Source organism: Pyrus communis, chromosome 2 (genome assembly GCF_963583255.1).
Source record: "Pyrus communis chromosome 2, drPyrComm1.1, whole genome shotgun sequence".
In the NCBI taxonomy this organism is placed as follows: Eukaryota; Viridiplantae; Streptophyta; class Magnoliopsida; order Rosales; family Rosaceae; genus Pyrus; species Pyrus communis.
This window is the reverse complement of record NC_084804.1, coordinates 31,362,383-31,432,665: the sequence shown is the minus strand read 5'-3', so window position 1 is coordinate 31,432,665 and position 70,283 is coordinate 31,362,383. Positions and strand designations below refer to the sequence as shown.

Here is a 70,283-nt window from a genome sequence, read left to right as displayed (position 1 = left end):
GGAGGGTGACAAAGCCATAAAGTGTAGTGATGTGGAAATGTGAGTAAATTTAAACCTAAAAGTGCCTAAATGTAAGAGTGCGCTAGTGAGCGGGAATGAACCCATTCCACACGTGATGTCAAAGCATAAGTAAAGTACAACATATTGGATTGAGAATTATACCATCGGTAGTATTCCCACATCAACATTTTGCCAGAAATCATCGGCGACACGAAAGCTCTGCCACTAATACCTAGAAGGGCGAAAAACAAGGGTGAGTTGGCCTAAAAATAAAGTTTCATAAAAATCTTTTTGAAAACATTCGCTGTAAAACAAGTATAGTTTCCAAAATATACATACTACGTATTGTATGAAAATACTTACCGTAGCCTATAATATCTCAAGAATTCAATATGTCACCAAATTCGTAAATAGGCATATAACTTCTAGTAATCACAATATCTCACAAAAATAAACATATCACATAGAGTGCTCATCAACATATGTTAACACATGAGTTCATGCTGAGGTATTCTAACATGAACAGGACTGAGTGTAATAATGATTTACGCTCTAGTACTACAATCACATAAAGACTGGTGCTATGCGCATCACATATGAGTCCTAATTGCCTATAGCAATCTAGGACAAAACTGGTACCTACAATGGATCCAAAGTGAGCATACGGTGCGATGTGAACATACACGTGAAAGACTAGCCTGGGCGAGTCCTAACACCAATGCAGCATACGATGAGCAGATAATGTAAATATGATCATGCAATGGTAAATCGATAATTCAATAACCCTAGTCAATGAAATACTATTCATAACCATAAATACTATTAAAGCATCCATACTAATACGCATACATATGCATCCCGTAGGACGTAGTATAATTACATGAATTTTGTCAATAAGGTAATTTTATATATGTTACCCTAATCTAGGTGTGATGTAGAAAATTCTTTTTCAACTATATTAATGGAAACTAACAAATATATATACTATATAGAAGAAAAGGCCCACTCACAAATCATGTCGTTGGGTCGAACCCGCCTCGTGGGCATCGATGATCCTTGCAATGCGCTTCATCTAGAAACGAGACCATTTATGTAAATGTATAATGTACTAACGTATAAACGCGTTTTCGTACAAAGTACGGCTAATAAATAAACTATTTTAAAATGGTAGAATTTTGGAAAACAGAGAGCAGTTTAAATTTGGATTCAGCACATCGAGAAACCTAAGGAGGGACCTCGGGTTCCTTCACACGCCGGTCATCATGTGCGCCACATACCTTCCTCATGATTTCCAGATTTTGCATATTTTCTTCCCAACTTTCAAAGCTCATCTCGAGCTCGATACTTAACCAAATTCAACATAATTTATATGGAAATGAAGCTTAGCATGAGAGGAACAAATCCATACCAAGATTAGGCTGAGTAGTGGTCGGCGTTGGCCAAAAAAATAACCTGAAAGTGGCCTGACAGCCACGGCCTAAATTTTCCAGAATCTGGGGAAGTTCTTCATTGAGATGTTTATGTATCAAACCTCACCAAATCAGACATCCAGCGTCAACATTACTTCTGAATCATTATAGGAGGAAGGGCATAGGTGATCTAAGGCTTACCTTGATCGGAAGAACTGGAAATATTGCCGGAGTTCGCGAGATTGGGTGGTGATGGTGTTGTGCATCAGTGAACCGAGAGGGAAAAGGATGAGAGAGAAAGTTTGTGAGGGAAGACGACGAGATGAAGGACGAGGTGGTGTGATATTGCTTGCCAAAATGGCCATCGTTGTGAGTGGTTGGCGATGGTGTTGGCTACTGCAACTTCTCGGTGTTTCACTAAAAGAAAAGAAAGTTAGAGAGAGGTCGAGAAAAAGATGAGAGGAAAGAGAAAAAACAGACGAGAGAGACAGAGTGGTATGGTGACTTGAGGACTCGCCGGAGTACGCTAGTTAAATGTGGCTAACGATGGTGATGGCCATTCTCTACACTTGCAGAGAGAGGTAAACAGGAGGGAGTTGAGAGGAAGCATCCACGTTGATTATGATTTGTTGCGAGGCCTGCTACAAATGGCTGGTTCAACTGAGCTCGCCGGAGAACGTAGCATACGGCGATGGGGCTCGCTTGCCCTGCGTTGCACAGAGAACAGAGAGAGAGAGAGTTCGAAAATAGAGGTGAAGGATGAAAGACGAGAGAGATAAACAGGGCCGGTCTAGAAATTTTTTAAGCCCAAGGTGACGCCAAAAAATGTGCCGTCACTTTATATAAGAAAATTATTTGTTTTCACATGTAAGACAACAATAAAATTATACTTACAAAAACACTTCAAACTTAATAATTTATAAACACGGAAAAACTAATTTATTTTGTATCGTAAGAAGGAAACAAAAAAACTTCGGGTTTACAAGTAGATAGTTATGAGTTTTGTTTTCTATCTGAACTTTTAAAGTGTTTTTGTATAAATCGTGAGGTGTTTTTTCTTATTTACTAACCTTGTCAATATGGGACTAAAAAAATAATGATGTTTTTGAGTCTTTAGTTGATATGCATAAGTAATAAATGGGTACTAAATTAAACTTTTTGATGTCACGTCATATGATTTGCAAATTTGGTCTAAAAATTTGGTCAACGCATGACTCTTTGTTGAATATTAGACTTGAATTTGAATAAATGTTTAAAAATAACAACCCATATAGCTACTAGCTACTAATTAAAAATAAATTAACCAAACAAAAATTCGTAAAAATTGAAAATAATAAACACTCACTTAGCATTTCGAACTTAGGAGCTCTCATTAATTTTAAAACCATTGATTCTAATTAAACTTCTTGATCATTTAGTCAAATTTTATATATTTATACTCTTATAATGAAAAGAAATTTGTAAAAATTAAAAAAAAATAAGCACACATGGTGTTTTGAATCCAAGACCTCCTCATTAATTTCAAACAACAAAACCACCAATTCTGGTTCAATTTCTTTGTCATTGAACCAAATTTTATAAATTTATACTCTTATGAAAACATATGTAAATATGTCACCTAATAATTTTGGTGCCCCTAATTATTTTGGACCCCGAATAGTCACCCTGCCAACACTGGGCTTGGACTGGCCCTGGAGATAAAGGTGAGGGAATCCGAGAGAGTATGGGAGAAGAAGTGACACGGGGACAAAGGGATAGGAGACCCACGTGGGTTGGTCCCACCATGCAGAAAATCCTACACGAAAAATATTAAAATGCCATTGAACATCTTAAGTCCGTAAAATTTTAACCGTAACTCCGGTTTCGATTCCTTTTGCACCTAGGCATTCGTACTGTTGAGTACTTCAAGAATACAATAAAATAGTAACTCGCACGTGTCACAAAAAGACAGTCAACGATCTCGTCTTTAGGGGCATTTTCGTCAATTTACTCTTTTAAATTTAATAAAATCGTAAAATTAGGGACATGTTGAAATCCTAGGGGGTGAGGTTGGATTTTTTTTAGTCTTGGTTATATATACTTTTTGCTCTCAAATCTCACAAAATCCACAACTTGTTGAAATCCTCCAAAATCTTAATTTTTTTAATACACTTAGATTTGGATGAATTTTAAAATCCTTTAAAATCTTTTAATTGATTACACTTAGATTTAAATGAATTCTAAAATCATTTAAAATATTTTAATTGACTACGCTAGGATTTTAAAATCTTTCTAAATGCTCTCAAATCCGAGTTTAACTACATACCCCTAACTAAAAAAGGAGCACATAAAATAATCCTCTCATCCAAGTTCCAACATCCAAAATTGCCTTGCAAGAAAATGGCTATTGCAGCTTACTCTGTTCAGACTGCTCTCTCGTTCAAATCCCTCATCATCCCCGAACCCATCAAACCTCATAACCACCACCACTCGGAGCCCCACCTCCGAACCCAGAAACCCATCTCGGCCGTCCATGCCGCCGACCCTTCAAAGTCCTCCGAATCACCCTTCAAACCACAACCCAAATGGACGCTGGATAGCTGGACGGCGAAGAAGGCGATGCAGCTTCCTGAATACCCAGATCAGCAGGAGCTGCAGTCGGTTCTCAACACCCTCGAGAGCTTCCCGCCGATTGTGTTCGCCGGAGAGGCGAGGAGCTTGGAAGAGAAACTGGGTCAGGCTGCTAAGGGGCAGGCCTTCCTTCTTCAGGGCGGTGATTGCGCAGAGAGCTTCAAGGAATTCAATGCTAACAATATAAGGGACACCTTCCGTGTGCTTCTTCAGATGGGTGTAGTGCTTATGTTTGGTGGCCAAATGCCTGTTATTAAGGTCATGGCTTTCCTCCCTCTTTCTTTCTTCCATTTTATTATTTTTGTTCTTCTAAAACCAACATGTATTTTAATCATTTCTGTTTAAATATTGAGCTTCTTTTTTTAAATTTTTGAGGAGGCATGCTGGGATTTGTGTTCGTTGGGTTATCTGAAATTTTGGTTATGGGCGTATGATTGTTTTAGGCCTTTAAAAAAAAAAAAATTAATTGATGGAATTAGAATGCATTGGTAGGTAGAATGCTAATTGAATTTTAAGAACCAAACTCGTTAATGATACATTGTTGAGGATTGGGATAAGGCTTTGTTGATTTTGATTGAGGACTCGTAGTTCCATCCGTGTTTCAGAGACGCTCTATTGGGAGTTTGGATACTTTAGTAGTTTGAGGACCTTAGTCTTGGGATCTTTGTTCTTCCACACGTTCTAAGAGGAAGGAGAGTAAGGCTATGAAAGGAGTCCAACCACCAAGCCTTTATGTTTCATTTGTCTCGCCTGGTCCTTCGCCCTCTTCTGGGTGTGTTAGATTCCAACATTTTCTCCCTCGTTGTACTCAACTTTGTTATTCTCCAATAATACAATATTGTCTTTCATAAAAATAAAAATAAAAAGAACCAAACTTGTTATTTTTCATTTTTTTTTTATATTTTGGTTCCCTATGGTAGAACTGTAATCTTAGAAATGAGTCATGGTAAAACTTTTCTAATCTGTAATTATTTGCCATTGAGTTTTAACTGATTGATATAATAATTATTAATGTTGGTGAGTTTGAGTGACATAAATTATGGCTATGATAATTTAGGTAGGGAGAATGGCTGGCCAGTTCGCAAAGCCAAGATCGGACCAATTTGAAGAGAAAAATGGTGTCAAGCTGCCTAGTTACAGAGGTGACAATGTCAATGGTGATGCATTTGATGAAAAAGAAAGAATTCCGGACCCCAGCAGGATGATTAGGGCTTATTGCCAATCTGTGGCAACTTTGAACCTCCTGCGGGCATTTTCAACTGGAGGCTATGCAGCCATGCAGAGAGTCATCCACTGGAATTTGGATTTTACAGAGCATAGCGAGCAAGGGGATAGGTATGGTTCTTGCTCCTTTATAGTGTCAAACTTCTGTCCTCACTATTTAGTAACCACTTTGTGTTTCACACATCATCACATATGATATCTTAAATAGACTTTTTTTTTAAAGTGGTGCTGAATATCAGTGAAGTTCCGGATAATATAATTCATGCTGGAAGGCCCCGAAAGCCATCTAGTGATGTGGGCTTGATTGTTTTGATGACCTCATTTAGGTGGTTGAGTCCTTTTTCTACATCTAGCTTAACTGCGTATGTGTATGATAACATGAGAGTGCATTCTTTAGGATTCCAAACATGCCCTAGATCATGTTATTAGTTTGTCTTGAGCATCACACTTAAGTTTAATGATGTTTTTTAATAGAGTAGAATTTATTATGAGCGGAGAAGGGAACAAATAGTTGAGATGACAATGAGGAAGTATGTTCCATACTTGAATAATGTTTCAACATGTGTATTTCCAAAACCTACATACTTTGACTTCTGTGTGGATTAGTTTGCAGTAGCTTAAGAGTTCAACCGAGTATCTTCAATTTCCAGTACTAGGGAAAAAGTTTAGGCTTAACCATAAAATTGACCTGGCTCAATAGATACCGTGAGTTGGCTAACCGGGTGGATGAGGTCCTTGGATTTATGGCTGCTGCTGGACTCACTGTTGACCACCCAATCATGACCTCAACAGAGTTTTGGACATCTCACGAATGCTTGCTTCTGCCTTATGAACAAGCACTTACTAGGGAGGATTCTACTTCTGGGCTTTACTATGACTGTTCTGCTCACATGCTTTGGGTTGGGGAACGCACCCGTCAACTCGATGGTGCACATGTGGAGTTTCTGAGAGGAGTTGCTAATCCCCTTGGCATCAAGGTATCCTGCACTTCTGCTTTCACTTATGCTCTAAAAAATACTTCTTTTTTATTTCTGATACTAAATTCCTTTTCATTTGTTATTTTGTATGAACAAAATTAATGCAGTTATTAATGATGAACTTGGAAGTCTTAGTTGAATAACTTGGTTTGTGGCTGTGAACCTGATAGACATTTTTCTGTTTCTCCTACCGGAAAATGTAGGTGGTGTATGATAGATTGTATTGTGATGCAGGTGAGTGATAAAATGGATCCACATGAACTTGTTAGGCTCATAGAGATCCTAAACCCCAAGAACAAACCAGGAAGAATAACCGTAATTGTGAGAATGGGAGCTGAGAACATGAGAGTGAAGCTTCCTCATCTGATCAGGGCAGTCCGTGGAGCTGGTCAAATTGTCACTTGGGTTAGTGACCCTATGCATGGGAACACTATCAAAGCTCCGTGTGGACTCAAAACTCGTTCCTTCGATGCCATACGGGTATGATGTCATAAATTTACTCTTTCACACTTGCCACTTGTTTTCCTTGCGCAACGGTTTTGGACATAGCACAAATTCACTATTCTGTCAAAATGTGCAGAGTCAAGTAAGTCTACCAATTTCTACCTTAGTTGAAAATAGTTTTTTCACAAAAAAATATAAGTAAAAATGGAAAAATAACTGCATTCCGTGAAGTGAAAGGTATGATTTCATTTCCAAATAAAGTAATTTATTTATTTCTAGGATTTTATTTCACTCCATTGAGAAGAAAATGCTTGAAGTGCTGGCCATTCATAAATGGCCCGATTGATTGTTAGTTTGCTGGAAAAACTACTAGTCAAATGCCTAATGATTTATTTTTGAGCAGTTGCTCTAATCATTGCACATCGTATGAAATGAATGAATCCGTGATTTGGTCAAAACAAATAAATTCCCTTCCGATGCGCTTGAACACCAACCACCATTGGTAGTTTTCTTTGCTGCAGTAACACGTCCAACTGTAATAGGAGCAATGATCGTATTGTTTTTAAACTCTCAGGCTGAGTTGAGAGCGTTCTTTGATGTCCATGATCAAGAAGGAAGCTACCCAGGAGGTGCTCATTTAGAGATGACAGGGCAAAACGTGACGGAATGTGTAGGAGGTTCACGAACTATAACGTATAATGATCTGAGTTCACGGTACCACACCCATTGTGACCCAAGGCTCAACGCTTCCCAATCTCTTGAACTGGCCTTCATCATTGCAGAGCGATTACGGAAGAGAAGGCTTGGATCGAGGCACTTTTCAGCGTCTGCTGTTATATAGGAGGTTCTGGTTTGTTTCTTACTTGAATGTATATTTGTTAGAAAACCATGGGGAGGCGTATGTATTAAGTGTAAGATAAATAACGCATCGGAAAATACACGATGAAAGATCGACAAGCGTTTAGATCCAATATAATAAAAGAAAATGAGGTTTTTGCCTACAATTTGTATATCACGTCAATTACATGCTTAGTTAGCTAGAAATTATGCTTAGTTGTTCACTTGACTGTAGAAATGTTTGTGTAAATTGTTGGTTTCATATTTCCAATTTTTGTCTCGTGTCGAAAGGAAAACATGAGGTAAGGTTAACTTCAATGTTCCGTTCTGTTAAAAAGTAAATTCTTTTAATTCATGTCCAATTCAATATATTTGCACCACCTAAGAAATTGAAGGCTCGGTTGGAAAGAGTTTGCTGCCATTTTTTACTATTGTATACTTACATGGCAATTTCGACACCTCCTTTGGAGATACTCTAAATAGCAAGAGAAGGAAACAGGAATCAAATCAACTAGTTCCTCTAGTCGATCTGATTTTTAAATTTTAGATATTTAGTTTTCCTTAATCTCCTTATCCATACTTCAATAGACAAAAAACTCAAGAATTCAATTAATTCAAGTTAAATATGGCCTACTCTTCTCCCCAAGGCTTCCATTGGGAATCCACATCTACCGCCACAACCGCAGCCCCACCAAGTATTCAGCCGTTTCCACGTGAAACCTTTTTATCTCAGCATAATCTAAACTGTCCATATTTGATCCAACGGTGTCGAAACGCTGCGCACATAAGCAGCAGCACATACAGCGTTGCGCATTTGAGATTTTGCCAGAAGAGGATAAAGCTCGACCCCATCGTCACCCACACACAAACACAGAGCTCATTACTTTCACAACTCACACACGCAGAGATCACAACCATGGCGCAAACACTGGCAATGCCTCTGGCACCCTCCCTCTCTGTAATCTGCAATGGAAGGAACCTTAATCCCCTCTCCAACACCCTCTCCTTCCCAATCAGACCCCCCAATCAGGTAAATTTCACGTTTTAAATTCTGGGTCGAGCTCAAAATTTCATGGTCGAGCTCGAAGTTCATGGGTCTCGCCGATTTCCGCGCAGGTTGGCGGCTTGAGCATCAAATGCGTGCGTGTTGGCGGAGTTGAAATCCCCAACAACAAAAGGGTCGAGTACTCTCTTCAGTACGTTCATGGAATTGGGCGTACCAGGGCGCGAACAATCCTAATCGACCTCAACATGGAGAACAAAATCACCAAAGATTTATCGGAAGAAGAACTCACCATTATCCGAGATGAAGTCTCCAAGTACATGATTGAAGGAGATTTGGTAAACCCTCAAAACTTTATACTTTTGCTCCCTGCCATTGGCGTTAGATGAGTTTAAATTTCGATATTTGTGTGGTAGATAGATTAGGCCACCTTCGCCTCTAACCGCAATCAATTGCGGTGGTTGGAGCAGAATGCCCCCTTATTTTGTTAGGGTTTCCCTTTTCATACAATGGGATATTATTGTGGCGGTATCTCAAGTCAATCGATCACGTCCTAACTTTCACACGTGGGATTGCATGACTGGTTTGGGATATGGCCACCGTTTCCATTGGATGGAAGTTTTATTGGGATTGTTTTGGTGTTGCAGAGGAGGTTCAATGCCTTGAATATAAGGAGACTCAAGGAGATTCAGTGCTACAGAGGCATACGCCACAGTCAGGGATTGCCTTGCAGAGGACAGCGCACCAAGAACAACACTAGGACTCTGAAGGGTAAGAGGGTCACAGTTGCTGGAAAGAAAAAGGCCCGTTAGGTAATCGAATGGGTTTTCGATTCCTTTTGTAATTGGTAATGAATTCCATCGTCTGGATTTATGCTTTAGTATTAATACAAATGTTCTCATCGCGTTTGGTTGATCGAGTTGTGTTCTCGCCTTTGGAAATGTGGTTTGGCTCATCAATGTATATTGAGCATTTTATCATGACTGTGTATCTCGGTGTACTTGTTTGAGCTAAATTATCATAGGATTGTCAAATGTTGAGACGGAATGTTGTCTAGTCACTTGATCACAATGTGAAGTAGATTCTTAACTCGTTAGAACGCGATGAAATTTAATCACAAGCGATGAACTTGCTGGAATTGTTTACAGAATCCAGAGGCGTAGTTTCTCAAATCATAAAACTCCTTTCACTAGCATGCTTCGTTGTTTTGTCCTGCTTGTACCGGAATTTGTACTCCGAGCTTTGTCATGTATGATGGGTTTGAAGTGTCAAGCATGTATATAACAGCTCATAGCTCTGCATGTGAGAAACTAAGCCTCCTTTTCTCCTACATTACATCAGGTATCATGGTCGTCGTTGGCAAGAATACACACTGATTCGTTCTCTTTTAGTAATTAACGATCAAGAAATTGAATTGAACAGTTTTTACATCAGGTATCATGTACGAAGTTTTTGCTCTTTGGTTTATATGTGGAGAACAGTTTATTTGACATGAGTACTGACATCTTGTACTTATAATATTGAGACCCATGGAGGGAAAGTACTACACATTCAGATATTATTTGCATTATACGTCACCGTAACAATATACCTAATCACCATTTATTACATTATTCTTCCCGAGTAAAAAGTTTTAGTTGTGACGGAAACACGGATGGTACTTTACGTGTTTTTAGGCAAATGGTGGAAATTTTTAAGTTATTATCCTTTTAACACACATAACCCACTATTTATATAAAAACACGTAATGTACCACTTCGTGTGACGATCACATTGAAAAACCTTTCCTCCACAAGATGCTAACTCATCATTAAGCTTTCCTTTACACGGCAAAATAAAAACTCTGATCGCCAAAAGCGAAGGACATGCTCATAATGACATTCCCACCACCCTTTCGTCTTTTACTTTTAAGACATCATTTTGTGGAATGTTAGAGGGATCAAATTTTTTAAACTAAATTGTAAATTAAATGATGTATTACCAATAAAAATACAAGTACGTTAATACTTAATTAATAATTTAACATCTACAACCACATCATTTAGTTTATAAATTTGTTCTTTCTAGTATTACCCAACATTTTTCTCTTTACTTTTCAATAAGCATTTTATCTCCATTTAAATTTTTTTTTTTTCCACGTTTGTTAGAAGGAGAATTAGGTTTTAATTCCTGGTGATGACATTTTATTAATTGGAACGGTGTGTCTTTCAAATTTTTTTATAAAGTTCTTTAACTTCTTTCTACATCAATCATTATAAATTTAAAAATTTTCAATAAATTAAAAGGAAAATTAGTGAAAAAAAAATTTGAAAATTTTGAGTTTTAATGAAAATGATAAAATAAAGGGTAAAGTAAATAGTACCAAGATTGACTTTTTAATGTAAAAATGTGATTTTTCGTTAAAGCAAACAGTATTGGAAACTTTTCGTTAAAGTTTCCTAAATTAAATCCTTAAATTTCTATATTTTTGGAATCTACAAAAGAGAAAAGTGAGACAATATATTTTTATATTATGTACTTATGTAATGTGCACAATATTCTTTTAGGGTTTTTACCATAAATGGTCACTGAAATTGATCAAACTCATCATTTTGTTTTCTTACTTTCAAAATCAATCAATATTGTTCAGACATTCACTACCTTACATCAATTTGGTCCTTCTGTCAAGATTCAGTCAACTATTCTGTTAGTTTGTATGTGAGACCAACAAATCTAATGGAATGGCGACACATGGATTACACAAAATAAGGGTTTTTATCACAAATTGTCCTTGATATTGATCCAACTCTTTATTTTGGTCCCTAAGTTTCAAAAATTGATAAATTTAGTCCTTGACTTTCAATACCACACGTCAATTTAATCATTCCGTTAAAGTTTCGTCAATATTTTTTGTTCCACTAATCCAATCATATGGCACCACATGGATTCATTATGAGAAACCCTTTTTTTTTTTTTTTTGTTAAGATTTAAAGGTAAAAGTAAAATAAAAAACTAAAAACCAAAACTAAAGAAAAAAAGTCATCGTCGTCTTCATCAAGTATGCTACAAAAGAAAAAGAAGGCACTATAACACTACTAAAGTACTTGACCTCCTGAACTCACTTCTCATTCTCTCTAGTTGGTTATAGTCCTATCAAATTTGAATTGAATTTGTATTTGATTTTATCGAATTTAGATTGAATTTTTTTTTCCAATTGGGGTTGTGGGATACAAGAAAAATGTCAACGTGAAATATTCATCCATTGGTTCACTCTTAAAAAAATAGCTTGTTCTATTTAATCCACATGGAGTTATAAATTGAATTAGTGAGATCACATCAGCACACAAACAAAAAAGATTGATGAAAATTTAATGGAATTGATGTGAAAGTTAATGACCAAATTTATTGATTTTTGAAACATAGGGACCATTTCCAATAAAAACCTTTATTTTGTGTAATCCGCGTGTCCCCATTTTACTGGATTTGTGGGTCTCACATACAAATTAACAGAATAGTTGATGAAATCTTAATAGAATGACCAAATTGATGTGGGATAATGAATGTCAAGGACGACATTAATTGATATTTAAAGTGAAGGACTAAAATAATAAGTTTGATCAATCTCAAAGACCCTTTTGTGATAAACATTGTTTTTATTCATAATATGCCACGCACATGCCAAAATTTTAGTCTTTGGTACGCATAATACAAGGAATATATGTCAAATCCCGACCCGGGGCGGATCACTTCCCGGGCCCACTCCACCACCGTAACACGATATTGTCCGCTTTGGGCTTACCATTCCCTCACGGTTTTATTTTTGGGAACTCACGAGCAACTTCCCAGTGGGTCACCCATCATAGGATTGCTCTAGCCCCCTTCTCGCTTAACTTCGGAGTTTCGATAGAACCCGAAGCCAGTGAGATAGAACCCGAAGCCAGTGAGCTCCCAAAAGACCTCGTACTAGGTAAGGATGGGAATATACATATAAGGATCACTCCCTTGGGCGATGTGGGATGTTACAATCCACCTCCCTTAGGGGCCCGACGTCCTCGTCGGCACACACGCGGCCAAGGTTAGGCTCTAATACCAAATTGTCACATCCCAGCCCGGGGCGGATCACATCCCGGGCCCTACTCCACCACCGTAGCACGATATTGTACGTTTTGGGCTTACCATTCCCTCACGGTTTTATTTTTGGGAACTCACGAACAACTTCCCAGTGGGTCACCCATCATGGGATTGCTCTAGCCCCTTTCTCGCTTAACTTCGGAGTTCCTACGAAACCCGAAGCCAGTGAGCTCCCAAAAGGCCTCGTGCTAGGTAAGGATGGGAATATACATATAAGGATCACTCCCCTGGACGATATGGGATGTTACAATATATGCCACATTGATAGATTTATAATAAATTTTGGAAATTGTTATTAGTGCTTCAAAATTTTCATTATACATTCTTCATAAGTGTATTTTTCTTTCTAATTATAGAAAATTTAGAATGTCAAATAAGATTTTTAAAGTACTTGTAACAATTTATTAAATTTTAACAATCTAATTGCAGGTTTTTTATCTTTTCGTCTTACCTCAAAAATTTTATATTATAAAATAAACAATCAAATCGTTGAACTCTGTTACAAAATAATTTAATAAAAAATGTCAAAAAGTAAGGAGAAAACATTCATCTCCAATCATGTCACATCAAATAGACATTTGTATAAAATATCATAGACTAAGTCAGTTAATATTACAATTTAATGATTTTTCTCGTTTAATAATATTTTTATTTATTTGTAATTAAAAAAATTTATATTTGATTCTGACAAAATAATTATTATTACTAGCCTTTTATGAAACATAACGCTCTCCTATCTTCTTAATGTAGTTTATATCATTTGTCCAAAAAAAGGTATACTGGCTTCCCAAAAAATTAAAAAAAAGGTAAGCTGTCCCATTTGATCCCTTGAATTATTACTTCAATTAAAATTAATTCCCTAACTATTTTTGTCATAAAACCCTAAACTATTTGACTAAGCCAATTAATCACTTATCATTAGATTTCATCCACTATTTTATCAAATTTGTCTTTCTTTTATCAATTTTTACTTGTTAATTATAACAAACAATATAATTATGACATGTTGAGACAAAATAATATGCAACGATATATGAGACGATCCGTTAAATGCTATATATTTTTGAACTATCCTGTGTTTATATGTCGAAACTTTATAATAGGTAATTATAACTAACAAGTAAAAATTAACAATGAAATAACTAATTTATCCCAAATTAATCTCGCAATCAAACAAAGAGATTAACCCACTGATTTTACATAATTCAAGAGATAATTTGCCAAAGAAATAATTTAAAATTTCAATTTCAACTGACAGTTCAAAGAGTTGAACAGTAATTTACCCCAAAAAATAAATCATAAAATACCTCTAAGACAGGAAAAAAGATTTGCAAAAATTTAAAATCAGTAAGGTTTTAGTTACCAAGGTATTTTTAAGACAGGAAACAAGATTTACATGTCACGCAAGACGACAAACTTGAAGTGTGTACAAAACCCCCTAACCCTATCCACCCTCCCGGTACAACACATTTTATAATAATATATAATATTATAATAATATCTACACGATCACGTGCGCTACAGATGCTTGCCACGTCGGTCACACAAGCGGCTTGCATGCAGAGGTTTGCGGGTCCCACATGGCTGGCAATAGGAACCTACGCCCGTTTACCCCAACCGCGTTATAGCTCGCCCCGGTCGCCTTATCCACCAGGACCCGACCCGGATACCCGGGGTAGGCCCCGGTTCCGAAAACGCCGGTGCAGGCAGAAACGGCCTCGAGCGGCGCGCTGGCCGGCCCTTGGAAGTACCCATTGTTGTACGGATTGGTTACGGTTCCCGCCAAGAGAGTGGCGATGTTTATGATCATGCCATCAACTCCGACGTCGCCGTTCGGAGCCACTAACGGCGGAGTTTGCGGGCCGTAAATGGGCTGGTGAAAGGGCCAGGCGCATTGGCCGGGGCACTGGACCACCGAGTTCCCGACCCACACGTAAGCCGTCTTTTTGTCCCGGTTGGAGCCATGGGTCCCGCAGCGGCTACAGAAACCGTCGACCGCCACGTCACTGGCAGTCAAAACAACGTTGATGGAGTTCAACGCGTTGACTTTGCCGGCGAGGGCCACCAGGTGTCGGTTGCGGAGGGACTTTCCGAGAGAGTAGGCCTTGTGGAGGATTTGCCTGCCGACGACGAGATTGGTGGCGCCGCCCCTGTACTTCTCGGTGGTTTTCCACCAGGAGGAGGCGGAGGGGAGTGGGGAACGCCGGGGGGCGAGGGAGTGGATGAAGTCGATGATGATGGACCGTTGGATAGGGGTGAAGCTGCCGTACCAAATAAGATTGACGGTGATGTTGCCCTTAAGAAGAGCGCCGTTGTGGTACTTGAGCACCAGTGGCTGCTCCTCCACTAAAGCGCCAAAACCGGGCTTCGCCACCAAAAGGAGGAGCAAGAGAGCAGTGGCAAAATGGTAAATCGGATACATTCCGAAGGAGGGTGAGGATTTTAGGCTTCTCTTCGGGAGTAGGGCCAAGGGGGGGGGGGAGAGAGAGAGAGAGAGAGAGGGAGGACGATTTGGTGAATTTGGTTTGGGTTGGTATTTATATCCGGACGATAAGGAAGACAGCTGTAGAGAGCAAAGGTGTCACAGTCTCTGGCTTCCACGTGGGAGTTGGTGATTGGACCTAGAGGGCTCTGGAGACCCTTCGGTTTGCCAGGCTGTAAGATTTATCATAATAATGTTGTTCTTATTATATTTTTATACCATATTTATATATTATTTTATGTGATATTTGATATGATTCATATCATTTGAAAAAATTTTAGAAGAGGAAGGAGAAAAATTTCTCGTATACCACATTATTTAATTAACTAGTTTATTAAATAATAAATTAAATTTAAAAATTTGATTAATTTAAATGATATGATTGTTTATATTAAATATCATCTAAAATAGTATAAAAATATGATATGAATAGGGTGTGACGTGGGTGGTGGTATAGAGAGCAGAGTGGGTTGTTCCAGGCACTTGATGCTGACTTTAAGCCGTAGAGACTCGTGACCCCGCATGCGCCTAGGTATTCATGCCTATCTCTCACCCTCTTATTTATATGGGGAAACTGATAAAAAAGTAGATATGTTGGATTATGTCCGTATTTTTGTTTAATTTATTTAATTTAATAAATAAACATAAAAACTATGTTTTAAAAAAAAATGGTTGGATAAGTGCTAAGGAGATTCTTATAAAAGTGGAATTTTTTTTAAACTCTATCCTTACATATTTTTGACACAATTTTTGTATCAAATATTATAAAACATGATACTAAAAATATGAAGTGCGGAACGTTTATGCAAAGTCCCTTTTTGAAAGAGTGCATTTCTCAAATAGTTATGTCAAAGTTATATCATATTATATATGTGAAATTTTGTTTTTATTGGTTACGAAAAATATGAATCGACCTTAAATGATATTTCCAAATTCTTAGCAGTGTTGAAAGAGAAATTTTGAATTGGGTTGAATACCAACTCATGAATGTCGTTTATTTTTTATGCCTTAATGAGGTTAAATTCTAAACAAGGGAACTGTTGTCATATCAGTAAAGATAAATAAATTGAAAAATGTGATGATGTTTCTAAAGACTATTCTCAATTTTTAGTTTATAAGTTTAAGTATAGAGTGTGATTTAAATTTTTTTTTTTTTTTTGTACTCTCATTTTTTTTTTTTTGGTTATGCGTATTAGTTTCGAAACCAATTATAATGTGGCATCTCTAATTTTGTGACATTTTGTAACATCACACATCGTCCAGATGAGTGATCCTTAAATGTATATTCTCATCTCTACCTAGCACGAGCCATTTTGGGAGTTCACTGGTTTCGGGTTCCATCGGAACTCCAAAGTTAAGCGAGAAGGGGGCTAGAGCAATCCCATGATGGGTGATCCATTGGGAAGTTGCTCGTGAATTTCTAAAAACAAAACCGTGAGGGAATGGTAAGCCCAAAGCGGACAATATCGTGCTACGGTGGTGGAGCGGGCCCAGAAAGTGATTCACCCTGGGCGGGGATGTGACAATTGGTATCAGAGCCTAACCCTGGCCGTGGTGTGCCGACGAGGACGTCGGGCCCCTAAGGGGGGTGGATTGTAACATCCCACATCGCCCAAAGGAGTGATCCTTAAATGTATATTCTCATCTCTACCGCACGAGGCCTTTTGGGAGCTCACTGGTTTCGGGTTCCGTTGGAACTCCGAAGTTAAGCGAGAATGAGGCTAGAGCAATCCCATGATGGGTGACCCACTGGGAAGTTGCTTGTGAGTTCCCAAAAACAAAATCGTGAGGGAATGGTAAGCCCAAAGCGGACAATATCGTGCTACGGTGGTGGAGCGGGCCCGGGAAGTGATTCACCCCGGGCCCAGAGGAGTGATCCTTAAATGTATATTCTTATCTCTACCTAGCATGAGGCTTTTTGGGAGCTCACTGACTTCGAGTTCCGTTGGAACTCCGAAGTTAAGCGAGAAGGAGGCTAGAGCAATCCCATGATGGGTGACCCACTGGGAAGTTGCTTGTGAGTTCCCAAAAACAAAATCGTGAGGGAATGGTAAGCCCAAAGCGGACAATATCGTGCTACGGTGGTGGAGTGGGCCTGGGAAGTGATTCATCCCGAGCCGGGATGTGACACATCTATCCAACACTTATCTTTATTTTTTTAGATAAACAATACTATCTATATTAAGAGAGTGGGAAATAGGGTTAAGTCTTAGAATATGCAGCTTAAAAGGACTATAATAATATGATTCAAATTCGCTTTTTGTAAGAATTGAATATAAAAACTCTCATTTACAAATAAAAAGAAATATAACTAGATTATAATATTAAGTGGTAACACTTATCTTTGTTATCTATAATAAAGAAATTAATAAATTAAAAAATATTACATACTCATTTTGATCTTCTACGCATATTTTTGAATTACTATATTAAATTCGTTTAATTAATTTATTCGCTAACTCGAAATAAAGAAAAATTAGATAAAAATTACTTTTCAAAAACGTAACAATGCAGTTGGTAAAAAGAACAAGAAGAAAATATTAGTCAAAAAATAGGGGAGGGTAAAAAAAATTTGAAAGGGTTCATGGCACCTTTAATCTAAGGATGTGCTATGTACATATCTCATTTTACTTTTTATATAACCTTTGTTAATTTCTATTTATTGATTTTTTTTCAATTCATCTGATTCGACGATAAAAAATTAAAAAAATATGTGAAAAGTAAAATGAGGTGTGCTCTTTTACAAATTGCTTAATGGGAGGGATCCTATTTTTTTTTTTAAATGAGGACAAGCTCCCCACCGTTAGATTGATTTTAATGAAATTATGCGATTAAGATTAAAATACAAACCATACAATTTCAATCACATAATTTTATTAAAGTTAAATAGCATGTTTATAATTTTTCAAAAAAAAAAAAGGGATCCCTCCCCTTGAGCAATCTGTGCTCTTTTATTTACCATTTGATAGGGCCCACCTAATAGGCTTTCATGACACATAGAGGTATGACGTGGACCGAAGACTGTCTTAGCTGGTGCATAATTGGAGAGAGTCAGAGTCAGAGAAGGTGTCGATAAGCGATGACATCACCCAGCTAGAAATGAGTAGAAGCTTTGCCTTGGTGCAGACTTCGAGACCAAATTTATTCACTGCTTTTGGGATTATTTTAAATATTATGCTCCCGCATGCATAATTGTTGCCAGTCTGCAATATAATACAATTCGATATTAGCATTGATGTCGGCATTCTTGTGAGACTCAGAATGATTTATTTGAAATGAGTTCTCCATCATATAACGTTTTGATCGTTAATGTTTTAGTTTGTTGAGAAGCCTCAATGACACGTAATAATGCATTATTGAATTAAGATAATATAATGATGGTAAATGCATTATAAAAAAGTTCAGCAAAATTCTAAAAAAAGTTGGCCATTAATAGGGTAGTTGGGTGAAGCCTAGCACCTAGATGGTTAGGCAAAGCCTATAGGCGGATTTAAGTAAATATTATATATCGTACAAACAAGTGTCTTCTTATACTTAAAAAAATACATAATTATATTGTGATACAAAAATTGTAAAAGAAAATGCCATATAAATTATAAAGTATTAATGCATGAAAACATGAGGAAGAATCATGTAATAAGTATTTATCCAAATATTTAATATGTCTCTTACATTTTATTTAAAAAAATATAATACAAAAGTTATCGATTTTTTATGTAAATAAGAATCGTAACTTAAATAGATGTCTAGGCTAGACAAGATTCTAAATGGATTAGGTGGACATCTAAACAAATTTAAGCTCCATTTATACATATTTAAATATTTAAAAGTTAATCATAACAATGATCAGTAGTGTAATGTTTAGATGGAGCCTCGGCGATGCTAGCTAGCAGAAATTTTTAAAACAGTGGAGTTTGGATGCCTTGGAGCGGGACCCAGTGAGCTAGTGTGGGAACCACATACACTTTGTTTGGCGCTTATGGGGTACGTTACGTACGTACGTGAACGTGGTGTTTTTTATTTGGGTGGCACAATTGGGAAATGCGCAGAGGGTAAGCACCAAGTACCAACAACCAAGGTAAGGTAGGATAGATTCTGGTGCCCTACGGGGTGGTCCACAGTATTAGTATAGTGGCCTAATAGTAGGTTTTTGAAAGGTTTAAACAGTGCCTTTTTCTTTCCAGGCTGGAGAAACGCAACACGCAAAAGAATAAACACGCCAGTCCAAATTGCCGACTACGTGAGTTTTCGCACGGCTCTTAATTTAACAATTTTTATTTGGATAATGCTAACTAGATTAAATTTAGAGAATAAATTTAAAAATTAAATGATATGTTACCAATAACAATGAGCATGTTTATCAATGTTAAATAACGAACCAATCATCAACTTATATGTTCTTTAATTTTCAAAACTTTGTCTCCAAATTTAATATACCTAACATTACCCTTCTGGTTTCGATAACCAAAACCATAAAAAAAAAAAAAAAGAAGTAATTTTCAACAAAAAAGTAAAGTTAAAGAGATCAAATTTTATAAATCAAATGATATGGTTGTTGATGATTGAATTATTACTTAAGTGTTGATAACGTGTTTATAAATCAAATAATGTGGTTGTTGACAACGTGCTTATATTCTATTGATGACGTATCATTTTGTTTAAAAATTTCGTTTGAAAATTTGATCTTCCTAACATATGATTTTCTACCTTCGTTTGGATATGGGTACATGACATAATAAATTTAGCTATGCTTCTCAAATGTTACCTCTCTTGATGATGCTCTTAGGGCGCATCTACGAGTTTACTGATTTTGGGTTTTGCCCTACGCCTGCGAGATTAAAGCTCTTGGAAGTTTGAAGTTGTATATTCAAAAATGCAGAATTTGTGATATTAACATAAATAGAAATACTAAGAAGATTTTGAAAATTGAAACTCTTTATAAACTCTCCGTCACATTATCTTTGTATAAAATAATGTGCTTGAAAGTTTAGATGACGAGAATTTATAAAAGTTCCACTTTAAAAGAATCTTTCAAGAAATTGATGGAGAAAATGAAAAAGTTGGTGACTTAAATAGAATTGCCTTTTGTTTCACGTGAGTAGCAACTATGTCAAGTGACCGGAGAGATATTTTTCAATATGATTAGCACACATAATGATATTTGACACGTTTAAAAATTTTACTTGATCGGGAAGAGCAATTCCATTGGGGAATTTGGGATGGAGTCTATGGAGTCATGGGCCCCTTCACTTTAGCCTTTCGGTAACTCTCTAAAATTCGCACGTTTTATATTGTTTTGGTATTTGACACGTTTCAATATTTGACAAGATGTTTTGTGGACGTAGTGTGGCATCAAATGATGCATGGAATGGGGCGAATGAATGGGATCAGCTTTGTGCAAACACGAGATGTCTCTCTGTCCGGCATACGACTAAGAGCATCTCCACCACAAAAACTCAAATTCTAGACATATTTGGATCGCAAACCGCTGGTGAGTTTTATTTATTTTGGTTTTCTTATTCAATATTAGCGTATGGGCACACACAAAGTGTGTGAGAAATTTTTTTACTTTTGTTTTTCAAATACAAGAGAGGAAGAGAGTGATATATTTTTTTTTAATTAAAGAAAAATATCACTAGATCATAATACTAAATGGTAAGATTTGAATTTTTGTATAGAAGAAAAAACATTGAACTCATTAACAATTTGGTTATGTGCATCGAGATGATTAGATTTAAAAGTCTAATCTCATTTTTCTTGGATGAATAACCTTTCTTCAAGTCAGCATCGACACCACTGACCACCCTGAATTCAAATCTCATATCGAAACCCAAACTTAGGTCTCACTTTGGCTAAACACCCAAATATAAGTTTTAAATTGGATGTGCATTGGAAATGTTTTGCTTTATATTTAGACTCAAATATAAAATTTAAGACGCTTCAACATTAGCATTTTACTTTACATTTATAAGAGATGTACACATTACCTTCTAGTCCAACAAAAAATGATGTAAATTTGAAATTTCCTTTATTTTTCTCTTTTTTGACAAACGCTCTCCGCCTCTTAAAGGTGTGAAAAAAGATTCAAACAGTGAATTAAATAAGTACCATTCGAGGTTCAAGAAAAAATCGCACATCATAGATTAAAAGCCCAATGCAGAACTTCAATAGCTCAATGAAATCCGACTTTTGAGCAAAGTTTTGACTAAACAAAAAACATGAAATTTCACACCAATAATAAAAAAAATCATAAAAGAACCGAACAAACAACAAATGAAAATTTTAAACAGACCTGAAATTATTTTTTCTTTATTTAGGATTTTGGGATTTAACCTTGGACAAAATTTACCGTCCGATTGAACTGCATTCCCAAACAACTCGACTCGCTGAGTGGGATTAGGATTTGTGGCTATGTTTCTACAAGTACCTGAAGCTCTTTTTTTTTTTTTTTTTTTTTTTTTTTTTTGGGTCAATGTTAAAAAGAAAGCAGGGGTTGGGAGGGGACAAGCTTCCCAGAAGCTGCCTTGCCTATCAAGGCAATCCGGCGAGCAGGTGGAAAGCAGGTTTCAAGGGCAACTCGTACCTTCAAAAGAGCAGCACTTTGAGTCCAATTTAAAAAAAATAAATAAAACCAGAGTAACATGAGAAAAGGGATGTGCGCTTGTTAATTTCTATCTTTTGACCATCATCATTTCATTTGATATGATGATCGATAATTAAGAAGATGTGTGATGAATAAAAAGAGTGTGGCTAAAAATGCTAAACAAATTAAAAGAAAAGTAAGACAAGGATGCATCATATGTATGGGAGGAGGATTCTTTACCCTCCTAATCTCTCTATTCTTTCATGCCCTCCTATTTGAACGATCACGGTTAAGCTACGTTAACATCTTATATTAATTTTTTTATAGAAATAATAAGATAAAAAGTCATATGTGAGATGAGAGAATAAAAAATGATGAGAATAGAAGAGTAAAGAATCCTCGTTTATATCAGCGTGCCTGAATGGATGTATAGGTACCAAACATTTGTTGGGTGTCGGGGAGGGGGAGTGAGACGCTCTAATCGAACCGACATTACCAATATTCTGGCAAAGATAGCGACGTAACAAAACGACAAAAGAACTTAAATAATGCATGGAGAGGATTTGGAATTTGGTTGCTTTTTTCTTCCACTATTATTATGTATGCAGCCCATCCCTTTTCAAAGTCTTTGTTTCTTTTCATAAATGCATATTTCATTCTATTCGTGTTGGCTTGCTCAACTTGGGAACCATCAAATCACACCTACTCGTGGAAAAAGGTTTATATAACACAATTATATCGTGACGATAGTATTTCGTATTAATAAATTAAAAATATGTGAATGTCTTTATTTATATATTATTATATCATAAACACAAAATGTTATATGATAATATGTTCATGTCATATAAATTGTTTTATTTCTCATGCCCAACAATGGAACGCAAAAGTAGTGTATATTATTGTTACTTTTTCTTAATGTCTTTTTGTTAATGGGGAGGGGATTTGGGAAGGAATTTCAACACTTCTCGTCACCTTTTGTACTTCTTCTCTAGTCCCTTTGATTTTATATTTTGATTTATTCAATTTAATATCTATACAAAAAGTAAAAAATAAAAAAATAAAATTGCAGAACGTGGGAAAAGTAGTATAGATATTACTTTTGTTAACGCTAGGTGCTTTTAGGCCCACTAAATGGCGCATGCCCAACAAGTGACCAAGGAGTCCAAGGCCCAAGAGGTTCAAAGAGAGACATCCCGAGCACTTAAGCCAACCAAGACAAAGAAGGAGTTGCCCAACTGCATGGAACACATGGGCAAACTAACAACTTTATGGCACAGGTCTCCAAGAGCAGAACTACTAAAGTGCCGTTTAGACCATGTGGCAACTTATAGTCAACAGTAGAGGCCTAAGATGCAATGTAACGGTAGTCAGGATAGTGCTCGATGAGACAGGGCGGGGTAACCAAAGGTCCGAGTGGGATGCTCGATGAGACATAACCTAAAAGGACATGCCACCCCAACTGCAAAAAAATGCCACTTCACTGACAGAAGGCTGGGCGAACAGGTGGAAAGGTATCAGTGTGTTTGTACAATTGGTGGCACATTAAATGACAGTTTAAAAGGCTCCAAGACTGAATGGCCTATATAAAGAGATAAAGACCTCCAATATAGGGGTTAGACGAAAAGGAGAGAAAAAAAGTGAATGTATTAGCCGAGCGCTTTTTAGGCTTGAAATTAATATATTATGGGTAATACAGTGAGCATAGCTCAATTTTGAGGGGTGAACCACTTCTTTCTTTGTCATAAACCCACCAAGGGTTAGTTAATCTAGTTTGTTAACCTTACAACTTTGAGCGTTAACAACTTCGCCATCACAATATGTAATATAAAACAACTATTGATCAGCTGTTCATGAGGTGTTAATGTAGTCCATTACTCATCGTAGTTATTTGATTATTAGTTAGTTAACTCTCCCTAGTGCTAACTAGTTAGTAATTTAATACAGTAGTAGCCACTCCTCTGAGTTCACTTCACAATATTTTGCATAATCTAAATTGTTCATTTATTAGGTCTTCTCTCGTAAATCATTCCTTAAATAAATTCGGTAAAATTGAAAGCAATTGAGGTGTCTTACTTTGACTTTTTTTTTCTTGATCCAGTTTACTTTGACTTGATATATAAACGAATAAAGTTACATTACATTAGGATTGGCAAACAGGTCGTGTTTGTCGTGTTCGTGTTATTTTCATGTAACACCTGTTATCTTAACGGATTGTGTCGTGTCACACTCGTTATCTTAATGGGTTCTTAACAAGTCGGGTCACTTTACCCAAAAGGTAAATGACCCGACCCAATATATTTTTTTTCCTTAAATTTGCACATACAATATTACTTCAAAACATAATAACACATTTGTCGTTAAGTACTACATTTACACTTCAAAATAAAGGCTTATAAAAAAGCATCAATACACTACTAGTCTACTACAAAATATCAATTGTGAAAGGATATGCAAAATGAAGGAGTTTTTATTTTCAAGGTTGTGAAGCCTTTCTCAGAAGTTAAAACCTTTCGGGTAAATTACATATAACTATCTCAACTATTGGTCTTACGACACTATCATATCTCATCTTTTAAAATTGACAATGTCATACCTTATCTTACGAATTTGGTCTAATGTCAGACCTCTATAATATAATTCTCTCCCTTTCTCCCATTTTTTCTTCCGGATCCGTTCCAACCTTCCCTTTCTTCCTTTTCTCCCCTAATGCGTTCCATCTCTCTCTCTCTCTCCTATCTCTCTCACCTTCACCTTCACCTTCACCTTCACCCTCACCTTCATCCATTCTTCACCTCCATTTTTCACCTTCTTCCTTCATCCATTTTTCACCTTTTTATTTTAAAATAATTTTGGACCAAAAAAACCCAGATTTTTTTTTGCAACGGTAAAGGAGGCCCCGAAAACAACAAGTTTAGGTACTGCGGCGGGCGTCAGCAGAGCTGGGGCAAATGGGTAGTTCAGATCCGCGAGCCATGTAAGCACACTTGCAAGTGGATGGGGACCTTCACCATTGTCGAGGATGCTGCCCGCTCATACGACCAGGCCACCATCATCCTCTACGGTTCCAGGGCATAGCTTAACCTCCAGCCCTCCGGTTCCTTGTCCCAGAACTCCACACGCAGCTTCTCTTCTTCCTCCTCATCGTCCAACTCCTCCACCCAAACCCTAAGACCCATTCTCCCTCGCCCCTCTAGCTTCGGCTTTACTTTTTTTTTAAAGTTTGAAATTGCAGATTGCAATTGCCCAGAGAGAGAGAGAGGAGATATAGGGTGGTGGATGAAGGTTGGGGGGATGGGTGGGGAAGGGTTTGGTGGCTTGGAGGATCAGGATTTGGTGCAGAAGAGGTGGGTGAGAGATGGGTTCGAATTAGGAAGAAAAAGGGGAGAAAGGGAGAGAATTGTAGGGGGTGGGTCCCACATGTATTTTGATTCTTGGGTGAGTTTAGAGGATTGGGTTGTGGGGAATTGGGGTTTCTGTTTGAAATTGGGGAATTAGGGTTGGGGTTAGGGTTTAGGTCGAAGATCTTCAAAGGGGAGGGGGTTCTGGAACAGAAGGAGGGACAAAGGTAGGGGACGGGAAAAGGTGGGTATTGGGGGTGAATGTTGTTGGGGCCTGCAGAGGATAATTGCAAAGGAATAAAAGGGAGGGGATTCTGGGATTTTGGGGATGCAGGTGCCTAGAGAGAGATAAGAGAGAGAGAGAGAGAGAGAGAGGCAATAGAGAGGGTTGGAACGAATTAGGAAGAAAAAGGGGAGAAAGGGAGATAATTATAGGGGGTGGGTCCCACATTTTAAAATAAAAATATAAAAATAATTTTATTTTATTTTATTAATATTTTTATCCATTTGGCTAGAAAATGGGTTCTGTCTCAAGCAACGTTAGCACTTAACAGAGAAATTAACAGAAATGAGTGGATTCGAGGAGAGCGTTGAAGTCTGGAGAAATCAAGAGTGAATGAGAGAGGAGGATAGTCTGGACTCCAACCTAATGTACAATTGGACGGTTGAGATTAAATCTCAGCCAATCCAACGGTCATTTATTTTCCAAAATTATTTTAATATATATATAATTATTATAGTACATTTTTAGGTGTATAAAATTATAAAATTAATATTTTACTTATCGTGTATCAGATTATCCACATGTATACCCGGACCAACCCGTTATCTTAACAGGTGATTATCGGGTTACCCGATAACGACCCGATTCATTATCGTGTTGACTTGAAAACCTGTTAATTTCATGTTGGATTAACAAGTCGTGTTAAAAATTGATTTTTAATATTTTTAAAAAATATAAAATGAGTATAAAAGAAATAAAAACGTATAATTTGATAACTGAACTCACTCTTAAAAACACTCTACGTTTTTGGATCTAGATCTAAAAGCCCCTAAAAAAAAACACAGTTCTCTCAGCCCTTGGGTCTGGCATTTATCAATTCCAAGCCCTTAAATAGTATCTCGTTGAATAATTAGAATATTAATTAAGGTGGTATCCTAGATAGTTGATGACAATTATCGCCAATAAACAATGATGCCAATTTGACCAAACCATATACCCACATAAAATGTAGATGCAATCCATCCATCTTCTAATATTATTGATTTTCCGCGTGCATCGACAAACACTATTTAATTACATTGGTAAGTATCATTAATCACAACAGGGCAAGTAGCCTGCTGCTGGCCCATCTCCTTTTATCGCTTTTGCATGTCCATTGTTTCCAGGATTGTTTATGCTGGCAAGGTTATCCTAAACATACATCTGATTTGGACCTTTGTATTATTTCTTCTATGAGTATTCAACCTATCTATCAGAAGGTCCTAATTGTTCGTTCGTACTTTGTTCTCCTCCTTAGTTTCCTTGAGTTAAGCTTATTCGTAACATTAAGAAAGTACATAATTTCTGAGGTGGACGTCCTGTATTAACTTTGGAGGCTCAAACCAACAACTAGCCAAATTGAAAATTGAGGCCAACTTGCCAATTCTATGCGCCACTACATTAACGGATCTATGAACATGACAAATTCTTAAGGCAAGGAAACCCCGCAGGCTAGTTTTAATATCATCAATCAACAAACCAATAGCGGAGGAGCCACCATGCAAACTTCCAACAGCTTGGACCACATGTAGTGCATCATACTCCAAAATAATTTGCTGCCAACAAACATCATCACGTGCAGCTAAAACCTCAACCATCCTGAGATTAGTCACATGAGATATTTTACGAACAAAACCTCTAGCATAACTACCGACTTCTTTGAGAAAAATCACAGCGACACCCCTAGAATTTGTAGCAGCACAGAAAGCATCGTCAACCTTAATCTTGATCCAATACGATGCAGGAAGAGGCCAACGAAAAGAAGAGTGAGTGGCCTAGATTGAGGGGCTAGCTGAGCTTTAATAAAATTAGAAAGGCATTCAAGTTGACTCACAAGTGTAGGGCTCAACATTAGCCCTTAATGGGTTTTTATGTGTTTAATTGTATGCCTAACCAATAGGATATAGTTATCATGTATAGATACACGAGTTGATGCCTGACCACGGATTAATTCATATTTAGAAAGAACAACCTTTAGCGTTGGCATGGTAATTGGATAGTAGTTGGCTCTAGGAAAAGTGAATAGGATTGTTGTTGGTGGATTCATAACCTTAGTTTTTCTTGTGTCGAGTGTTTATTTTAATTACTTGTCTTTTATTTTTCTTGTTAATTATAGTCTTAATCAATTATTCAATTCAATCTATCCTTTATTTGTTTAATATAGTCTAGCGTGATTAATTGGTAAAATTGGTGTTAAAGCAATCCCTGCGAGATCAACCTTGTATTTGCATATATTACTACAATTGATTCATGCGCTTGCGAGTTTAATTTGGTTTAAATTAATCTATTAGTGTCTCTAGTGTACTCACACTACGACACTAATGGGGCGATAGCTCAAGCCAGGGAATTACGGTCTCATCAAGATCAGAACACAAATGAAAGACTGAATCATATGATTGAGAATCACGTATAATGGTGACGTCGTTAATCTCAAGGTTGCTTCTATGGATAACATATAGATATCCATTGTCTAGGCATACTTCTCAGCAATTTTTGAAATGACTACAGAAGAGGTATCATCACTGATGACCATGTTGATTGGCTCTGGCGCAAGTGGGAGATTGTTGGAAATGTGCCCTAAAGCCAATCATATGATGATACTTTACGAACATTTCACATGTTAAACTAATCTAGTTTAATATAGAGGGCAAAGATTATTGTTTAAAGTTGTCTCATATAAATGTTATATGCTTTAACAATGAGTCCAAGGAATATATAATTGAGAGAATATGATCTAAATAAGTTAGATTCATGAGTCCATTCTTTTTCATATACATATCATAAAATTTCCTGATCATAAGATTGCCAATTGGGCATTGACAGTTTGTTAAGATCAGTACATGTTATATCTTCTCTCAGGGAGAGTGACTCTCGAGTCATTGGTGTGACTGATGCTCAATAGAGAATGAGTTCATTGAACGTGATCAACAAGGAGTTTTCATACTCATGTCACATGAGAACTCATGGTTAGGATAATACAAAGTAGTCCTTTGACATGAGGTATCATAGTTGTCTTATGGTTAAATCCTTGATCTTTGACTATGTCAAAGTCACTATGTCAGAAGGTGTCCACAACATAATTGGGGTTAAGTCACTTAGCCATGGAGGCAAGTGAATGCACAACAAGGGATCTCTAACCTCCAAACAGTTTGAGAGAGAATACTTTATGATATGATTAAGAATCTCTGGCCAGAGTATAATGAGATTTAGGAAGTCGTTCCAAATCACATTAAAGGTAATCATATAAGTAAGAGAATCACATTGGATAGTAGACATGAATAAACTATCAAACCAAACAATGTGGTCAAGAGTATGTAATTATAGAAAGACCGTATTGCATTGTAATCCCAAACTGAATAGGTTTTCCAACCTCTTCTAATTAGCTTGGGTAGTCATGACATACTGGTAGGTGTCACTCATGGTTTGTGGAAGCCCTAAAGGTGTATAATCACTAAAGGGAGAATTGAAAGGAAGTTTCAATTCACAATCAATTTGAAGAGTTCTAATCGCCCACTGCCTCGCTAAAAGGAGCCTAATGGATCGCACACCGTGTAAGGTAATGTTTGAAGGATTTGACAGAGATAAGTAAGGACAATTAAATGGTTTAATTGTTTATGGGAAGGCTTAATTAATATGTTAATTAATCAAACGAATAAGTTCGTTTTAAACCTTGAGTTAGTGTTGGGCCTTAAAGCCCAATGGGCTTCGAATCGTCAAGCCCATTTACTTAAGTTGTATGACAACTTAATGACTAAAGATTCAAAAGGGCCCAAATAGCCCAAAGCCTTTAGAAGGCCGACCATATCATGAAAGAAAGGTTTTGTTCTTTTTGTCACTTAAGTGAAGTGGCTATATAAAGGACTTTATAGCCAAAATTCATTAGGGTCTCTTTTGAGGAAATTGGAGAGAACAAAGGTTCTCCCTTTCTCCCTAGGAGGCCGGCCCCCTTGGAGGGGATTGACTAGCATCAATCCTCCTCCAAGGTCATTCATCTTCTTCCTCAACCATCATTGATGTCGAAAATTAGAGGTCTCCAACTTTGGGGACTTTTGGAGAACCTAATTCTTCCGTCCATATCCAAGAAGACATGGAGCCAAGAAGCAAAGTTCCTCTATCCAAATCCATGGAGCCAAGGAGCAAGGTGACAAAGGCAAGAATGCCCTCACATGGGTGATTAACCTTTACTAAGTAAAGAGGTGCTTCAAAGGTATAAAGTTTCTCAACTCACTTTGTTTTGAGTTGAGTTAAGTTCACCATAACTACTAGGCTTTGAATTTCATGGGTAAAATTTTGTTTTTTAGTGCATGCAAGCATGTTTCTGCCTTTACTTGTTAATTGCATGTTGTAAATGTTACTTAAATGAACTTGCTTTTCACAAATTTTCCTTCACATTTCTCTGTCTCTTCGTTAGGACTGGTCTCTTCCTCAATTCCTTATAGGTCAAACAGTACGGCGCAAACCTCACCTCACAACTATCCTCAATTATTGGCCGGCTTCTCACCCTCAGATAAAAATCACTCATTTTCACATTTTGAATCTGAATTTGATGCGAGGCCATCACAAAAACACACCCTTCAACACCATCAACCAAAACTGAACCTGTCACAGAGCCAGTATAAAGCCTGCAATTCCTTAATTTGTGAACAAAAAGCTCTCTCACGGAGCCCATTAGCCTCACCCCACAGGAATCAATGTTCGAAATCGAAAACTTTCCCACTTCCAATCCCTTAAAATTATGCACCAAAATCTCTCCTTTCTTGTTCTAGAAACCCAGGGAGTCTGGAACCCGGAAACCTGATTTCTTCTCAGGTTCCTGCTCTTTCTCCTCCTATTTGGGTTCGGAGATTGGGTCTTTTCTGGTGGGTTTGTTTCTGAAAGAGAATGTCTTTTTGGGTAACAACTCGGTGCTCAAAACCTTAAGACTCTGCCTCAAATCCAACGTCGTCTTGAGCGAGGACCGAACTTCATAGGAGGGTAAGAAGTATGAGTTCTCAGCGACATGTTTCTCGAGATCGGAGATGGAGGAGGAGATTTAGTTGTGGTGGGATTTGACTTGAGTCGGTATTGGGCGAGTTGGGACTCGATGAAGCTATTGGAGTTGAAAAAACGGGAGAGGAAAATTGATGTGGACTCGAAGGAAGGGGGAAGAGGACGAGTCGGACTTGGCGGATCGGTAGGTGAGTGAGTTGTCTAAACGAGTTTGGTGGCGGTTGGAGAGGTGGTCGAGCATTGATTGGTGCTTCTTTTGGAAGGATGGATCTACAGCTACGAGGTTAGGGTTAGGGTTTGATGACAGAGCTACTTCTTCTTCATTTTCCATTAATGGCAGCGATGGGGTTGATTTGAGAAAGTGAAAATGTGTAGAATTTGAGAGAAAAACGAGGGAATTTGGTATTTGGGTTTAGCCAAATTAACAAGAGCCTTGCTTCATATGCCACTTTGTGGCACCATTCATCTTGAGAATTGATATCAGGATTTCATATTTGCAAATAGATGCAATATGTTCCTGAAACCAGCAAAGTAAAAAAGACCCATTTACAGAAAGGAAGTTAACTGACTCGAACAGGAACTCACAAGTTGCGGACTACCATCAAGTCATTTTCACCATCTTAAGAGCGCCAAAGCAAGTTCCCAGAGAAAGGGTTGTGGCAAGTACTTCACTTTCTACTCATGAAAACCAACTGAAAGTGGTCAATCAATTGAGAACTTTTTAAAAACAAAACGAAAGAAAGGGTTGATTTATTAAACATGAATACTTGTGAAATTGTTCACATTAAAAGAAAAGATTGTTTGATGCTAGGGTTAATTCTAAATTTAATCCCTGGCAATCTAATAATATGTTTTCCCTTCCACTAGATCTCCTTACACTCTGTTAAACTTTAATCTCAAATGAAGGGAGAATACAAAATGTACGCTAAAGCTCATAAAGGGGAGCAAATAGGTAGTCAAAGCTAACAATCAAACGTAAATTATAGATCAAGCTACATGCGCATCAAGCATGTAAAAATCTTTGTCATATATGAAGCACCATTTTAATGAGAACAAAATACAGAGACAGGAACTAATCCCAAGAAGGTAAGGAAATCCAAAGGGGCTCTTACTTAGTATTCATGCTCCCCCGTGAAGTCCAGCACTCCCACGTGGGTGTCTTTTACACCCTTTATTCCAACCGAATCGCATTCTCTTAAAATAATATGCAAATATACACATGCAGCCTCAATCAGTCTGAGAAAAATTGTCTGATATAATTGAAAACGTTGAATGAATCATCTGAATTCTTTTCCCATTGCTAAACGTGTATTTGTAATTTTGGGATTTAAACTACAACTTACCTATAGTTATCAGCTTACTGTGTAAAAAAAAACAGAAGTTTATATAACTTGAGACTTGACTTTTACATGTCTATAATGTCAACCAATAACAACCCACACAAAAGACACCACAGATCCCGCGTCTCCAGAACAAAATAATGTATTTAAACAAGACATTTCAAATAAAAATCTTGACTTCTTGATTGGGTATGAGCAACGAGATTGCCATATCTTTTCCACTACCCTTTCCAGAACCAATCTCATCCAACATGAGCTAGTTCCAAGTTCCCACAATTTCACACTGCAACATCAAAATCATCTTGGCAGATAAAATTGAAACTGAGTAAGAATGTAAATTCATATAACCATAGGCTTAAGTACAGAATGCTAGAGAAACCAATAGACTCAACATTTCCGTAATCCATATCCATATTAACACCAAATACAACAAAAGAATGTTACCTTTATACTCCAAGCACATCCTAGTGACAAACAAAATGGATAACAAACTAACTCTCCACGGACTTTGAAATATCAACCAAACCAAGTCTCTCATTCTCCGGCAAAATAGACCAATTGGGTGACTGAACTGCCCGCAACCACAGGAAATCATCCACGTTGCTCCATTTCTCTGTCTCTTTGTCAAGACTGGCCTCCCTGAGCTCTTCCTCAATTCCTTTATAGGTCAAACAGTATGGCGCAAACCTCACCCCACAACTATCCTCAATTATTGGCCGGCTCCTCACCCTCAGATAAAAATCACTCGTTTTCGCATTGTGAATCCGAATTTGATGCGAGGCCATCACAAAAACACACCCATCAACACCATCAACCAAAACTGAACCCGTCACAGGGCCAGTATAAAGCCTGCAATTCCTTAATCTGTGAACAAAAAGCGCTCTCACGGAGCCCATTAGCCTCACCTCACAGGAATCAAGGTCCGAAATCGAAAACTCTCCCACTTCCGATCCCTTAAAATTATGCACCAAAATCTCTCCTTTCTTGTTCCAGAAACCCGGGGAGTCTGGAACCCGGAAACCCGATTTCTTCTCAGGTTCCTGCTCTTTCTCCTCCTCTTTGGGTTCGGCGATTGGGTCTTTTCTGATGGGTTTGTTTCTGAAAGAGAATTTCTTTTTGGGTAACAACTCGGCGCTCAAAACCTCAAGACTCTGCCGCAAATCCGACGTTGTCTTGAGCGAGGACCGAACTTCATAGGAAGGTAAGAAGTACGAGTTCTCAGCAACGAGCTTCTCGAGATTGGATATGGAGGAGGAGATTTGGTCGAGGTGGGATTTGACTTGAGTCGGATCACAGAGCCGGCATTGGGCGAGTTGGGACTCGATGGAGCTCTTGGAGTTGGAAAAGCGGGAGAGGAAATTTGATGTGGACTCGAAGGAAGGGGAAGAGGACGAGTCGGACTCGGCTGATCGACGGGTGAGTGAGTTATCTAAACGAGTTTGGTGGCGGTTGGAGAGGCGGTCAAGCATTGATTGGTGCTTCTTTTGGAGGGATGGATCTGCAACTAGGAGGTTAGGGTTAGGGTTTGATGACAGAGCTACTTCTTCATTTTCCATCGATGGTAGATATTGGGTTGATTTGAGAAAGCGAAAATGTGCAGAATTTGAGAGAAAAACGAGGGAATTTGGTATTTGGGTTTAGCCAAATTAACAAGAGCCTTGCTTCATGAGAATTGTTATCCAAATTTCACCTGGAGAATGAGAAACACCTCAAAATTAATTTTAAATATTTTTAATTTCTCCAATATCTTAACACAACTATTTCACCAAACAATATTGCTTATAACAAAGTGGAATAGTTAGAGATCATATCATTTTCTTCCTTGTTTCGTAATGAACAATATATCAAAAAGTCACACAATCTTTTTAGCGAAAAAACAATCACATAATTATTGCTTACCTCCATACAATTCACGTCTCAATTCTCAAACTCATAATGTTATAGCATACATACTATTCTTCTTCTTTGTCATAAAATGCCATAAGCACTCGCATTTATCAACACTTACATGAACAACATGCCAACAAAAAATTGACTTGAAAAACCCCGCTATCATATGTTTTATTATTTTGCTGATGTGATGTGCTCAAAATAAATGGTTAGATTGGCTCAAGTGTTATGTTTTTCATGTATAAACTGATAATGTTGGAGGCAGTGTCACAATATATACCAGATAAGCAAACAAAATCAACGAAAACCCAGAAAAGCAGCTCATAAATATAATTATATGAATGCAGAAGGACTCGGCATCTTACTAGATAATATCAGACTCATGTCTATGATCCTGATGAACTCTTTACAATACAAAAAAATCACTCCTTTTCTTTATATACAACTCAGGCCAGGAAACACTAAAACACAATCCCTAAATCCAACTGAATCAGATGTAAAACAAATTCGAATATAATTTTCTAAATTCAGAATAAAAAGAATCTATTTGTTTGGAGCAGATGAAATTGCAATCCCCAGGCGAAATTTCTAACCGTTAAATTGGATTAGACAAAATCATGAAATTCTTTTCAAAAGCCCAATTATATTAAATCACAAATTTGAAGCCGATTTTGACATGCAATAGGTCAATAAGGTAGGAATCGTTTCAGACTAACCTTGATGGCGTGTGACGGAGGAATCATCCAATTACCGTCGGAAAGCTTGAATCCGAACAAGGCTCCAAGGTTATAGGGAGATGCTGTTGATGTGAAATCCAACATGCAAAGGTTGAAGGAGAGGAACTTCAATTTGAAAGATCTGGGGTAGAGTGGCTGCTTGGTGAGGAGAAGTCGAACCAAGTGAGCAGGGGCAAAACAGGACGACGGCCAGGCAGGAAGAAATCGGGAGGAAAGAGATGAGTGCGGGGCTTTTTTGTCTCTGTAAAAATGTAATAATGCAAACTTAGCAGAGGTAAAACAGGAAGAACACAGTGCTTATGAACATTGTTTCAGAGTGTTTTGGGTTTTAGTGTAGATTAAACTAGCAAAAACGCCCGCGCTCCGCTGCGGTTTTTGAAACCTTAACCACCACAATTTAACACATCAATTTCTAAATAATTCAAAAAACAATTAAAGCAAATAAATCCACATGGTAAAATAAGTCTTTAAATTGTCAAACTCGATCTCATCTGCAGTTGTTTCAACTGTATTCAAATCGCTACAGGAAATGCGTTCATTTTTTTTTGTTTTTGTCTTTTGTTTTGGGCTTGAGAAATTTTTTTAAGGCCAGCCATTTCAGAAGTGCGAAAGTCACGCTTTTGTTGCATGACCAAACTTTACTTGGAAGAGCTTTCAAGCAACATATGTGCATTATCAGCATGATAAACATTTTCATTGAACATTTCTATTCCATTTGAAGGGTCAGAAGTATGATCTTCTTGTGTTGCCTGATTTCTTTTGCTATATCTTGTTCTTTTTAGCATCATGTGCAAAAAATTAAAACGCCAAACAACAGATTGATAGCTGGCAAGTAATAAAATGAAACATGCATAAATTAAATTGTAAAATATTCATAACTCCTAAATTTAAATTAAATAAAGGAAATACATAATAATCATATCACAGTCACAAAAGCAAGGATTGTAAAATATTCATAACTCCTAAATTTAAATTAAATAAAGGAAATACATAATAATCATATCACAGTCACAAAAGCAAGGATTTTAAAATGCTATGAAATTGAAATACTATGGATAGTTTTTTTTTTTTTTTTTTTTTTTTTTAACTAACCTGTAACAACAGCAGTTATTATCACTTCCAAAAGTTTTTTTTTTGTCAAACACTTCCAAAAGATTGATGCAAGCAAAGGAACACTGCCTCTGTACTTGGAACGGAAAGCCTGCAAGAAATTGAAACAGTGATGTTAGGATATCTCAAGTGCAGATAATGGGCAACATTATGCAATCCCAAAATGACATAAGTAAACAACCACTACCCAGATTAACAACCCATTTCAACTCCCAAAATTACACGCAAATAACTAAAATTTCAAGCAAACACAACGAACCAACATTCACAATTCTCTTCAATTCCTAAACATGCTCACAGATTAATAAACTGTCACTGAAACAATAAGGAACCAGCGAAATCTTGTTTAAATCAGAGTGAGAAATTGTTACGAATAACAGGCAACATAATGGTTGAGAAGAAAAGAAATGGGAAAACTCCACAAAAACGAAAAACAGAAACACTTGTAAAAGTAGTCCTCCCTCTAGCTAGATGGCCATTCCTGATTCTCTTTTACTTTTCTGCTCAAACTTAACATGAATAAATGACCATTTTTTTATTTTCTTTGTTTTTCTTTATAGAAGGTCAAACAATTTTTAACGAACGGCTTTAACTGACCATATTAATCAATTTCCCAACTGAAAAACAACAATAAAGAAAAGAAAAAAAAAAAAAAATAGAAAACAACTGCCAAGAAACATTGTTTTAATAAATGACAACAGTAGAAGGAACACGAAAATGGGGATGTATGTAACCTCCTCTCTTTCAATCCCACCTAGTGATCCCCTAAAAAATATCACTTCAATGTCATATTTCTGAAATGAGGGAGCAAGAATCTGAGTTCTTTGGTATCTTTTCCTTGCAGGTGTTATACCATAGGACCATTATATTTGGTTTTGAATATGTCAGTTATTTTTCTTTCCATTTTTTTTGTCACTTGTAAAGACATGCAAGAGCCACCACAAAGATAGGAAAGGGCTAATATTAGGTTACTAAATCAGTATTTCTACAGCAATTTTACTCATTTCCAAAAGCTAGCAGCCGAATTTGTCAATGAAAACCAAATTCCAATCCAAAATCAAAAGCCAAAACTTGTCAAAAAATCCCATTTAAAAATAATAGTACACAAAGAAAGTTGTACTTTTAGCTTTGTTTATAAAAAAACTCAGTATACAACTATATATTCCACATGAATTTGTGTAAAAAGACTTGCCTCGGGGATGAAGTACTCCGTCCGCTTACACACACCTATGCCAAAATCTCTATCAGGCAACTTTTCCAACCCTGTAGAAGCCAATATACGAAGGAAATCATTCAACACAATTACATTCACCTTAGTTGAAGGATATGAAAATGATTTCTTTTTTTAACTAATAATACAATATAAATAACCATTACCCAATTTCAAAATCCATTTCAACTCCCAAAATTAGTCAAATTTACTAACATTTCAAGCAAGAAGAACGAAACAAGCGTAAAATAAATGGAGCATATTTTGTTCACCATAAAACTGTAACTAACGGTTTTTTCAGTCAAGTAGGGAGCAGAAGAAGAGATTAATCTAAACCATTCTAGCAAAGAACAGGAACACAAATAATCTAAACCATAGTCTACTTCCTGTCATTATGTTTACTAACTCATACCGTGTACAAAAACTAATCGCTTAAGATATGACTTGAAAAAAATTCACATGCCTACTTAAACACATAAAGCATCAAACTTTACTCAATCAGAAATTTATATCGTATATGCTTGCTTATTACTGATTAACCATTGAAAGAAAAGCTTCGAGTTAAGCAAATGCCATTGTCTTCTTCCACTTCCTTAAAACAACCACAAACCCATGTCGATATGGATTTGGGAAAAAAGAAATTTCAAAATCTAATCATAAAATTTTTTTACTTCCTATGTTCTTGGGGATCATCACAATTTTTCTTGTCTTGAATTTGAACACACTCGAAACTGAATTTCAAAACTGCAAACTTAAATCAACGCTCTTAGTTTTAATCCAAAAATACTTAGCAAAAAAATACAATTTAACCCAGAAATTAAATTAATAAAAAAAATACACACTCACACACAATTGCTGGGAACTTTTCCAAAATTAACATACAAACAAAATATGTTGAGAGAGAAGCAAAAGCTTATACCTCCGAGAAAGAGAGTGTAATCAGAAAGCAAGCCGGAAAAAAGAAAAAAATTACACATTACTAAATTTCTGGTTGGGGTTTATCTAAAAAAGGATAAGCGGGTGATGATTACTTGAGAAAAAATGGTTTCCAACAATCTAAAAAGGATAAAGCATTGATTTATACATTAACCAATGTTTTAATAGAATCCAATTGTAAAATAGGCTCATTTAGTTGGAATATCACGAGCATGCAGTTGCATATTTATTGGCTATCCTCTAGGTCAAAAGGGTTATAGGGTGCATTTTTGTCGGCTATCCTCTATGAAAATACATTTGCTTTTCAAAATCAAACACCTCATCACCAATAAGATGAGGCAGTCCTTCCCACACCACAACTCACAGAGTCTGATCAGCCTCATACCAACATCACTAACCAAACCATCACCTACGTCCCCACCAACGACTGCACCTGATACTGCACCCCCATACCTTCCACCAGAAGCCCCAGAACTCGACCAAATTGCCACCTCACAAGACACGCAATCACCACCACGTTCATCACCAGAATGTCCGTCCAAACATCAGACTTCAAGATTTCCATCTCTACCATGCGTCCACCATCACTCCCAGTACATCATCTTCCTCGAAAGGTACGCAGTTTCCTTTATAAAATATTCAGTTTCAAGACAAAGAATCCCAATTGCAGTAAATTGGAAATATATGAGTGTCTAAAAGGCATTTCACCCAGTGCTCATCCATTCAGACAAACAAAATAGAAGCTGGTCATTGCACGATGCACTAGCATTTCAACAAGTTCACCCGGAACCCAGAAATAAAATTTTCAGCACCACCGGAAAACTGAATAGAAAAACAGAAAATGCTCGCATTGTGAAATCGATGATAACCTTGGGAAGCAGACGGTTAATGTTACTAAAGAATGCTACAACAATCTCAATCCCAAACCAAGCACTTGCTAACCTAGCTAACAAGTCAAAGCTAAACGACCATAAACAGCCACAAAACGACACCTAATTGGGCAACTCTCCAAGCGGAACTAATATCCAATCCGATTTACTTAACTTGCGCCATTACTCAATTTCGAAACAACCACAGCTCAAAATTTGCATATCTTCACGTAATTCTCGTTCTACCACAAATATTACACAACTTCAATAAAATCAAAACCCTAATTTTAAAATTTTACTAATAAAACGATTGAATTTGAACGATGCGGAAGAGAAACCTGCAAAACGCTGTTACAATAGCAAGTGTTGCCGAAATTCTCGAGTCCAAAATGTCGCTCGCCTTCCGGAAACTGGTCGCCGAGAGCCTTCTAGAGTTTGGAGCCCGCAGCACCCATCAGACCGGGTCAATACACAATCTAAATTATATCGCCGACGACTCAGATCCTCTCTCTTCGATTCAAGTCAACGATTCGCATGCCATTGACAACTGAGTTGCTCACCGCGTCGCTATGTGTGTGTGTTGAATTGTTAGGGTTTGTTCGGAAGTGGAGCATGAACAAAATGAAGTCTGAGTTGAGAGAGAGGAGGAGGGGGGGGGAGCGGAACGAAGGAAATGAGAAATTTACTGAAATTAATAAATCAACGCATAAATTGAGGGTGTAAATTGAATTGATTTTATTTTGTATGAATTAAGTTTATTTTATTATTCAAGAAAAAGTGATGTAAAAAGATTTGATTACCACTCAACTAAAAGATAAATGATTGGTTTCAAAACAATTTTTACCAAGACCGTTTTCATTTGTTATAAAATACTTTTAAATTAATTTTTATCAATAATTGGTTCCTAACTACTAAGAGCATCTTAAATTGTATGCGCAAACAAAATGACAAAATGGTACTATAATAGCTGACGTGGTATGTTGCCTATTTAATTGTCTCGTATTTATCACTCAAATAAACTAGGCAAAATTGTACTTTAATATTTTCTATCACCACTAACCTATTATCTTTACTTTGTCATCTTCCTCTAAATGAAATATTTTTTTTATAGATAAAAGTTAACTTCGAATCAACAAAAGTGTTAAGGAGTGATATTTGCAAGGTTGCTTCGGTCACCTAATAAAGATAGTCGGTAGAGAAATAAGGGAAAAGAAAATAAACACAAGGCATAAGGAGTTCACCTTAAGTTGGGCTACATTCACGAAAGTAGAGAAGTTTTCATTTATGTAAGAGTTTACATGATATTGAGGTTTAAATATAATCATCATTAATAAGATCTAACTATCAATTAAGGAATCTTCGGTCCAAAGAAACTTAATTATGGAAGAGTGATCTCCTTTTAAAATTGAGAAGAGTCCTCTATTGTCATTCGTCGTCAATGTGAGACTATAGTATTGACATGTGTCGCCTTATGATTGATCTCCTAATTAGAAAGAAACTCATGTGCTTCGTCAGAGGTGCCTCAACACAAACTCTTTAGTAAGTCTTCGAACGTATACAATTGATCGATGTCTAGTAGTTTCGGGTTGGTGAACCATGGTACAAATAATAGTTTCAGAACAAATGTGTACTTTAACAAATCATTGAGACGGTGTAGGGTAAACAAATATTTTGTTTAAGAAATATGTACATGTACGATATGTTGTTTTCATTTGATTTATTTAATGACCACAAATAAAAAGGACATGTGAAAAGTTAAAAATGAAATGTGAAAATCACCTAACTTACTTAACATTATAATAAGTGTAATTCTATAGACATAGGTATAAGAAATCTTTAGGGAACTTTTTTTTTTGTTTTGGTAATATCTTTAGGAAAAGTTTATTTGAACCCATATAACATCTTTCTACACTCAACTTAAATTGTAAATGTAACTTGTCTTTTGTAGCCTTTTACATAATTACCATCAAGTACAAGATGAAAGCAAACATAAAACTACAATTTATCAATAAATCCACACCTAATAATCAAACTTTAGCCTCATATAATCTTTATCCTCCATTCATTTTGACTAAAACCGTAAGAGCTCTCATAGAGAAAAACAAGCTTTAGTTGAGCGATGAGTGATGACTTTGAAGTTTTGAAATCTCCAACTAAGCTATATTTTTTGTTTGTAAGTTTTGATACAGTTGCTTGTAACATTCTAATTTTCTCCAAAACTTTAAATAGAAAATTATAAATGCTGAAACAGTTTTCGATGAAAGCAAATTTATACAGTTAGAATGGTAATTATTTGAAAAGAACATGCATATCTGATGAAGCATAGATGCCCAATGATAAAATGCTTTTGAAAGTGCTGCATATATTTCTGTTAGAAGGGAAAATTTTGTTTTATCCTTCACCTTTGCAAGAACAACATTCACTTAATCATTTCATCATGCACTTCTAGCTGGTATTCTACAAGTGAAGTTCTTACTTCCCTTGGTCCCTTTACTATTAGAGATAGAGTTTTAGAGGTTTTAATAGAACCAAACATTTAACCATGAGCTGGTGGCCCAGTAGTAAATGGTGAATTACGAGGCTTCCTTAAAACTAAAAACTGAAGGTCTTGAGTTCGAAACCCGCTGCTGGTGTGGAAGCCAAACTTATGGCCAGTGGAAGGTTGAAATGCCTTTATGAGTCTTTTCAGCCTCCGGAAGTGGTGGATAACCGTGGTTTGCCACCAGTTATTCCCTTTTTTCAAAAGGATAAAAAAAAAAAAATGCAAGTATACAAGGCGGTCCTCAGTAACCAAGATGAGGCAGTAGCTTGCTTCATTGAAGTCGGTCCTCAGTAATGAAGAACCTATCAACCATTGTTGGACACTTTGGTGATTCCGTAGCCATAATGCACCTATGGAAAACAAGCGCCAAACCATAGATTCCACAAGCTAGTGCAACATGCAAGAAGAAACGTGCAAGTATACAAGGCGAAACACGATAACGAATCTATCCCTAGGAAAGCAAAAGGGTACGTTCATAAAATTCCAAGCCCTTTATGCGAAAATCTAGGACTTGAACATGGGACTATTTTCCCTACATGCTATCACGCAAAACACATGCATCTTTCCTTACACATGCCATATTATCAAAGCCCTAAAAAAAAATCTAGCCAAGGAAAGTATGTTATACATGTAACCAAGCAAAAACAGGTTATGTATGCAATCAAGCTAATCACACCAAGCAGATCAATGCAACTGATCAATCGATCCTGCCCAAATGTGCACCAACATGCAAAAAGGCTAGGCTAAATGACAATTGCACAGATACATGGAAAACATGAGAGAAATCGCAGAGGGAAACCATATATGAATTTGAAGCCCACAAGACTACCCAAGGAGTAGAGTTTGATTTCCCGAAGGAAGGATCCATACCCCTATGCGTCCATGCTGAAACCCCAAAATCTTTGAAACACATAACTAAAAGGAAAGATGCATGCCTAATTTCATCATCATGGCAAACAAAGAAGACAAAAGGAGAAGAGAAATTCAAAAAATGATCAAGGAAGAATTTCCTTACCTGAAGAAAACCTTGTCGCAAAGCACAAAAAAGCATGAACGAGATGGCACAACCCAGCCCAAAGAGTAGAGAAAAATTTGGAGAGAATAACAGTTATGAAAAAATTGAAGAAGGAATGAGAATTAAAGAAGGAGATGAGGAGCAAGGACAAATTAAACACTTGTCATAGGGAGAAGAGGAGTTTGTAACAGTTACCAAGTGAAGGCGGGGGAATACCTAGAGTTTCTCCATATGATTGGACGTGCACGGGAATCAAGGGAGCACAATGGTAGGGAGTGATCCATTGCCACGTGAAAAGAGGAAAAGTCCCACTAGGAAGCCTGCGTTCCAAAAAACAAAACAAAAACAGAGAAGGGAAAGAAAGGAAGGGAAGACCAAGCCACAAAGTGATACTCCCTTGAAACCTAGAGAAGAACCCTTCGCTTACATAAAGAGGAGGAAAAACCATTGGAGGGAAAAACACAGATGAGATTAGAGTAACACAGAGAGAGACATAGAGAAAATGTAGAAAGAAAGAACCACCCAGGAAGAAGCCCAGAAAGTTCCACTTGGCCCAGAAGCATACTCCAAGCCCCAAGCATCACCATCCATGCAACCTTAGTAATTTCCATAGCTTTACATCAAGCATCCCAGCCATTAAAAACCTTACTATCACCCTAGGAAAGCTTATATTATCTAGCAAAGAATGTCATGCAACCATGCAAATCCCTTCTCTCTCATGTAAATTGATAATCTTCTAGCTTCCACACCACGTTTCACTTGAGCAAGTCATTATCTTGATCTTTCACACTATCTTCGAGCCGTTGATGTTACCGAGATATTTTCTAAGACAAGCTATCTCTATTGAGATAACCCGAGACTTGTTGTGAAGCCACACCAAGAGAGACAAAAGGACATTCTCAAAGTCCAAGTCCATTTCGACCTAAAAGTCCCCCAGCAGACGTCCAAACCACCCCCTCCTCTCTTGTAGTTTTATTTGTTTTCTTAAGAGGATCAGGTTTATGTCTCTCTCTCTTTTCTTGTACATTTTACTTTATTATTTTTTCTTATATTACGACCCTAATTAAGTGTAACTTCTCTTTTTGATTTAATAAAATTTCTCTTGTATCGTCGAGATTCTTCTAAAAAAAAATAAAAAATAAAAAATAAAGAAAGTAGCTTACTTCGTACAAATACGAGGTCGGTCTGTGAGTTATAGGGAAAATATATTATAAAAAAGGGTCGATTTCATACAACTGCAGTTTATTTAGGATTTAATTATTAGGAAATATTGGCATTATTGTTTTCATGCACGGAAAACTACATGTAAAATTAAGGGATTAAGATTCTTTCTCCTTCTCTCACATTCTCTATTTCTTCTTTCTCTTTCTATAAAAAAAAAATTAATATAAAATGTTGATGTAGCTTAATTGTGACCGTTCAAATAAGAGAGGAAAGAAGGAGAGGAAAAAAAAAAAAGGAGAGAACGCTACTCCACAATTGAGATGAGCTAAACTTTGAAGCCAACATTTATTAATAAAAATGATTTTATTTGATTATTCTTCTTTTTTTTTATTCCCCAAAATTTTCACATGTTTTAATGACTTCCAAGTACAACATATATAAATACAATTCTACAAACAAAACTAGACCGTAGAGAGTATACATCTAATCAATATATATGTTAGAGTCAAATATTAAAGTCCAACCTAATTGGTTTACATAGTTGTAACCAAATTGAACTAGAACTCCCCAACAATGTTCATTATACAAGGAGCAGCAGTGCATAGAAGTGCTTCAATCTTTTTCGTCCTGAATTCGCCACAAAATGTATTACAAGAAATAAAGTTATCTTGAAGGTGATATATACTAGAGAATTTTGAGAATCATAAAATTAATTAGTGTGATGAGTGTTAATCAGTCTAAAATTGTTCTGAAAACCTAAAAAATGAAATTGGAGAATACCAATATACTTCTGTCATACAAATCCTTCACTGAAAATTGACGTCCTCCCTTGCGTTATCAGGAAAATAAACAAACCAAAAGGGTGCACTAGTTTATAGCTTGCGTGTAGAATCTGGAAACAACAATCCTGCTACAAAACAGACGAACACCGTCCACGTTCATGCTTTAGCACTCAGCACCAGTAGCCGTCTGCCCACTTTAAAACATTACAAATAAAATATATAATCCTTAAATGCATGGATCCCTAGTGATCATCATAACTTTAAGTAAACTAGAAACCCACTGGAGATATTAGAGCAGTTCCCAGTTAGTGAGAGCTTTGAGAGAGTAGAATGGGTTGGCGTGGAATATTGGGTTTTGAGTACGGAATAGTTCAAGCACCGCTGGGAGCTGATATTTCAGGACCGGAGCTTGTTGCTGCTGTTGCGAATGCTGGTGGACTCGGTTTCCTCAGAGCTCCTGATTGGGTAAGCCTCCCTTCTTTCCTTTTCCTTTTTTTGTTTTCCATTTTTTCTTCTTCTTAAATTCCAGTTGGAAAATGATTTTTATTGATAGTTTTATTTAATTGGATAATAAATGATTGTTATAAGTTCCCAGAGAATTCATTAGAGGAATGTTTCCAATAGAAATTGTTTGTTCTTGCATATCCCTACTGTTTTTCCAAATGAATCCCTCACTAAGATTTCAAATAGCTGTCCCGAATTCAAGCTGATTATGTTTCACCTCTTCCTCGGAGAAAGGGATCAACCAATTCCCAATCATGGTTCTTAACTTTCACTTCACCTTCTGGGAATCAATTTGATAACTTTGTAGATGAGTGATTATTTCATGGATCCCGTAACACCAACGTACCGATATACCAGGTGTGGAAATACACGTGGTGCAACGGCTTATGTTCTGGATACAATGAAAAATTTCTCCCTGTTGAGCCCTTACCTGACAATTGTAATATCAGCTAAGTTTGTATCTCTATTACTTCGGTCCTTTCTACCTGCACTCCATTAACATTCTGCACTTTCATATTGTTAGTAAGAGCAATGCTTGGGCCATCAGTCCCCTCGGTAGAGATGGGAGCCTCCCACTCACACGCTGGCTGGTGTTCCTCGAAAAATCCTTCTTCATAATTGTCCTCTCTACATCACCAATTTGAATTGATCCACATGTTTAGCTTGTTCAACTACAAGAGAGGGGTGTTGAATTATAAGTCTATAGCTGATTAGTATTAGTGAAATAAGATGAGTTTATTTGTGTATTCACATGAGCATATCTGCCAAGTGTGAGGTCAAAAGATGTAAGGCTAAAATAGCCATGTGTAGTGATCCTAAATTAGCTAGATGTGTGGTTGAGATCAAGTGTGATGTGTGTGGATCCAGCTAGGGCAAAACGGTCATGAAATGCACGTGTGTGCGCTTAATTTTCCATTAAGAGAAATTTATTCCTCTCTGCAACTTCTGCAAGGGAGAAGAGAACATTCATTCCTTTTGCATCCTTCAATCCTCTCTATCTCCATATCTTATAACCCAGAAAAATAAAAGAAAACAACAAGGGGATCTTGTTGATGTTGAGTTCTCATGTAATGCATATGCATATCAAGATTTGAAATTTCGACCGTTAATTTTCAACCTTTGTGGAATGGAGTACATACTACATATATGAGTTTGCTAAATTTTCAATTAAAGAAGGAATCGTTGATATACTAATTTTAATTGATCATCAGGAGTCACCAGATTACTTGAAAGAGCTGATAAGGAGGACTCGAAGCTTAACTAAAAAACCATTTGGGGTTGGTGTTGTTCTAGCATTTCCTCATGAGAAAAATCTACAAGCCATATTGGATGAAAAGGTTGCAGTGCTGCAGGTTTACTGGGGTGAATGTTCGGAGGAGCTTGTGTTGAAAGCTCATCAATCTGGGGTTAAGATTGTGCCTCAAGTAAGTGTTCTCGGAGCGATACTGTTCTGAATTATAAATATGAATGTCATCTTGTTTAGCAGAATTATTGTGTTTAACTTATATCTATCTTCGTGCACACGCTAAAATTAATCGGACATATGTTTTGTCTTTTCTTTTTGTATATTCTATTGGCAGAATACATGTGTATGATACAGCATCTGGCATGTTAATTGTTGTTTTCTTTCCTCAACGTGCTGATGAGTTGTATATAATTCGGTTCAAGGTTGGGAGCTTGGAGGAAGCGAAGAAAGCAATACATGCTGGTGTAGATGCAATTATTGTTCAAGGGCGTGAAGCAGGAGGGCATGTGATCGGTCAGGTGAGCTTGCTTTCTTGGATCTTGTTTTATTGACACTGATGATTTTACAATAGTCACATACTTAGTTTTGTGTTTGCTTGATTCCTTAAGTGCCTATTGCCTGATACTTGTCAATTGAGATACTTAGAATTATTGACACCCATGTGCTTTCTATTGTTCAAATTATAGGATGCTTTAATTTCATTGTTGCCGAAGGTAGTTGATCTTGTTGGAGATCGAGATATACCTCTCATTGCTGCTGGTGGCATTGTGGATGCCCGTGGATATGTTGCTGCTCTGGCCCTTGGTGCTCAGGGCATCTGCCTAGGAACTAGGTTTGATATACTTGACCTGTTAGACTCTTCAAAGAGCATATTTAAACAATCTTGCAACTAAGGTTTCGGAAACAGCACATTTTCATATCATTGAGTTACAAATTTCCAGAAACTTTCTCATACTGTGTTCGTTCAAGATGTTTTCAATTATAAGTGGAGTTTTAGTAATTTGGTTTTTCTATAAATTTGTCCTTGCAGGTTTCTTGCAACTGAAGAAAGTCATGCTCATCCTGCATACAAGAGAAAGGTGGTTGAATATGACGCAACTGAGTACACTGATGTATTCGGCCGTGCAAGGTGGCCCGATGCACCACATCGTGTTCTGCATACACCTTTCTTCGATGATTGTAAATATATTCCTGCTGATCAAAATGAAGCGGGTCAACCTGTCATCGGCTGCGCAATAATACATGATAGGGTGAGGATGAAATTTTTCTCATACTTGACAGGCAACGCTTACCACTAGAACAAAGAGTATGCTATTTCCGGTTTCTGCATTTTTTCATGCATTGCATATAACTAAGTGGAATGTCTTTATTTGACTTGGAGTCCAATGGATAGCAATCTTGACTTATATTCTCTATCAGGAAATAGAAATTCGCCGTCTTGCCGGTACTGTTCCAAATGCGACAACAACGGGTGACATTGAAAGCATGGTGATGTATGCCGGCCAAAGTGTAGGACTCATCAAGGAAATTTTACCTGCAGGGGAGGTGGTAAAGAGGTTAGTTGAAGGGGCTCAGCTTCTGATAAAAAACAAGTTCAGTGATATACTGTAATCTACAGATGCCTTAATTTCACACTGGAAAATTTGGAGAATTGTGCTACAATGGTGAACAAAGTTGAACTAGTATTATTTTGAAGAAAATAAAACCTCGTCCCTGTCAGTCATGTTTATTGTTCAACCATAGTATTTGTCGAGAAATGGGGTATGCGATGAACTCTTTGTTTGTTATATTGCATAATTAATCACAAGGATACGTTCCTTGAATGATTCAGACTACAAGATCCATTTTAGTTGATTGTTTCTTAAAACTATTACGAGGAGAATTCAAAGTTCGATGTAGAGAGGAGAGCATATTGTTCTAACATTGTTCGTTTCTATTCTACACTCGCACACAATTAAGCACTGTGTCGAAGAATGTCGCCACTTCGATTGTTACTTACATTGTTAAACACAAACACTAGAAAAATAATGTCTTTTTTCTTTTTTGGCACACTGGCAATTTTGAGGTTGAATTCCATTGTTGTGCTGGAAGTGAGTTCTGAAGATCATTGGAGGAACTTTTCAACCCAAATTTCATTCAGTGCTAAGAGTTGTACCAAATATCTATTTGGTGTCGATTTGCAGTTTATATTATGTCAAGTGTGTGTCAGAATCTAGGCTTTCATGAAGCAGCAAGCAGAATTCAAGTCTGCGATTGAGCAGCAGCCGACAAGTGCGTGCGATTGGCACTGCTGCTGAAGTTTATGCAATAAGAGAGAGATTATTAGCTTGCAATGTTGCTGGGTTTGGTAAGATTGTTTGGGTCATATATAAAAATAAGGCCTGCTGTGGGCTAATACATTTTTATTTACTTAAAAGTCATGCGATGCCGACCCATTAACTCCAAAGCCTAACTTGGGTTTCGGGAGGGTTGCTTTCCATCACAACTCAACTAACCGAGGGCTTAGACTCATCTTTCTCCAAAGCGCTTCTACCATATGGACAACCAAATTTGAGAATATCTCGTCTTCTTAGATAACGATAAACACATCACCAAACATGCTATCGTTGTCTTAGGGGCATGTGAGCACTGTGTATTTCAGAAGAAGGCCATCAACCATAACTTGTAGTTATTGTCAATGCCAAAAAGACTGATCTACCCCTGCTCTAACTCAGGGTGTGCTAGACAAGGAGTCAATGATGACCTACGACAATAAGGAGAGAGAGAGTGGTAGAAGAGAAGTTATGCGTATGCAATTGTAGATATGGGTGACGGAGACAATGGTTTAGCAGCTTTAGCTAGCATTAGTTAGGTTTTTTTAGCAGTTGACAATTTTATTAAAACTAGGAATACAAGGCCTAACCTTTCATTTTATTAAATGAAAACTAATGAAAAGAGTTTGAAAATTTTGAGTTTTAATCAAAATGACAAAAAGGTGTCGTAAGTGAATAGTATCAGGAGTGACTTTTAAAGTAAAAATGTCATTTTCGTTAAAAGTGAACAGTACCAAGAGTGTTTTGTTAAAATTTCCTTTCATTGATGTGAATAAAAAAGCCCAACAAAATTTATGGGCTTAGAAAATGATGCAAAAGCAACCAAAAGAGACTAAAATTTTACATATATATAATTATATTATACAATATATAACAGATGTAAAAATTAAAATAAACCCTAGACCCCTAAGCACTAGGCCCCTCCCCACTGTTTGACTACCACTAACCGCTTTTTATAACCTTGTTTATATCTAATAAAATTCTTCCATCATTCACAAACAAAAGAATAAAATTCTTCAAGCAAGCAAAGTTTCAAGAAAAACAAAGATAGAGTAAAGCGAAGAAAGCAGTTTATTAAAAGTCTAGCAAATTGATAAACTTGCATGAAGATTGGCAAAATCTAACACAATCTAAACAAAGCAAACTACCCATTTAGCAACTTGGATGACTTTGGGCTTTCCAACAGTAGTTTGCTTATCCGACACCTCATCTTTACTAGCTCCGATCTTGACTTCATCCTTGACTGCTTCATCTACGGCAGCTGAGAAATCAAACTTAAGCAGTTCCCTCCTTCTTGGCAAGCACCACAGATGTGGCATCAGCAGAATGAGTAGGCTTTGACGCCTTTTTAACAGCCGAATCCACTTTTCCAAGTGATGGACTTTCCTCCCCATTTCTCTCACTGGCGAGCTTTTCAAAAGCCAATCTGGACTTAGCCACAACTAGATACTTCACTCTAACTCCAGATTCGGACGCTGGAAACAGCTTAACGTCAAGTTTTTCGGAAGCAACATAAGGACTTCTTCTCAACTGAATGTCCAACAAGCAGGACAACTTACTAGCCAGACATTGCCCTTCTCTAACGATAGCTTCGTGGCTCTCAGCCACGCCATCTTGGGCCTTGTTGGCTGATGTGTCGGACCACCCCCACTGTTTTCCTACGACAACACTACCCAAGAAGAAAAAATTCAATTTTTTTCTTATCTTGGTGCGGCACGGAAAAAAAAAAAAAACGATGATGATCAACTCTTTGCAAGGGCAAGCAAAGAAGAAAACTACGATAGGGGTTTACATTATCCTTTAGCCTTTTCTCTCTTTTTTATAGGGATAACATTGTTCTCGGAGTTTACTAAGTCCTCTGATTAAGGCAGGCTTAAATAAGTCTTGGTGTCCATTGACTTCCCTTGCACAGTGAAGACTCTATTTCCAAAACAAGGTGGAAGATGTACATCAAATGGGGAAATAACTCTCTACATACCTAAGCAGCTTGGGATTGCTACACCTATTGCCTTTTTTTGCTTGTAGCCTTGTAGGTGTAGGGGCATTTGTGGAGCCAAAAATAATCCAAAAAATCCTGGAGGCGACACGTGGACTTTATCTCAAGAAAGACAAATTTCCCTCATTGAATGGGCATGGCTCTCAAATACTCCTATGAGCAGCTCAACATCCCTGAAGGTCCAAGTAGCTGACTACGATTGCTCAAAGCTCCCCTGCTCGTGGTATGAAAAAGTCAAAGGTGTTAAATATATGATTAATTACTAAATCTCATCTTTAATACATTCCTAATTGAAGATCAACTCAATCAAGTAAGAAATCCATGTTACAATCAATCAAGGATACTTCCACCATTATCCCAAGATATTATCTCTTAATTAATCTATTGAGAATATTATTTCCTCATTATCCAACAGATGACATACCTTGACCAATAGGATTTCACCATGTGTAGGGCAAAACCCTAAAACTATAGCTGGCCACCTTCTCCTATAAATGCCTCTATCTCCACCAAATTTTGGTAAGCTTTTTGCTACGCATACATAGGGTTGGAAAAAATTCCCGAAAACCCCAAACCAAACTGAAAAAGTCCCAAACCCAAACCGAAAAATCCCAAACCAAAAACATCCCAAAGTTCAGTAATCCCATCCAGAAAAATACTGAAATTTTCGGTATGGGATTGGTTTCCAAATCCCATTTGTTCGGTAATCCCGAAATCCTGAAAAATACCGAAGTATTCAGTTTCCTATTGACTTTTGGGTTTCGGTTCCCAATTGCCAACTTAAAAAGCAGAACCTTTTGGCTCCCACTAACAGAAGGCACAAAATAATATTAATAAATAAATAAAAATGTAAAGGCACAAAATTCAATTGGCTTTCAAACTTCCCAACTCAAAAGAAGGCTCTCACTTCCCAACTCAAAAGAAGGAGCCTTTTGGTTCCCACTAACAAAAGGAGGAAGGAGCAAAGAGAGGAAGGAGCAGAAAGAGGATGGAGTAGCACTCTTCGTGTTGAGAAGCAAAGAGAGGAAGGAGCTACTACTGCCGAAAGCTCTCTCAAATCTTTGAAGCTCTCTCATCTCTAGTATCGACCCATCTCCGTCTCTATCATCTCTAAAGCTTTCTCTGAATTAGGGTTCGAATGAGGATTTACAAATTAGGGATTTACGATTTAGAGCTTTTGATTGTTTCGATTTGGATTTTGATTTGGATTTCTTGATTAATTTCTGGGGATTTCTAGATTAATTTTATGTGGATTTGGTTGATTTGGATTTCTGGATTTCCATGGTCAATTTTTGCTTTGCATGTTCAATTTCTTTTCTGCTTTGCATGCTCAATCTGCAAGTTTGAATTGAATTTATCAGCTTCTTCCATTAACAAGAAGCCAAATTTCTTCCCCACTGAAATCCAGAAACCATACCGAAATCCCGAATTTATTTCGGGAATCCTGAAATTTGGTATTACCTAAGGATCGGTTTGGGATCGGGATTTGGATTTTCATCACAAAAAGGATTGGTTTGGGATTCGGGATCCCATTTTCGAGACAGGATCCCATACCGAACCAGCCCTACGCATACAAGCCCTAAGCACTTACTCATTTCAGAGATACTGACTTGGGCATCAAAGATTCATTGGCCAAACTTCCCCCCCTCCCCCAATCTCGTGGGCACGTGAGACTTTGGTCTTTGATCAAAGGTGTTACTTGTTTTGTAGATATAAATTTGTTAAGACTAAAGACGACAAATTTTTGCAACCATAACATCGCTTAAAATTTTTTGTTTATTTATTTATTTTTTGGGTTGAATAGTGCGTCTTTGTCTAATTATTACTGCCCCGTAATAGTAATTAGGCAATATGTCTTTTGGCAAAATATATAATTTTAGGTCTTCATATTCACATTTGGCTTTCAGGTAGATTTTATGATATCCTACAAACTATATTATGATGCTAGAAGTTCTTTGATAATTATTTCAACTTTTCGATTTTAGTTTTGCACATGAAAGCTTATTTTGTAACTATTTCAGTTTTCAAAAAAATAAAACAAAAAACTCAAAGATAAAATTTAAAAATGCAAGAAAGTAGTTTTCACTCTTTGGTTAAGTTTTCAATTTTTTGAAGGATGAATGTTTGCTCACCATCTTACTTATTAGTTAATACCATTTGATGAGTTTAAATTTTGATATTTGTATTTATCGACTGCACATATCTCAAAATTTAAACTCACTTGAGGGTGGTAAGCAAAAAATATTTCATTTTCTCAAAGATAAAAATTGAATGTAGTTTACCAAATAAGTTTTCAATTTAAAAAAAAGGTGAAAAAAATGAAAATGAAAGTATTGTCAAACAGCCATATATAAAAGCCTCTTATTAAAAAAAAAGTAATGTTAGGGTAATCACATATTTAAATCATATTTTATAAGAGAAATGCTAAGAGAACTCTCTCAAAAGTAGGACTCTCCTCGAGTTTTCTGTCATCTCATTTTTCATTTTATAAACTATATGATACAATTATTGATGATTAAATTATTATAAGTGTTAGTTAATGTGCTTATTTATTATTATAGACATATCACATTATTTACAAATATAAACTAAATTTTATTTTATTTATTTTTTTCACGAAAAATTTAAAAAGTTGGTGTAACTAACATTTCTCGAACATTTTTTTAGGGTAAAATTGGATTGAGGACAAATTCTTTTTTTGATGGGGACAGTAACATTGATGGGTTACTGTACCTTTACCACAGCGAAACCTCTCCACAGTCCCACGCCATTTCCTCACGCTGTCACAGTCTCACAGACACTCTGTCAAGCAGCGCCACCACAAATGGCGACAACAGCCACCGTCCCGCGGCCACAATCGCCACAACTAGCAAACATTCCCTTAGACTCCTTAACCCACATAGACATCAGCACACTCTCTCAATCGGAGCTCCAAGCGCTCTCCCTCTTCTCCTCTTCCTCCTCGTCGGCCTTAAACCTCTGCCGCACCCAAGACCTCGTCGTCCCCAAAATTGACCGATCTGTCTTCAACGAGAGCGCCGGTTCCCGCCGCCAAACCTACTCTCGTCCCCGCCGTCAACAGTCTGATACCTCCACTGCCGCCGCCGCCACTGGCCACCGTCGTCGCGTTGCCGGCCTGCTTGCCACCCCTCCTAAGCTCACTCCAGTGCCACCGGATGACCCCGAACGCAACGAGAACCATGCGATCATCGCTCACCTCAAGAACCTCATTTCCCAGGACCCCAAATTCGGCCAAATCGACTTCGAGCCCGCCCAGACGGCGTCGTTTTTCAGGGTGCTCAGCCCTAATCCCGACATGGGGAGTGGAATCGTAGGTTTGGCGGGTAGAGGTGAAATGGGGGTGAAGAAAAGGAAGCGAGGGAGGAAGCCCAAAGTGAAAGTCTTGGGTCTGGAGAATGAGGGATATGCGGGCATGGGGATGGTGAATAAGGAGGGCGCTGCGGTGGACATTTCGGGTTTGGAGAATGCAGAAGAGCCTTTTGGGGAGGAATTGAGGCGGAGGACGGTGGGTTTGGAAACGGAGGAGCAGTTGTTGGGGTTTATGAGGGACTTGGGTGGGCAGTGGGGGAGTAGGAGGAAGAAGAGGAAGATTGTTGATGCCAGTGAGTTCGGGGATGCGTTGCCGGTCGGTTGGAAGCTCTTGCTGGGTCTTAAGAGGAAGGAAGGACGTGCTTGGATTTACTGCCGCCGATACATAAGGTTTTACTTGCTTTTTTTTCTTCATTGAGGTCTAATTAGTTATTATTTGTAGATAGTTTAATATTCTTTTGCCGCCGATACATAAGTGCTTGGATTCACTTTTATTTGGCATTTGCATCATTGAGGTCTAATTAGTTATTATTTGAAGATACTTTTATATTCTATTGCTCGACATTGACTTTGCCATGCCATTTCTGTTGATCATTGAACTCCCGATTGTTAGAACTTTGTATGAATGCATCGTTAGGGGTGCCCGGAATTCCAAGTTTATTTAATTTTTTTTCGTATCATTTCCATGAGAATGCTTCTTTTGTATGGCAACATAGGTTATCTTAGCAGATCATCCTTGAGTAATGATGATCAAATTAGGATTCTGTACTGGTTTTCACCCCTATTACAAACGAATTACGGGAGACACAAACACAGTTATTGCTATAGTTTGGCAAGGGCGGTCACTCGAGTTAATGTCTGTTTTTTCGTGATTGGCTGTAGGGTTGGACTATGACATTGAATTATGTACCACAAAGCATTACTTTTGAACCGTTTGCTAAGCCTGGAAATTAATTTTGTTAATTTGACAGATATTGATCACCTAATAATCCAGTTGAAGTATGTAGCATGACTACTCTGATGCCTCATGTGGCAGTGTTAAAGAAAGCAGAAATATGTGTTATATATGCATTTTACAAAGCTGAGCAAAGTGCATAACTATTTAATTGACCAGAAAAATAGTATAACTTGAACAAAATGCATAACTAGTTAACTGGTGCGTTGTGGTTATTTATATTTTCATTTCAGTATTCCTCTACTTTGTATCCTGTATTTTGAAGTCACCTCTCTCTCTTGTGTTTCTCATCGTTACAAGTTGCTTGATGTTTTCCAGCCCCACCGGAGAACAATTTCTGACCTGCAAGGAAGTTTCTTCATTTCTGCACTCCTTCTCTGATCACAATAATGCACGACAGCCAGATGGTGGTCATGGGCGTGAGAATGTTCTGGAAGGGTGCATAGTGGCTACTGAAAATGTAAGTTATATATTAGTGCAGCTGTTTGGTTTATTGTACCTTCGATAATAAATCTTTTTCAAATTTTGTTTGGGGTGCAGCAGCATGCTGATAAGGATGCAGACCGTAGGCAAGACGTGAATTCCAGCTCTGCTCTAGTCGTGTCTTCAATGTCTAATGGGCGTGAAAAGGAAGTTACCTTATTGGGAGTAGACAATCTTGCTGAGGTTCAGATACATGACCTTTTTGAATGTCACAAATGCAATATGACTTTTAATGAGAAGGATTCATATTTGCAGCATCTATTATCCTTTCACCAGAGGACTACAAGGAGGTATAGACTTGGTTCTACTGTTGGTGATGGTGTAATAATTAAAGATGGGAAATATGAATGCCAGTTTTGCCATAAGGTATTTTTGGAAAGGCGTCGCTACAATGGTCATGTAGGGATTCATGTTCGAAATTATGTCAGGAGGGTGGAAGAATCGCCAGGTCCATCAACGCTTCAAAAGAGAATAGAGTCTCCAAACAGCGAAGGTTTGCCATCAAGGATCTCAAAAATGGATGCTCTGATTGAAATTGCTCAAAACTCTATCATAGAAACCACAACTGCTGAACCTAATGATCAATCCAAAGGTGATGCTGCACCTGATAAACCATACATGGGATTTAGTTCAGAAATTCCTGCTTCCGATTCTCATCAAGAAATGAACATAGATTCACCTCTTAGTGAACAGGACCTGGAGGGTCGCTTGTTTGACATAGTTGATTCAGATCAACATGATAGTGAACATACAATAACTGATGGAAGTGTGGAAGGAGCTGACGATCCTATGGAAGTTGTAGATATTAAGGACTCTTGTATGAATACAGCTGAGTTATCAGCTACGGAGAAGAACGGTAAACCATCTGAATGTCCTTGGGAAAAAGATGGCTTGGCATCCACCTCTGACGAGTTAGAGAAGTCTGGTACTAATCAGGATGGAGCTACTCACTGCAAGATAGATGCTTCTTTGGATGACAAGTATATTTGTGATGCAGTAGGGGATGCAATTTTGAATTGCACAAGTGCATCAGAGCAGCCCAATGCCATTGAACACAGCGCTAACAAGAATAGTGAACAAGCAGTTGACTTTGGTAGCAGCTTTGATCACGAACCATCTAAATCTAATGATACTTTGATAGAATCTGTATGCCAAACTTATGAAGGAAATGAACTGCAAATTGGGATTTCTGACTCCTCAGTACCACTGGTGCAATCATTGGTTTGCTTTCCCACATCTACTGCAATATTGGATAAGGTACTATCAAGCATTGCTGCCATATTTTGTTTCTTTCTGGTTTCCAGATATACTGATACACCTGAGTCGCGTTCAAAGTGTTTTCTTCAAAATTAAAACCGAAATTCTTGTTGAAGAACTGGCATTGAAAAAATATATATCATGTTTCTTTTTCCCACATCTACTGCTAGATAGGATAAGGTACTATCAAGCATGGCTGCCATATTTTGTTTCTTTCTGGTTTCCAGATACACTGATCCACCTGAGTCTCATTCAAACTTTTTTCTTCAAAATTAAAACCGAAATTATTGTTGAAGAACTGACATTCAAACTTTTTCCTAGAATGCAACCCTGCCCGAAATATAGCAAATATAAGAAGTCTATAATTTTGTTTATATGGTTTTTGTTGCTTGAATTTGTTTATAAGTTGTCAGTGTGTTGGCTATGGAACTATTAGTCTATTGTCTTTTTGTACGGTGTTCTAGTTTTATTTTGGTAAGAATCTCTTTTCGTACTAAAGGGAAGAAGCTAATGTTTACTGATCAAATAATTGTCTACTTTGTCTATCAAATTATTTGATTCAAATACTATTACTTCTGTTGTCGCATCAAATTATTTGATTCAATTCTATTACTTCTATTGTCGCATTAATGAGTTAACAAAAGAAATAGGTGCTATGTGCTTAACACGCAAATACACTTCGTTTAAAGAAAAAGGACTACATTGTCGGACCCATAAGAAGGTCTCATAATCAGAAGATTCCGATCCAACTAATTGTTTAGTTGCCTTCAAGGATTATCCATGCAAAGGAGAGTCCAGTGGACTCTTTTAGTCGTCTAATTGTCATGAAATAAATAGAGGGACAAAGTGTTGCCGATAAACTTATAAGTGATCGTGAGGGTAACCGAATAAGTAGATTTTGATTTGAGAACTTATAGTGATGATGCTTGGAGGAGAATTAAAAGATAGACGGAGCTGATACTGAGACCATATTTTTGCATGGGCACCACAAATCGGTTCTTTTCATAAAAGGAGGACATTGAGATGGTGGAATTATGTGTATGTATATATCAGAAATTTGATTGTTGATTGTAGTTTTTTTTTTTTTCAAAATTTTCCATGGTAGACCCTGTAAGTAATTGGTTACATGTTAAGTGACAGTTAATTTTTCATTAGTGCAAAACCGAGCACACTGGTGTTTTAGGATTCATACAGTTAGAAGACTTGGTGGTTGTTGTACTATAATAACGAATCTTAGACGTGATTATATTTCTTTGTTCTGTGCAATATGTCGTCTGCTAAAGAAAATTAATTTTATTGTCTTTTCTCCATGTTGAAAGGGAGATGAGCATCTTAGTAGTGCTGCCCAGAGACACGATGAAACGGGGTTTGAGGAGCTGAGGTTGGAGGAAATAGAACCTCTGAAGTATGGATTTCCTTGTGGGCACGAATCTCTTACACTGCAGGAGGTACCCATGGATTTGACAAACAACGCGGGGATGGAAAAGGCATTTGGTTCCTCTGTCCAGTTTGAATCAGAAGAAGCCATCCTAAGCATGGCTGGCAGACATCAGATAACAACAGCGTGCGTATGGTGCGGAGTAGAGTTCAACCATGAGGCTGTTGATTCCGAGATACAACCAGATTCCGTTGGTTTTATGTGTTCAACTTGCAAAACAAAAATCTCTGGGCAGCTCAATGTAGTTGGGTAACGACATGCCCTGGGAATGCTAATCCTCTCTAAATGGCACTCTATCATTTCATGTGATTAGTTTCTAGTGATGTCTGTAAATTTTATTTATACTAACCTGGCCATTTTGGAATGTTTCCATTTCGCCTTTTGTAATATTTAGTCATAATTCCCGAAATATTGCTTTTTCTTTTTCTTTAATTCCGCCCATGATTCTCTTTGATTTATTTAAGAGAAATGCTACGCTTATCACATTTTACATACTACAACCATCTCTCTTATAAAATAGGGCTACTATATGGGTTTGATTTTTATTAGAGAGGTGGTACGAACGTAATAAAAATGTGGTAAGAGTAGTATTTTTTTTTTATTTAAGAGAAAATTGTAACAATGGTCATTCAACTTTAATCCAATTGAAGTAATAGTCTCTCAACTAAAAATCCTTAACCATTGGTCCCTTAATTCCTTAAAAAGTGCAACTATGCCCATTTTCTTCAATTCTGTTATAACTTTTATCAAAATGATTCACGTGCCATGCGCATGAGGCTGAATCGAGGGGCAAATACGAAAAACCAAACAAGAAAAATTGTAACAATGGTCCCTCAACTTTAACCCAATTGGAGCAATGATCCCTCAATTTTAACCCGATAGGAGCAATGGTTTCTTAACTCTAACCTAATTGTAGCAATGGTCATTTCAACATAACTTATTTTGACGGGATTTTGATTGAGTTAATGAAAAGGACTATAGTTGCACGTTTTGATGAGTTAAGTGACCAGTGATCATGAGTTTTTAGTTGAATGACCATCACTCTAATTGGATTGAAATTGAGAGACCATTGCTATAATGTTCTCTTTATTTAATTATACAGCTAAAAAAGAGGTGTACATGAAGTGAAAAATGATGTGCGTAAATCATTTCCCTTCCCTTGCTATGATTATGCTGCGTGAATTCGCATCCTTCCCTCCCTCCGTTTTCTCCTTTCAGCGGTTAACTGAGAATCTAAGAGAGATCAGAATTAAAGGGTGTCACTTGCATTGAATAAAAGCAAAGGCATCTAGTTCTTGTTGGTTATGTTGTACAAACACGCTTTCTTTATGACCTTGTTTTCGACAATTAATAAAGCACAAAGAATAAACAACCAACCAAAACACAACACACAAAAGAAAACTCACGCCATGATCATAAAGAATTAGAGTAATAATATTCAGACCATGTTTTTATACCACATTTTCATACCACCTTAGGTGGCATCTGATATGGACAGCCACATCATTTGAAAAATTTGCAAAACCCAAGGAAATGAAGGAGAAAGACTCCTCATATACCACAATCATCATTTAATGAAATAGTTTTCCTTAATTATTAGTTTATTAAATAATGAACAAAATTTAAAAATCTGATTAATTTAAATGATGTAATTGTCCGCATCAAATGTCATCTAAAGTGATATGAAAATATGGTACAAAAACATGATATGAATAACATTACTCAAAGAATTATAGTGGTTCGGCAGAAACTGGCTTACATTCATTTCGGTAATTACGGTTCACAAGTATGAAAGCCCCTTTGGTTTACAAGAAAAGCCCCATTTCTTGTCGCAAACCCTAGTTATTAGTATCTCTCACTCCTCACACTCTCAAAGTGTTTTACTCTATTGTTCATGTGAATACCCCAACAAGTATATTTATGGTACATAGACCAATTGTTACATGCCATTTTTTTATTTTTTATTTTTTTTATTAAGGTTCCTATTCTAAATGGAATAGACACTTTTTTTTTCTATTCTAATTAGGCTTCTAGGATTCCTAATCTGAATTATACAAGGAAACTTAATTATTTCGGAATTCTTTTAAGATAACAATCTATGCACCTTTAGTTTTCATAATACAATCCTAAACAAAATAGGACACTAAAATTGACGAGCCAAATTCCTAATAGGTTCTAGAACCTGCTTTAGCCCAATTCTGCCCATTTAGTTTAGCAGATAACTCGACTTCAGTTTTGTTTTGAAACTTATGTTTGGCATGCACGTCATACGTAATTTCTTAACTTTGCCAAGAAGATTTTGAATTGATTTAAATTAAAAAGTGAGTGACGTCAACACCTTATTTCAAACGATGAAAAGAAAAACACAGATCCACAGACCAGCAAACCATGGGCGAATATGTTGAGTGCTATTCGGAGATTGGTTTTTATCGGCCATTTCCCCTAAAATATAAAGTATGAATTAAAGTAAATCGAATCCCATGATAGTGGTTCGCCTTTGCCATTTTACTTTTGCCTTTCGTAGGGCATCTAATTCTTACTTTTATTACATGACTTGGAATAAAAAAAGAAGCATGGTTCATGCAGACATTGCTATTTGATTGGACATATGAATTAACGTACACTGTTCCTTTAAATTAAAATGTATGAATTTTCACCATAAGTAATGGATTGATCTTGTGGTTGGAGCTTTTTTATTTAACGCTTACGTCTCAGATTTTATAGATATCAAATTGTATCCAAAATTTCTCTGATCGGTCGATCTCCCACATTTTAAATAAGGCTAGGAATATGATAAAATGAAGATGCTCAACTCAGCGGACCAAAACGTCTCAACCGTTGTGGTTTTGACAATTAATCATTAAAAATCGCAGATGATATGAAAGCCCGACGTATTATGCTTCCCTATATGGCTACGCTTCTATATATAGATATTACTTAACTGGCCTTGTAGCCTTTGATATATATTATACATGGACAATTATGGCAAGCAAAAAAATCACTTGCCCTAGTTGCAAGCAATGGGTTCAAATGACGCTGTATGCCACACAGCACCGATGCGTCTGCGGTCATGTAATCACGACTCGCAGTGCTGCTGCAGAAACACAACGAGAAACTAGTATTCATGGTCATGGAGATCAGAAACGTGAGCGTCATAGCTTGCGGAGACGGTTTGGTAGGTGTTTTCAAACCAAGGAATCATCATCAAACAATTCTTCTAGTACTTGTAGTTCAAGTCGTAATAGTTTCAAGCAATCAGGGACAGGGACAGGGACGCGGATGTCGTTGCCCTCCTCCAGCTCGGAGGAGCAAGTACCCAGTGGATCACGAGCAAACAAGCGTGCACTTCTTTGCGGGGTGACATACAAGCAACATAAATACAAGCTCAAAGGCACTTATAATGATGTGAAAAACATGGAAAACTTGCTGACTAAGACCTTCGGTTTTCCTGCCAACTGCATACGCATACTTTCAGGTAATTATTAATTAATTAGCTTTTCTTTATTTGTCGATCGTAATCCTATAACCATTCGCAAATTACAAGTATAATTATTTCTCAATTAGAAAACATTGGTCTCCAATACTATGTAGAAAGGTTAAAAGAGAAGCCAATCATAAAAAAAATGAATCGAGAAAGAAAAAGGGGGAAAAGATAAAGGACGTGGTTATTTGTGGTGACCCTGCGTTGGCATCAAACTTTCACATCGATTGGGTGAGGAAATGTAATGTAGTTTATATGCGCACATCTGATCTCTCGTAGCAAGATGTTTTTTGGGTATGGAGACCCACGAACAAAACCGTTTAGGCTTTGCCCAGAGCGGATATTATCTTGCTGGAAAGTGGACTCCGACATTATTTGTGCTTTATAAGATAATATGTTTACGTTTTCAATTTACCAATGAATGCAGAAGATGATCCGCTAGACCTAGAGCAGATTCCTACAAAGAAAAATATAGAAAATTCCTTGAAATGGCTTGTGGAGGGATGCCAGCGGGGAGACTCGTTGGTGTTTTACTTCTCGGGGCATGGCCTACGACAGCCTGATTTCAAAGACGATGAGCTTGATGGGTTCGACGAGACCATTTGCCCGGTTGATTTTATGAAAGAGGGAATGATCCTTGACAATGATATTAATGAAACCATTGTTTGGCCACTCGAGGATGGTGTCACACTTCACGCTATTGTTGATGCTTGTCACAGTGGAACGATTCTTGATCTGGAGCATGTGTATGACCGTAAACTGTGAGTATATTTACGTAGTCTTTAACTTCAAATTTATATGATTACATACGTTCAATCTGTGACATCAAATTTATATATTATGAGAATATAATACCACGTATTATAAATGTGATTAAAGTTTCACAATTTAGATATCATGGGCATCAAATCCATAGTTTAAGAGTTAATACTGTCCATGCCATAGCAGCATGCAATGTAATCTCATCATAACTCTAAAAATTCTCCTTTATAATGGACTGTGAAAATACATTTTCTTTTTACGTGTTAATTTGCAGGAATGCTTGGAAAGATAATAGTCCTCCATCTCGTGCTAGAAAAAGTACAAAGGGTGGGTTAGCGATTTCTCTTAGTGCTTGCGAAGATGATAAAATGGCAGCTGATACTACTGTAAGTGATCCCTCTATTATTGTGTTTAAGGAAAATATGATGAAAAGCCAACTTCTGAATGTTTCCATGTTGAAACTAGATGTTAGTTGGTAAGGAGGGAAAGAAAACCTATCCCTTCTTATCTCCACAAAATGATGGGATTGGAAGGCATACGTTTTCTTTAATAAGGCCTTTCTAAACCGTTCAATAATACAATAACAACAAAAATGTTTTATCCCACCAAGTAGGGTCAGTTATTTGAATCTTAGAACGCCATTGTGTTCAGTTTTGACCCTGTTTCCATTAGCTCTAAGTACTCCACGTCTTTTCTTAAAGTCTATGTCCAAGTGTTCCTCTTAACCTTTTTCCCCTGACCTCTCATAATCGCATTTTCTAACCGGAACATATGTAGGTCTGCATTTAACATATACAAACCACCTTCACAGATTTTCTTTCATCTTATTTTCAGTTGTGGTCCCTCATACTTTACCTCAGTATCTTTGTTCATAATCTTGTCCTTTCTCGTGTGCTCACACATCTGACAAAACATTCTCATCTCCACTGCACTCATTTTTGCACGTGTTGATGTTTGACCGTTCAACATTCCTTGTCATAAAGCCTTGCTGGCCTTGGACATTCTCTAATTAAACCGTTCAACGGGTGACCAAAAAAAATTTTCCGTCGAACCCCCCTTTTATCGTACTTCTGAACTTTTTTTTTTTTTTACTTCATTTTCATGTGAGCCAATATAGTATTAATCACAAATGCAGGCTTTTGCTGGAAAATCAATGAATGGTGCAATGACATACATTCTCACTGAAACTGTTAGGAACAAGACCGACATAACATATGGAGATTTGCTCGACGAGATGGTGAAGTACATTAAAAAGATTAACAGCGAAAGATGGACTAACTCAAGATTCTTGAGGACTGTACTTCGACACAAAACCATACAGGTTTGCTTTCTCTTCATGCAACATGTTAAATCAAATGGGTTCGATCTTCATTTTTTTTCTTCTTACATATATACATGTACTATATGTGACATGCATGTTGACTACAAAGCTCCTTCAGTTCTTATCAAAGTTGATATACCAAACAGTTACAGCCAGGCTCCGAATCACAAGTGCACATTGTAATAACACTAGTTTTGTTTTGTCTATGCGGAAGGATGAAACTTTAGCATAAGTTCTTAAAAGATGTTGGTCCTCTCCACACAATGCCAATTGGATTGGATGCTCAAATGCATACATCTTACTTTGGTTAAAAAAATAAAAATAAATGCATACATCTTACTAGTGTCAAACTAAGAAATTGGAAGTTGCTAAATTTACTTAATGTGGATGTGTGCAGGAACCTATGTTGTCATCTTCTGAAACGTTTGATGTTAATTTGAAGAAATTTGTCTTGTAATGACATTTTTTTGGTGGAGTTCTTGTTGGGAGTTGTGTCCTAAAAGTTAATTTTGTAATATTGAATATTATGTAACAATTTCATTTTAAATAATTAATAATTGGGCAATATTAATTCATTCTTGAATTTAGGCTTTTACATTATAGGTATAATATACTATGAATGAGTTCATATGATTTAGGGTATGGAAACAATGTCCTAAATGAGGTTAGGGCAGAGAGACTTGTATTCTATAGTCACTTCGTCCTCAAACAAAGTTCATAGTTCAGTGAACCGTGACCATGCAAGAAGTCTAAATGTTATGGATGATTACCACATGTTAATAGCTACAAAGTTGTAGATATTAAGGACTCTTGTATGAATACAGCTGAGTTATCAGCTACGGAGAAGAACGGTAAACCATCTGAATGTCCTTGGGAAAAAGATGGCTCGGCATCCACCTCTGACGAGTTAGAGAAGTCTGGTAATAATCAGGATGGAGCTACTCACTGCAAGATAGATGCTTCTTCGGATGACAAATGTATTTGTGATGCAGTAGGGGATGCAATTTTGAATTGCACAAGTGCATCAGAGCAGCCCAGTGCCATTGAACACAGCGCTAACAAGAATAGTGAACAAGCAATTGACTTTGGTAGCAGCATTGATCACGAACCATCTAAATCTAATGATACTTTGATAGAATCTGTATGCCAAGCTTATGAAGGAAATGAACTGCAAATCGGGATTTCTGACTCCTCATTACCACTGTTGCGATCATTGGTCTGCTTTCCGACATCTACCGCAATATTGGAAAAGGTACTACCAAGCATTGCAGCCATATTTTGTTTCTTTCTGGTTTCCAGATATACTGATACACCTGAGTCGCGTTCAAAGTGTTTTCTTCAAAATTAAAACCGAAATTCTTGTTGAAGAACTGGCATTGAAAAAATATATATCATGTTTCTTTTTCCCACATCTGCTGCTAGATAGGATAAGGTACTATCAAGCATGGCTGCCATATTTTGTTTCTTTCTGGTTTCCAGATACACTGATACGCCTGAGTCTCATTCAAACTTTTTTCTTCAAAATTAAAACCGAAATTATTGTTGAAGAACTGACATTCAAACTTTTTCCTAGATTGCAACCCTGCCCGAAATATAGCAAATATAAGAAGTCTATAATTTTGTTTATATGGTTTTTGTTGCTTGAAGTTGTTTGTAAGTTGTCAGTGTGTTGGCTATGGAACTATTAGTCTATTGTCTTTTTGTACGGTGGTCTAGTTTTATTTTGGTAAGAATCTCATTTCCTACTAAAGGGAAGAAGCTAATGTTTATTGATCAAATAATTGTCTACTTTGTCTATCAAAATATTTGAAATACTATTACTTCTTTTGTCGCATCAAATTATTTGATTCAATTCTATTACTTCTATTGTCGCATTAATGAGTAAACAAAAAAAAAAAGGTGTTTTGTGCTTAACACGCAAATACATTTTGTTTAAAGAAAAATGACTACATTGTGGGACCCATAAGAAGGTCTCATAATCAGAAGATTCCGATCCAACTGATTGTTTTGTTGCCTTCAAGGATTATCCATGCAAGGAGAGTCCAGTGGACTCTTTAGTCGTCTAATTGTCATGTAATAAATAGAGGGACAAAGTGCTGCCGATAAACTTATAGGTGATCATGAGGGGAACCGAATAAGTAGATTTTGATTTGAGAACTTATAGTGATGATGCTTGGAGGAGAATTAAAAGATAGACGGAGCTGGTACTGAGACCATATTTTTGCATGGGCCCCACAAGTTGGTCATTTTCATAAAATGAGGACATTAAGGTGGCGGAATTATATGATGCATATATCAGAAATTTGATTGTTTTATTGTAGTTTTTTTTTTTTTTATTCCAAAATTTTCCATGATAGACCCTGTAACTAATTGGTTACATGTTAATTACAGTTAATTTTTCATTAGTACTATAACAACGGAAGACATAGTGCAAAACCCAGCATAGTGGTGTTATAGGATTCATACAGCCGACCATTTAACCTAACTGGAGCAATGATCCCTCAACTTTGACCCAATTGGAGTAATGGTCTTTTAACTTTAATCCAATTGTAGCAATGCTCATTCCAACATAACTCATTTTGACGGAATTTTAATAGAGTTAACGAAAAGGGCCATAGCTGCACATTTTGATAAGTCAAGGGATCAATGGTCATGAGTTTTTAGTTTAGGGACCATCACTCGAATTGGGTTAATGTTAAAATATCGTTGCTACAATTTTCTCTTTATTTAATCATACAGCTAAAAAAGGAGTGTACATAAAGTGAAAAATAATGTGCATAAATCATTTCCCTCACCTTGCTATGTTTATGTTGCGTGAATTGGCATCCTTCCCTCCCTCTATCCTTTTCTCCGGTCAGCGGTTAACTGAGAATCTAATAGAGACCAAAATTAAAGGGTGTCACTTGCATTGAGTAAAGATTAATGTTATTCATACCATGGTTTTATACCATATTTCTATACCACTTTAGCTGGCATCTGATGTGGATAGCTACATCATTTGAAAAATTTGTAAAACCCAAGGAAAGGAAGGAGAAAGACTCCTTGTACAACACAATCATCATTTAATTAACTAGTTTTTCTTGATTATTAGTTTATTAAATAATGAACTAAATTAAAAAATCTAATTGATTCAAATGATGTGACTGTCTGCATCAAATACCAACTAAGATGGTATGAAAATGTGGTACAAAAATATAGTGTGAATAGCATTACTCTTGAGTAAAAGCAAAGGCATCTAGTTCTTGTTGGTTATGTTGGACAAACACGCTTTCTTTATGATATTGTTTTCGATAGGCTACAACATGACCCACAATTAATAAAGCACAAAGAACAAACAAACAACCAAAACACCACACATAAAGAAAACGCACGCCATGATCACGAGGAATTATAGTAGTTCGGCTAAAACTGACCTACATTCGCTTTGGTGATTACCGAGTTATTTCGCTAGCATGAAAACCCCTTTGGTTTACAAGAAAAATCCCCTTTCCTTTCACAAACCCTAGGTCTTAATATCTCTCACCCCTCACACTCTCTCAAAGTGCTTTACTCTATTGTTCATGTGAATAATCAGCCCCCAACAAGTCTATTTATAGTACAAAGATCAATTGTTACATACCTATTTTCTAATTAAGATTCCTATATTCTAATAAGGCTTCTAGGATTTCTAATCTGAATGGTACAAGCAAACTTAATTCTTTCCTAATTCTTTTTAGACAACAATCTATGCACCTTTAGTTTCCTTAATACAATCCTAAAAAAAAAGGACACTAACATTGATGAGCTAAATTCTTAATAAGTTCTAGAACCTGCTTTAGCACAATTTTGCCGGTTTAATTTTACGGATAACTCGACCTTAGTTTTATTTGAAACTTACATTTGGCATGCTTGCCCTATGTAATTTCTTAACTATGCCAAATAAAATTTGAATTGATTTAAATTAAAAAGGTGAGTGATGTCAACACATTTTTTTCAAAGGATGAAAAGAAAAAACAAATCCACAAACAAGCAAACCATGGGCGAATATGTTGAGTGATATATAGAGATTGGTTTTTATCGGCCATTCCCCCAAAAATATAAAGTATGAATTAAAGTAAATCGAATCCCATGATAATGGCTCGTCTTTCGTAGGGCATCTAATTCTTACTTTTATTACATGACTTGGAATAAAAAAAGAAGCATGGTCCATGCATACACTGCTTGATTGGACATGTGAATTAACGTACACTGTACCTTTAAATTAAAATGTATTAATTTTTGCAATATGTAGTGGATTGACCTGTGTTTGTGTTAAGAATGACCTGTGTTAAGAATGAGTGTCATATTAATGAGAAGATGAACATTACATTAGTTAATAAGTGGTTAGAGCTTTTCTTTTCAACGCTTGCATCTCAAATTTTCTAGGTATCAAATTGTATCCAAAATTTCTTTGATCGGTTGATCTCCCACATTTTAAATAAGGCTAGGGATATATTTGATAAAATGAAGATGCTCAACTCAGCGAGAGATTTTTCAGTGTAACTAGTACACAGGGTTTTTAGTGTGACTAGTAAACGAGATGGTGCATTTGGTATCATTATACAAATTGTAGGATATGTGTTAAAAAATTAATCACTTAAAAAATAAAATTTTCTATCACTTATATAAAAACACGTGGTGTACCACTCATGTTCTCGTCACAGTGAAAAATTTCTCTAACTCAAGGGACCAAAACGTCTCTACCATTGTTGGTTTTGACAATTAATTATTAAAAATCCCAGATGATATGAAAGCTCGACGTATTATGCTTCCCTATATGGCTACGCTTCTATATATTGATATTACTTAACTGGCCTTGTAGCCTTTGATATATATTATACATAGACAATTATGGCAAGCAAAACAATCGCTTGCCCTAGTTGCAAGCAATGGGTTCAAATGACGCCGTATGGCACACGGCACCGATGCGTCTGCGGTCATGTACTCACAACTCGCAGTGCTGCTGCAGAAACACAACGAGAAACTAGTGTTCGTGGTCGTGGAGATCACAAAGGTGAGCGTCATAGCTTCCAGAGATGGCAAATTGGTAGGTGTTTTCAAACCAAGGAATCATCATCAAACAATTCTTCTAGTACTAGTAATTCAAGTCGTAATATATAGTTTCAAGCAATCTAGCTTATACAGGGACAGGGACAGGGACGCTGATGTCGTTGCCCTCCTCCTGCTCGGACAAGCCAGTATGCAGTGGATCACGACCAAACAAGCGTGCACTTCTTTGCGGGGTGACATACAAGCAACATAAATACAAGCTCAAAGGCATTTATAATGATGTGAAAAACATGGAAAACTTGCTGACTAAAACCTTCGGTTTTCCTGCCAACTGCATACGCATACTTTCAGGTAATTATTAATTAATTAGCTTTTCTTTATTTGTCAATCGTAATCCTATAACCATTCGCAAAGGGAATTGTTATTGGCACTCTAAAAATCTCATTCTACACTCCAAACTTTCTATATTGAGAAAGAAAAATACACTTGGGAGGAGTTTAGAATGAGATTTTTGGAGTGCCAATAACACTTCCATTCGCAAATTACATGTATAATTATTTCTCAATTAGAAAACATTGGTCTCCAATATTATGTATAAACGTTAAAAGAGAAGCCAATCATAAAAAATGAATCGAGAAAGAAAAAGGGGAAAAAGATGAAGGTAGTGGTTATTTGTGGTGACCCTGCGTTGGCATCAAACTTTCACATCGCTTGGGGGAGGAAATGTAATGTAGTTTATAAGCTCATATCTGATCTCTCGTAGCAAGATGTTTTTTGGGTATGGAGACCCACGAACAAAACCATTTAGGCCTTGCTCAAAGCGGATATTATCTTGTTGGAGAGTGGGCTATGACATTATTTGTGCTTTATAAGATAATATGTTTACGTTTTCAATTTACCAATGAATGCAGAAGATGATCCGCGTGACCTAGAGCGGATTCCTACAAAGAAAAATATAGAAAATTCCTTGAAATGGCTTGTGGAGGGATGCCAGCGGGGAGACTCGTTGGTGTTTTACTTCTCGGGGCATGGCTTACGACAGCCTGATTTCAAAGATGATGAGCTTGATGGGTTCGACGAGACCATTTGCCCTGTTGATTTTATGGAAGAGGGAATGATCCTTGACAATGATATTAATGAAACCATTGTTTGGCCACTCGAGGAGGGTGTCACACTTCACGCTATCGTTGATGCTTGTCACAGTGGAACGAATGTTGATCTGGAGCACGTGTATGACCGTAAACTGTGAGTATATTTACTTAGTCTTTAACTTCAAATTTATATGATTACATACGTTCGATCTGTGACATCAAATTTATATATTATGAAAATATAATACCACGTATTATAAATGTGATTAAAGTTTCACAATTTAGTTATCATGGGCATCAAATCCATAGTTGAAGAGTTAATACTGTCCATGCCATAGTAGCATGCAATGTAATCTCACCATAACTCTATAAAAATTCTCCTTCAACTGTGAAAATACGTTTTCTTTTTACGTGTTAATTTGCAGGAATACTTGGAAGGATAATATTCCTCTATCTCGTGCTAGAAAAAGTACAAGGGGTGGGTTAGCGATTTCTCTTAGTGCTTGCGAAGATGATAAAATGGCAATTGATACTACTGTAAGTGATCCCTCTATTATTGTGTTTAACGAAAATATGATGAAAAGACAACTTCTGAATGTTTCCAAATTGAAGCTAGATGTTAGTTGGTAAGGAGGGAAAGAAAACCTATCCCTTCTTATCTCCACTAAATGATGGGATTGGAAGGCATACGTTTTCTTTAATAAGGCCTTTCTAAACCGTTCAATAATACAATAACAACAAAAATGTTTATCCCACCAAGTAGGGTCAGTTATTTGAATCTTAGAACGCCATTGTGTTCAGTTTTGACCCAATTTCCATTAGCTCTAAGTACTCCACGTCTTTTCTTAAAGTCTATGTCCAAGTGTTCCTCTTAACCTTTTTCCCCTGACCTTTTGTCTCATAATCGCATTTTCTAACCGGAACATATGTAGGTCTGCGTTTAACATATACAAACCACCTTCACGGATTTTCTTTCATCTTATTTTCAGTTGTGGTCCCTCATACTTTACCTCAGTATCTTCGTTCATAATCTTGTCCTTTCTCGTGTGCTCACACATCTAACAAAACATTCTCATCTCCACTGCACTCATTTTTGCACGCGTTGATGTTTGACCGTTCAACATTCCTTGTCATAAAGCCTTGCTGGCCTTGGACATTCTCTAAACCGTTCAACGGGTGACCCAAAAAAATTTTCCGTCGAACCCCCCTTTTA

The 70,283-nt window shown here is 37.0% G+C and overlaps 8 protein-coding genes and 1 pseudogene across 16 annotated transcripts in view; 6 read left to right on the top strand and 3 right to left on the bottom strand.

The window, feature by feature from the left end:
- The first annotated feature begins 3,748 nt into the window (after positions 1-3,748).
- Positions 3,749-7,668, top strand: LOC137724476 (phospho-2-dehydro-3-deoxyheptonate aldolase 2, chloroplastic-like). Its single transcript, XM_068463217.1, has 5 exons — positions 3,749-4,277; positions 5,077-5,354; positions 5,944-6,220; positions 6,455-6,700; positions 7,239-7,668. The coding sequence occupies exons 1-5, from the start codon at positions 3,789-3,791 to the stop codon at positions 7,503-7,505; spliced, it is 1,557 nt and encodes a 518-aa protein (XP_068319318.1). The 5' UTR covers positions 3,749-3,788; the 3' UTR covers positions 7,506-7,668.
- Positions 7,669-8,072: 404 nt separating this feature from the next.
- On the top strand, positions 8,073-9,484 carry LOC137724477 (small ribosomal subunit protein uS13c-like). The gene is made up of 3 exons (XM_068463218.1): positions 8,073-8,531; positions 8,618-8,842; positions 9,152-9,484. Exons 1-3 carry the CDS (start codon positions 8,127-8,129, stop codon positions 9,314-9,316), a joined length of 795 nt encoding a protein of 264 aa, XP_068319319.1. The 5' UTR covers positions 8,073-8,126; the 3' UTR covers positions 9,317-9,484.
- A 4,462-nt stretch (positions 9,485-13,946) lies between these two features.
- LOC137725660 (protein EXORDIUM-like 2) lies at positions 13,947-15,103 on the bottom strand. The gene has a single exon (XM_068464430.1). It carries the CDS (start codon positions 15,034-15,036, stop codon positions 14,155-14,157), a length of 882 nt encoding a protein of 293 aa, XP_068320531.1. The 5' UTR covers positions 15,037-15,103; the 3' UTR covers positions 13,947-14,154.
- Positions 15,104-29,637: 14,534 nt separating this feature from the next.
- Positions 29,638-31,148, bottom strand: LOC137725050 (tubulin-folding cofactor C-like; annotated as a pseudogene).
- Positions 31,149-31,639: 491 nt separating this feature from the next.
- On the bottom strand, positions 31,640-39,016 carry LOC137726670 (tubulin-folding cofactor C-like). 4 transcript variants are annotated; one of them, XM_068465607.1, is made up of 6 exons: positions 38,702-39,016; positions 36,541-36,611; positions 35,331-35,439; positions 34,218-34,479; positions 32,056-33,301; positions 31,640-31,912 (listed from the first exon to the last, which is right to left on the bottom strand). In XM_068465607.1, the coding sequence occupies exon 5, from the start codon at positions 33,165-33,167 to the stop codon at positions 32,103-32,105; it is 1,065 nt and encodes a 354-aa protein (XP_068321708.1). In that variant the 5' UTR covers positions 33,168-33,301; positions 34,218-34,479; positions 35,331-35,439; positions 36,541-36,611; positions 38,702-39,016; the 3' UTR covers positions 31,640-31,912; positions 32,056-32,102. The 4 variants fall into 4 exon arrangements, with proteins under 4 accessions (XP_068321708.1, XP_068321709.1, XP_068321707.1 ...); XM_068465608.1 differs by having other exon boundaries at positions 31,640-31,894; XM_068465606.1 differs by having other exon boundaries at positions 31,640-33,301.
- Positions 39,017-43,976: 4,960 nt separating this feature from the next.
- On the top strand, positions 43,977-47,450 carry LOC137726100 (uncharacterized). The gene is made up of 6 exons (XM_068464970.1): positions 43,977-44,331; positions 45,582-45,794; positions 46,039-46,134; positions 46,303-46,448; positions 46,647-46,866; positions 47,036-47,450. The coding sequence occupies exons 1-6, from the start codon at positions 44,197-44,199 to the stop codon at positions 47,225-47,227; spliced, it is 1,002 nt and encodes a 333-aa protein (XP_068321071.1). The 5' UTR covers positions 43,977-44,196; the 3' UTR covers positions 47,228-47,450.
- Positions 47,451-52,640: 5,190 nt separating this feature from the next.
- Positions 52,641-57,820, top strand: LOC137725348 (uncharacterized). 2 transcript variants are annotated; one of them, XM_068464005.1, is made up of 4 exons: positions 52,641-53,644; positions 54,528-54,669; positions 54,753-55,949; positions 57,269-57,820. In XM_068464005.1, exons 1-4 carry the CDS (start codon positions 52,644-52,646, stop codon positions 57,638-57,640), a joined length of 2,712 nt encoding a protein of 903 aa, XP_068320106.1. In that variant the 5' UTR covers positions 52,641-52,643; the 3' UTR covers positions 57,641-57,820. The 2 variants fall into 2 exon arrangements, with proteins under 2 accessions (XP_068320106.1, XP_068320105.1); XM_068464004.1 differs by having other exon boundaries at positions 54,750-55,949.
- A 2,426-nt stretch (positions 57,821-60,246) lies between these two features.
- Positions 60,247-64,162, top strand: LOC137725973 (metacaspase-1-like). Of its 2 annotated transcripts, XM_068464822.1 has the most exons (5): positions 60,248-60,862; positions 61,296-61,629; positions 61,905-62,016; positions 62,766-62,951; positions 63,349-64,162. In XM_068464822.1, exons 1-5 carry the CDS (start codon positions 60,370-60,372, stop codon positions 63,406-63,408), a joined length of 1,185 nt encoding a protein of 394 aa, XP_068320923.1. In that variant the 5' UTR covers positions 60,248-60,369; the 3' UTR covers positions 63,409-64,162. The 2 variants fall into 2 exon arrangements, with proteins under 2 accessions (XP_068320922.1, XP_068320923.1); XM_068464821.1 differs by lacking the exon at positions 63,349-64,162 and having other exon boundaries at positions 60,247-60,862; positions 62,766-63,174.
- Positions 64,163-67,811: 3,649 nt separating this feature from the next.
- LOC137725972 (metacaspase-1-like) overlaps positions 67,812-70,283 on the top strand; it is a 3,364-nt gene continuing 892 nt past the window's right edge. For 3 of the 4 annotated variants that reach the window (XR_011067572.1, XM_068464817.1, XM_068464820.1), the window contains exons 1-4: positions 67,812-68,016; positions 68,121-68,330; positions 68,891-69,224; positions 69,496-69,607. Coding sequence is in view for 3 of the 4 variants with exons in the window: in XM_068464817.1 (XP_068320918.1) it covers positions 67,821-68,016; positions 68,121-68,330; positions 68,891-69,224; positions 69,496-69,607 (852 nt within the window). In the remaining variant the exon portion in view is untranslated. The remainder of the gene's footprint in view (positions 68,017-68,120; positions 68,331-68,890; positions 69,225-69,495; positions 69,608-70,283) is intronic. The other variant, XM_068464818.1, reaches the window with a different exon arrangement.

Excerpts from the sequence above, each read along its gene's own strand:
- LOC137724476 (XM_068463217.1), top strand. The coding sequence starts at position 3,789 with ATGGCTATTGCAGCTTACTCTGTTCAGACTGCTCTCTCGTTCAAATCC. Across the intron at positions 6,221-6,454 it reads CTAATCCCCTTGGCATCAAG|GTGAGTGATAAAATGGATCC; the intron begins GTATCCTGCACT and ends ATTGTGATGCAG. Across the intron at positions 6,701-7,238 it reads GTTCCTTCGATGCCATACGG|GCTGAGTTGAGAGCGTTCTT; the intron begins GTATGATGTCAT and ends TTAAACTCTCAG.
- LOC137725348 (XM_068464004.1), top strand. The coding sequence starts at position 52,644 with ATGGGTTACTGTACCTTTACCACAGCGAAACCTCTCCACAGTCCCACG. Across the intron at positions 54,670-54,749 it reads GCATAGTGGCTACTGAAAAT|CAGCATGCTGATAAGGATGC; the intron begins GTAAGTTATATA and ends TTTGGGGTGCAG. Across the intron at positions 55,950-57,268 it reads CTACTGCAATATTGGATAAG|GGAGATGAGCATCTTAGTAG; the intron begins GTACTATCAAGC and ends CCATGTTGAAAG.
- LOC137724477 (XM_068463218.1), top strand. The coding sequence starts at position 8,127 with ATGGCCTACTCTTCTCCCCAAGGCTTCCATTGGGAATCCACATCTACC. Across the intron at positions 8,532-8,617 it reads CAATCAGACCCCCCAATCAG|GTTGGCGGCTTGAGCATCAA; the intron begins GTAAATTTCACG and ends ATTTCCGCGCAG. Across the intron at positions 8,843-9,151 it reads ACATGATTGAAGGAGATTTG|AGGAGGTTCAATGCCTTGAA; the intron begins GTAAACCCTCAA and ends TTGGTGTTGCAG.
- LOC137725973 (XM_068464821.1), top strand. The coding sequence starts at position 60,370 with ATGGCAAGCAAAAAAATCACTTGCCCTAGTTGCAAGCAATGGGTTCAA. Across the intron at positions 61,630-61,904 it reads CATGTGTATGACCGTAAACT|GAATGCTTGGAAAGATAATA; the intron begins GTGAGTATATTT and ends GTTAATTTGCAG. Across the intron at positions 62,017-62,765 it reads AAATGGCAGCTGATACTACT|GCTTTTGCTGGAAAATCAAT; the intron begins GTAAGTGATCCC and ends TCACAAATGCAG.
- LOC137725660 (XM_068464430.1), bottom strand. The coding sequence starts at position 15,036 with ATGTATCCGATTTACCATTTTGCCACTGCTCTCTTGCTCCTCCTTTTG.
- LOC137726670 (XM_068465606.1), bottom strand. The coding sequence starts at position 33,167 with ATGGAAAATGAAGAAGTAGCTCTGTCATCAAACCCTAACCCTAACCTC.
- LOC137726100 (XM_068464970.1), top strand. The coding sequence starts at position 44,197 with ATGGGTTGGCGTGGAATATTGGGTTTTGAGTACGGAATAGTTCAAGCA. Across the intron at positions 46,449-46,646 it reads GGCATCTGCCTAGGAACTAG|GTTTCTTGCAACTGAAGAAA; the intron begins GTTTGATATACT and ends TTGTCCTTGCAG. Across the intron at positions 46,867-47,035 it reads GCGCAATAATACATGATAGG|GAAATAGAAATTCGCCGTCT; the intron begins GTGAGGATGAAA and ends ATTCTCTATCAG.